Source organism: Megascapheus bottae, chromosome 2 (assembly GCF_031878675.1).
Source record: "Megascapheus bottae isolate mThoBot1 chromosome 2, mThoBot2.hap1, whole genome shotgun sequence".
In the NCBI taxonomy this organism is placed as follows: domain Eukaryota; kingdom Metazoa; phylum Chordata; class Mammalia; order Rodentia; family Geomyidae; genus Megascapheus; species Megascapheus bottae.
Window position 1 is genome coordinate 65,144,006 of NC_143510.1, and position 72,089 is coordinate 65,216,094.

Below are 72,089 nucleotides of genomic sequence, written 5' to 3' on the forward strand. Positions count from 1 at the left end.
GTAAGCCAGCCATACAAAAATCTACAAGACCGCATCTCAACTGACAATAAGCTAAGCTCATCAATACATACTATCACTTCAGCAATGTTCAAGCCTGCACAGGAATGAATATGAGACTGTATTCAAAAAAAAAAAACAAGAAAAAGAATGAAGGCATTGTTAGGTGGTAGAGCACCTGTCTGGCAAGTACAAGGCCTTGAATTCAAACCTCAGTAGCACTAAAACTAAAGATAAAATGTTTAAAAAGTTAGCTATCTAACACACTGAGAGATATGAGAATTCAATTTTTTAATATTATACTTTATTGAACTTTATTATATACTTTACTAATGTGATAATGTCTATAGGCATTTTCTTCAGAAAGCAAGTAGATCTGAATGCATATAAGCACACTCATCCATTGAACCAGGGGATCAGGTGGTCAATCAGATCCTGACCTTAAGCAGTGTGGGAGAGATGTCCTGGCAGCATGGATCTAATCTTCATAGCACCAAGTCCTCTGCTTATAGCATCCAGGAGAGGTAGGAGGGATGGGGAGTCTTCTTAACCTCAGTAAACACGTACCATCTACAATTAGAATTTCTGAATGACTTAGATATTTACATAGAGTGATATATCTAAACACTCACTTGCTCTGTTGCAAGTCATAGAAAACAACTTGAATAAGTAAACAAGAAAATTCACTATCCTATAAAATTAAGTATGTGATCTAAGAACTGGAAAATTCATAAAGAGATTAATATTCCTTCTCAATCCTTTACTCTTTCCTCTCCTTTCCTTCTTTTTAAATTTTTATTGTAATTAATAGAAGGGTTACATTGTATTCACCAGATAGAAGGTGCATTACTTCATATACATTGATACCCTTTCTCATGTTTTTGTCCCCATTTCCCTCCCCTCCTCCCTCCCCTCATCTCTTTTCCCCATTTCCCTTTCCTATTTCAAATAAACATATATTCAATATACCAAATAACAAGGTAAGATACTGTAACAATGTGAGAATAACTGAGTACTGGAGTGACTAAACATCATCAAAATACACAGCAAACTTTTTCTCAAAAGGAATCGTTGTCTCAGGTTCTCGCCACTAGGTGGCAAGTGGTCACAAAGAATAGCTTGCATAAAACATTGAAAGGGTTTAGGAAACATGCTATATATCATGCTTGACATTTATAATAAGGGGGGAATGAGCTAGGTAGAAAGAGAGAGGGACAGCACACCTGACATATCACAGTCTGTAGCTCTATTGTTGAACTGGTCTTGAAATGTTTGTTAGGGAAAGGGTATTGAAAAATAATCCAATGATATTAAAGAGATAAGTGACATATCCTTGTCTGAGACAAATCCAGTAGAAATTTTGAAAAATAATTCATCTGGGTGCTGGTGGTTCATACTTGTAACCCTAACCCCCAAGAGGCTGAGCTCTCAAGGTTCAAAGTCAGTCCAGGCAGGAAAATCTGTGAGACTCATAACTACCAAAATACAGAGGTGAAGCTCTGGTTCAAATGATAGAGTGCCAGCATTGAGCAAAGAAATTAGAACAGTGCCCAGGCCCTGAGTTCAAGCCCCAGCACCATCACAAATAATAATAATAATAATAATAATAATAATAATAATAATAATTCAATGAGTGATAATAGGACAGAGTAGAATAAATCATATTGTTTTGTCATCTTTATGTTTACCACATATTGTAGACTACACAGATGAAGTTATTGATATTGAATGAGGAAATTTTCAATTAATTATAGTTTATAGGACACTAACTTTATTTGGTAAGATGAAAACACACCTGAATGAGATGAAATCAGTAGTAGTGAGATAATACAATAATTAGGGCAATCAGATTAAGACCAACAGTCAACCATCAGGACTGTACCTTAACCAAATCAGACATAATGTTAATGTTATTGATATTCATTAGTAGGATAGTCTGTGATAAAACTTTCAGCCTTTCTGAGTTCAAACTATTGCTTTTGTAACCACTACGGAAAGCCTTATTTGCTCCCAAGAGGCCCTAAAGTAACCTGATTTTTCAGAATTGCAATCACTCCAAATATTGTGGTTGTCATCCTCCAGTAGAACATAAGGGCTTATAAATAGAAATAACAAGTGCTTTCTCCTTCCAAAATGAATTCTTACCATGGACAACCAATGACGTTTACCTTCCTCACATGCCTGTCAGACTGGACAATTTGAGCAGTCTGAGGACATCCTCCAGCCACCACCCCTTCCCCCCAATTCCTCAATAGTGTCTGTGCTTGTGATGAAATTAGAAAAATCACCTCAGTGCAGTACCCCCAAAGTAAGGCATTGAGAACAGATGCCAAACACACACACACACACACACACACACACACACACACACACACACACACAAATTATAGTGCTTTTCTCACTGTATTTCAGCAGGGTATAAAGCCCTGCGTTAGGAGGAATTTGAAAACTAGTTATACATTTAGTTCCAGCTCTAATACCTCAATGAAGAATCTTTAGCGTATATCACACCAGATTCTACTATAATATAATATCTTTGAATGTTTATTTATGATATATGTTTGGTTCCATCTCCACCCACAATTTCTGGGATCATAATTTCTTGCCAAGTAACCCTGGTCTTCTCAGATAATGGAACATTTTACTGAAAGTATCTCTATGTCCCTTAACTCACAGATTCATAAGTAAGATACACTGTTAACAGTTCCTAAAGTGTGTGATGCGAGGGTAGAGACTGGACCGGTAGGTAAACCTCTACTATGACTGAAGCAGCATAAACATAGTAGTAGGAGGGAAAATAAGGCACAATCTTTATCAGGTGTTGCTAAGCACTTTTGAACAATGCAATTTTTCATTTACTCACTCCATAACAACATACCTAGTGGCTACTTCATCTCCCAAATGATACTCGACTCCAAAGATAGTCCATTTATTGAGACAGGCCATTGCTGTTCTATGTGATATAGAGAAGAAGGCAGAACTGAACTAAACTAAACGGCAGCTGTTAAGCAAATATTTGAAGTGTTGCCTACAACAAGAGCATAGTGTTCTAGAGACAAGATATAGGAGTTTTCCTACCTCTTTGAACTGGCAGGAAAAAAAGAACAACAAAGGGACTCTTATCTGGATATACTGGCCAATCAATAAAATACTGGGGTAAATGGTTTCCTTTCCAAAGCACTTGTTTTCTCAGAAAACAATGAACTCAGAAGCCTTGTAAGAAGTGAATTCTTAGGTCCCTTCCAGTGATAAGGAGCTGGAACCCTATTCAAAGCACACTCAGGCCTCTCTTTCACAAGGTCAGTTGGAAGATTTCTTAGGGATGGAGTGCCAGCAGCAGTTTTGTCTTTGCTCATTCTTGTAAGCCATAACAGGAAAACAACTTCAAGATCCCAAAATGCTCCATATCTTTCTTTCCTTAATTGGATATCCCCTGGAAAGACCCTGTGAACACTGAACTCACACTCTGTTTCCCTAAGAATATCCTTTTTTTTTGGTATGTTCCGAGTTAGCTGGTAATTGCCTCTGGATTGTTGATAGCAGTCAGTGCCCTGAAGATGCTACCTCTAGAGATTACTAGCAACTCCCTTAAATCATTCTCCACGGGACCTCACATTAGGGTCTGAGTCTCGAATATAAAAAGGGACACAGAAGCATCCCTATTGTTTCTATATTTTCCAAAGTAAACACCCAAACAAATTCCATGGGATGTTGAGTATGCCACTTTGAATATCGTTCTCCTCTCTTATTGGACTCAATAAAATGTTCCCAAGTCATCTTTAGAAACCAAGAGAATTTCATGTTGCTCTGCTTTCCCACGTCTCCTGATTGGATCGTACCTGTTTTGACCGGAAATAACAATCATCACAAAACCAGGAGGAGGAAAATATACAAACATACAAACCATCTTCAAAACACAGAAATCGCTAAGAGATTATTAGTAATTTGGCAACACATAACCCATCCACAATCCTGTAATTCCTGGGAGCTTCCTGAAGGTAAGGAACTCTGTGTGGCGGGGGGATGGTGTGGGGGTGTCCAGTCCTGGGGCTTGAACTCAGGGTTTGGGTACTATCCCTGAGCTTTTATGTTGAAAGCCAGTGCTCTATCACTCAAGCCACAGTTCCACTTTTAACTGGCTATAACAGCCTCATGGACTTTCCTTCCTTGGGCTAGCTCTGAACAGTTATCCTAAGATCTTGCCTCCAGAGAAACTATGAGCCACCAGAGCTTGGCAGGTAAGAAATATTTTTGCCCAGTGTCAATCACAGTGTTTGTCACATGGTACATATTTAATAGCCATTTCTTAAATGAAACCACCAGGTATGCATTAGGAAAGGAGGTAAAAGGAATTCCCTCAGGCCATTTTTTTTATCACATTACATTTGCAGGGGGTCAAACATAAGAGCTATTTTTAGAGCCCAGCAATCACTCAGCAATCACTATGATTGTCACAGGAGAAAAACAACCAAGTTAGTTCTTTGATGAAATTGTGGTGTAACTATCTCAGTCTTGGGAAAGCTATATACTAAATCTGATATTTTTAAATGTTTTTTTTCTAAAACTTTTTCAGTGTATGTCAGAGATAAAAAGAATCCTATCAGATCAACTCCTAATAATACTGGTAATAATACTGGTCATGTATCAAAAGGGTCATAATCAGAAAATTCGAGGCCACCTTGATATACTCAGTTACAGTCTAAAACATTGACCAAATTATACTGACTTACATGGTATAAAGGCATCCCTGCCTTTCACAGTATCTTTAGAATCTAGATATAATAAATATATACTGGAATAGTCTAGATAAATATGAACAAAGTTGAGTGTACCAACCTTATCTCTGTAAGATGGAATTACTTTTAATTCTGAGAAGCGCTGAGCTATGATGGCTCCTTGTCCAATGGCGAGCTGTGTGCCCCACTCAAAGAGACAAGCTGAGACTGCAAATAGGTTCTGTTTAAATTTCAAGGCTGTACAACCACTCTCGAAGGCAAAACTAAAAATAGACCTTCCCAATGACCCAGCCATACCACTCCTGGGCATCTACCCTGAGCATCACAACCCAGGATATGATAAGGACACCTGTACAGCCATGTTCATCACTGCACTATTCACAATAGCCAAGTGATGGAAACAACCGAGATGCCCCACTACAGATGAATGGATACCAAAAAAAAGTGGTACATGTATACAATGGAATTCTACATAGCCAACAAACAAGATAAATAATGGCATTCGCTGGGAAGTGGATGGAACTAGAGCAAATCATGTTGAGTGAGATAAGCCAAAATCAAAGGAACTAAAAGCACATGGTCTCCTTGATTTGTAGGTATTAGTTCCAAACAATATAAGAGCGATGACTCAATATTCAGGTACTCCAGGTCATTGACATGAACTTGGAGATATAAATATAGCTATATAGACATATAAATATATGATGTGATATATTCTATAGACTATATATAGATCAATACATATCTATGACAAAGACCCAGCTTAATTTTAATTATGTTCTTAAATATATGTGCCAATAATTGCATATAGAGATTCCATTCTTGAATACTTGTTAAATTTGACATTTGAAATATGATGTAAAAACTGTGTTAAAAACTTTTTTTAAGACCAAAGTAGCTAATTTTATTAAGAAACTTTTTTTTTTTGCCAGTCTTGGGCTTGAGCTCAGGGCCTGAGCACTGTCCTCGGACTTTCTCAAGGCTAGAGCTCTACCACTTGAGCCTCAGCACCACTTCCAGCTTTTTTCTATGTATGTGGTACCATGGAATTGAACCCGGGTCTTCGTGTATGCTAGGCAAGCACTTTAACCACTAGGCCAAACTCCCGGCCCATGTTAAAAACTTTTTAATTAGAAAAAAAGTTCAAGGCTGGGCCACGAATATGGCCTAGTGGTAGAATGCTTGCCTAACATGCACTAGGCTCCATTCTTTGGTATCACATACACAGAAAAAGCTGGAAGTGGTGTTGTGGCTCCAGTGGTAGATTGCTAGGCTTGAGATAGCTCAAAGACAATTCCTGGGACCTAAGACTGGCAAAAAATAAAAATAAACAATAGTGCAAGGCTGCTTCAAGCTGCATGATGGGGTATATTTCCTTCTATAGAGAAAGCATCTCCAGCCGTTAACATTTGGAGAAAAACATTAGAGAGTTTGTTTTATATTAAACAAAAGATGTCTTGAAAAATATCACCACTGTAGTCTCTAAAGTCAGATTACCACACATTTCTGAAATCCCATTATGTGTCTAAAATTGTACTTTGCCCACACTCTGTAGACAGCTAAATTTTAAACAAGCTGTGGAATTTCAGAACTGTGTGGTTTTTCTCATCTGTCTTAAGTTACTACAACAAAATACCTGAAATGGGCTTACCTTTATAAATAAAATAGTTTTATTTATCTCACAGTTTAGGAAGTTCAAGTGTAAGGTGCTGGTGTTGCCTTAGTTCTAGTCATAGCTTTTGGACTGATAGAGACCCGAGATGGCATATGGCAGGAGAAATGGAGTCCACGGATCTAGTGTGCTTAGTCTCTGTCTCTCTTATAAAATCACCAGGACTCAGTCACAATAACAGTCTACAGCCCATCTCTTTCCAAGGGCACCACTACTCTGTAGCACAGTCCAATTAAGTTTCTATCCTTTTACTGCCATAAACATATGGGTTTGGGGATTAAACACCTGCATGACTTTAGAGAGACATGCCATATTGTAAAAGGAGTAGTATAGTATCAGCTCTTAAGATGTGATACTGATACAACTAAACTTCCGATCAGTGTTTTGCATTGCAGTTACCATGGAAGAAGCTTTAACTTCAAAGTTTGTTTGTAATTTATTTTATCTGATATAAACTTCCTTTCCCCGTGTGTAAGTTATATTGAACTTTATGGATATCATTAGACTCTCAGTTCTCGGGGCAGGAAAGTCCAAAGGCTACTGCTGACATCTGTAAGCTTTTAATGAGGCCTCGTGCTACATTATAATACAACAGTAATATAGAAAAGCAAGTCATAGGTACAGAAAAAAATGAAATAGAAGGACTACTTGGAACAAGAACTCTACTTAACAATCTAATTATATCTGAAAGCCTGTAACTTCCAATACTCCCACAGTGGCAACCAAATTGAAACATGAATTTGGAATGACAAACCATGACATTGGTTAAGAGTCTATCAATAACATTTCTAATCTACTCACTCCACTACTTTGATTCCTAGGAGCTTCATGAAGGCTGAGGATATTTTGGTTTGGTGACAGGCATGATGTTTGGCACCGGGTAGGGTCCAGGCAAACATTTCTTAAATACACAATGAAGTGAACACTCTGAGAGGAGATGAAAATAACTCCCTTAGGCAATTTTTATCAGATTCCATTTCTGAGAAGCCAAATATAAGTTATTTAAAAAAATAAAGAGCCCAGTGTCTTTATATATCAGTTTCCAAACTCCTGGGTCTTGTTTTTGTCTACAATATTGTTTCCATTATGAGAAGACCTCAAATTGCCGGAGGCGTTTTGTAATTTTTTTTACTAGTTTTGTTTATTTTCTTCAATTTGGATAGTGGTAGAGTGGGAATTAAATTTAAATCACTGAATTATTTATGAAAATTAATATTTTCAAGCAGGGAAAATAAGAACCAGAGCAAGGAACAGATTTGGTCAAATTTCCAGACACCATTTTTGTGTGCTGATAAGTAACCCTAAACTCTGTATGAATAAGAGATTAGCACTTTTGTCCTGGTGGTGAAGAATCAGCCTTCCTGAGATCCTACAGTCATAGTTGACTACCGTCATTGGCTGTAAAAACAAAGTATACGTATCCATGAGAATATAAACTCATAAAAACATGTCTTTCTCAACAGGTGCCCCTAATTACACCAGGCATACTTGGGGCTACCAGAAAATCACAAAGAGAAGCAATAGAACAATGATTTCATATTCTGTCATTACAACACCAACAGAACAAAGACATTCCTGAAAAGAGAAATCAAACTATTATAGTTTTCTGGACTTTAGGTTGGATGCATCCATTTGATATTTCTTTTTTTTTTTAGTGTTTTTTTGTTTTTTTGTTTTTTTATATTTTTTATTGTAATTAATAAAAGGGTTACATAATATTTGCCAGATAGAAGGTGCATTAATTCACATACATTGATAGCCTTTCACATGTCTTGGTACCCATTACCCTCCCCCCACCCCCTACCCATCTCGGTTTTCCCCCCTTCCCTATCAAATTTCAAATAACCAAATACAAATAAATTCAATATATCAGATAACAAAGTGAGATACTGTAACAATATGAGATATCCAAGGGACAGCATAGGAGATGAGAGATAACATAGTACATTAAGGACAACAATCATTCATTCGTTATATGGCTTTTATTTCTTAAGTTTTATTTGGTTCTTTCTCATTTATTTCTATTCTGCCTTCCACATCCCATTCTTTCCTCATAGTTTTTGGGCTTAATTTATTATTTTATATTTAGTAGTTACACAAAGGGATTTCAATGCCATATGTCAGATTATGAGTACAATGCACTTTGATCAATGTCATCCCTTCCATCATTCTCCCCATCTTTCCCCTCCCATCCTACCCTCAGGTTATGTAGTTCAATGTTTACACAAGGACATTTAATATAATGACTACACTTGCTAACCCTTCCTCCCTCCATTCACATCCTCCTCCCCTCTCCTTGCCCTCCTGTAAAACATGTTTTAGCTTATAAATATGACTTAAATAACTTAAAATATATTTTATTCTTTTTCAGATTATTTTATTAGACATTAATGCTAATCTTTTTAATGAAACACACATATGTACATGCAGATATCTATGAATATCCATATATATGGAGAATATCTACATACCCATACATGTAGATATACACATATATAAACATTATATGTGTATATAGATGTGTATATAAGTATACATATCTACATATGTATGGAAAATGCTAACATATCACCAAATTGTATCCAAAGGAATTGTATACTAGATTGATCTGTATTACAGACATTTGAGAAGTGTGATTGCCTCTTGAAATTTAATTTAAACAAATGAGGAACATCTCTTTTTGGTGAAAATTTTGGTTTCTTCTTTTAGAAGCAACTATATCTATTAATGTCTGTGCCCAGATCGTTAATCTGTATTATCATCTCAGCTAACTAAGGATCAAATAAATGCCTTCATCACTAAGTGTATATAAAAGGTTATTTACAATAGTAGCTGTATTAAGGATGCAGTATAATGGCTATTTATTATATGAAGATATATGAAACATAAGTGTTAGGCCACAGGGATATTAATTAAAGCTTGTTAATTAATTAATACTTGTTATTAATTTGATGGACAATAAACCGACCTGGCTGGATGTCATTTGTAAATAAAGGAGACACAGATCTTCTGCTTTCAAGAAGTATTATTACATTAAAATAAGACTTAGTGCTTTCTGAAATAATAATTTCCACAATTATCTAGTCAATGTTACTAAGACTCTAGAAAATGCTTCTAATTTTATTATCTGAAATCTTTATTTTATATTACAAAATATGTAAGTGTCCATGTTCTAGTCACTATGGGAAAAGAGAATAAATAAGATAAAATTCCCTATTTATTTATTTTTTTTGCCAATCCTGGGGCTTGAAATCAGAGCCTAGCCACTGTCTCTGAGCTTTTACTCAAGGATAGCATTCCACCACTTAAGCCACAGTGCCACTTCGGACTTAATCTGTTTATATGGTACTGAGGAATGATCCGAGGACTTCATGCTAGGCAAGCACTCTATCACTAAGTCACATTCCCAGCCAAAATGATACAATTCTTGATCATAGAACATTCAGACACATAAAAATGCAAAAAACAATTATATTTTGATAGATGTTTGCCTAATACACTTGATGAAAAGCTATAGAAAAAAACCCTCACCCAAACCTGGAAGTTATAAAGACTTCATCTATGGGAGACTTCACCGGAATGCCAAAATGCCAAATATAAAAATGTGAGTATGAATGTGGTGTGTGTGTGTGTGTGTGTGTGACTATCAGATTTCAGCAGCATTCACCCGGAGTAAGAAGTGTAGAGTGGAAAGAAAAACAGATTGGGGTTGGGGATTGCTCATGGAGGGCCTTGTATCCCATGTTCAGACTTTGAAAGTTAATTCCATAGTCCTAGAGTTGGTAGAAAGCCATTGAAAAGTCTTAAGGGAGTAAAATGGTGAAGAATCATCATTCTGTGATGATAGGAGCTAAATGTAAATATAGGGATACTAGTGAAGAGATAATTTCAATAATCTAGACAAGCATCTCTGTAGACCACATTTAAAAAAAAAGTTTAGCAGTAGAGATGAAGGTGGCAGTGACAGAACTGAGAAATATGAAAGGAATAAAATCATTAGAACTTGAATAGCAATGAGATTAAGTCAAGAATGGGAGACAAAAACAGAAGTCTCAAGTGATTTCAAGGCTATGGGGGCACAGTAGGACTATTAACTATGGTTAGGAGGACAAGAGAAGCAGATACGAGGAACTAATGAGTGCGTAGGAAAATCCAGATGAGAAAGCGAGGCAACAGAATTCAGCATTTACATTAATGACATCATGAAACCATGAGCTGATTCTATCAGAGGGCCCCAAAAGTGACCTGAGAACTAGAGTCCAGAGGATATTGTAAGCATCAGAGTAAGTGAATGGATGAGAGGAAAGAATGCTTCCGAGAAGGGAAAGAGTCAAAAGTTCAGAATTTGAGTAAGAAAGTACTCTATTCATAGCGCTGGTCATACTAAATACTTTCAAGACCATTTTATTCATTATCTTCCATGTTTGTGTAAGAATTCTGAAGAAATCATTTGGACTATTATCTAGAAATGGGATCACTAAAGATAAACAAACAAAAGTATAAGAGTCTTGGGTGTCTATGTATGGTCCCGTGAGAGAAGGAAGTTTTTGTGGTGTATCTTGTTTTCCTACCAGGCACCAAGATTACTAACAGTCATGGTATCAGAAGAGTTAAGAACCTCCTCTTAAAAGGAAAAAAAATCCCCTTTTGCCCTTAAAATAACTACTAAAATATTCCTGCTATGGTACCAATTGGAAACCAGGAGGCAAATTTTAATTAAAATTATTTATAGCAAGAAGAGAGGCAGCTGCCAGTTTCTCTCACCACTCCTGAATGCATTATACAGCTGGTCATATTTCTCCATTTCATTTGGCTTACCCAATATTAACAGCTGCTCATTAGGAAGGTAGGTGTATTACCAGAATATATGGCATAGTGGTAAACAAATCTTTCCTGTGAAGCATCTTTTTGAAAGAAAACCACCCTGTTAATTGATGTCTCTTATTTATTTCTTCAAGTAAAAAAAATGTCTTCATCTTTTATAAGACTCACACATTTCAGTGAATTTCCTTATCTATTCATTTAAAATAATAAGAACACGTTGTACTCTGTTAAACAAAATTAAGAAAAACCATAACAGGAAAGGGAAGTGGGAGAAGATGAAAGTGACCACAGGATGAATTTCATGCAATATCTATCAAGTTTCTTGCCGAACCAAGTTCTTAAATATATTAGCAATTCATGAAGGAAAAACAGCACAGAGTCAGAGGCTAACCACAGTCTTTTGTGTGTTTGTTTTGGGTTTTTGCTTGTTTATGAAGTTGCCAGTGGTTTTGTGACTAGGAAGACATTCTGTTCTAGTTAGAGGAGAAACAGAAAAGTCAGACACAAATTCTATGCAGTGAGCTGAAATTGCTTAAGCCAATGACACACATTGTGACAAGATTCATTACCAACATATGGCATGTGACAAACTTGGTGGCCCACTTGAGAGGGATTTTTTAATATACCCTGCTTCTCAGAGGTTTTTTTTTTTTTTGGTTTGTTTTTGTTTTTGTTTTGTGGGGGGTGGGGGAGTCATGGGGCTTCAACTCAGCCTGGGCACTGTCCCAGAGCTCTTCAGCTCAAGGCTACCACCCTACCTTTGAGCCAAGCCCCACTTCTCATTTTCTAGAGGTTAAATGGAGATAACAGTCTCAGGTTCTTTTGTGCTCGGGCTGGCTTTGAACCTTGATCCTCAGATCTGAGCCTTCTGAGTAACTAAGATGACAGGCATGAGCCACCAGCACCCAGCCTGATTAGCAAATTTTATTAAATGCATGGCCTCATTGCTAAACATGACAGAAAATCAGCAAACTAACCAGAACTGAAAATTATTCTTACCAATAGTTCAAAGGTAGGCAGAACATGCCCATAGATTTAAACACATTCATACTTCCTTTGGTATAGTACTAACTTAATTCCCCAATTAAGTATAATGCTTGTAATCCTAGATACTCAGGGGGCTGAGATCTGAGGGTCGTAGGTTCAAAGCTAGCCAGACACGAGAGTCCATTGAGATTCTTATCTCCAATTGGCCACCAAAGTGGTGCTGAGGCTCAAAGTGGAATAGCACTAACTTTGAGCAACAGAACTCTCAGAGACAGCACATAGACCCCAAAGTTCCTGCCCCACAACAGACAAAAAAATTCCCATTTATTAGAAATGATAGTTCATGGAACTTAATTAAATATCAATTCATTTAATTCCTAGTTTTTCTCCCAAATATCTTATAGTATTATATCTTTTTATCTGAAGTTGATAGTTAAGTAGATGGTAGACAGATACAATAATTACAAATGATTACAAAAAATAATTTTTTCCTGCCTTGCTTATTACTGATTAAAATATGAAGGCTATTTCAAGGTAGATTTGTTTTCATATTCAATTGTGATTATCCTGAGCAATTCTATCTATCTATCTAGGTAGCTAGCTAGCTATTTATTTATTGTTCCCATCCAGTGGCTTGAATTCAGGGTCTGGATGCTGACCCTGACCTCTTCTAGCTCAACGAATCTAATCTCCAAAGAAACATCCATCCCAATCTGTAGGCTTCCTAATTAATTTACTAGCTATGTCCTTTGCCATACAAAAGCTCTGCAGTTTAATGCAGTCCCACTTATCCAGCCTTTCTCTGATTTGTTGTGATTCTTGGTCCTTATTAAGAAAGTTTTGGCCTGTGCCAAGGAGGCCTAGTGTATCTCCTATTCCTTCTTGTAAAGTTTTCAGTGTGTCAGCTTTTACCTCCAGGTCTTTGATCCATTTGGAGTTAATTCTAGTGCAGGGTGACAAAGAAGGATCCAACTTTAGTTTTCTGCAGGTGCTTAACCAGTTCTGCCTCTTTGCTGCTGTCAGAAAAAAACGACATCGCTCCATTTGTTAGGAAATGGAAAGACTTAGAAAAAATCATATTAAGTGAAGTAAGCCAGACTCAATGGTTTCCCTCATTTGTCATAACCAGTAGAAACCTTGGGCTCTACTAGCAGAGATTTGCAATAGAACAAAACCTTGATACATAAGGCCATATAGTATGAAGCTAATTGAAAGGACTTCCAGGATATTGAAACAAAAGCCATATAATGAATGATTGTTGTTCTTAATGTACTATGTTATCTCTCATCTCTTTTGCTGTCCCTTGGTTATAACATATTGTTACAGTATCTCACTTTGTTATCTGATATATTGGATATATTTGTATTTGGTTATTTGAAATTGGATAGGGAAGGGGGAAAACCAAGATAGGGGATGGGGGGAGGGTAATGGGGACCAAGACATGTGAAAGGGTATCAATGTATGTGAATTAATGCACCTTCTATCTGGCAAATATCATGTAACCCTTTAATTAATTACAATAAAAATATTAAAAAATAAAAAAATAAAAGTACAAAAAAAGAAATTATGTTTTCAATAAAATGTGAAAAGTTTACTATTTAAATATTTTAATTCATGCAGTATTTGTACTAGTGTCTGGAAGATGTTTGGCTCATGAGTTAAAAAATTTAAATTATCTTTTGTTGTACAGAAGAGGTATCATTTACTAAAGCATTTTATGAATAAAATGTATCTTGATCAGTGTCACCCATTCACCACTCTTACCCTCTTCAACTCGCCTCAGTTTCTAAGTTTTTAAAATTTTGTGGTATATACTATGAGTCTTTAACTGCATTTTCCCCTATTCCCCTTTCATTCTCTTTCTTAAGAGAAGGATCATATTCAGCATCAAAAATGGATTTACTAGTTATGTGTTGTATGAATATAACACATAAATAAGCCTCAGAGAGCAACCTGTATTTCACTTGAGGGGACTTCATTACACTGAAAGCATCAGGCATGAGTAGCCTAGTATTAGTCTATCTTCATCCATCACAGCCAAGCTCCAGTCAATTGCAGGCAGCCAATGGTTCAAGTTCAAATTGTTCAAAACAGGTGAACATGGAGCTACAATCTATCAGCTGTCTCTGAACCTCACTTCTCTCTCCTGTCCATAAGTGTTTTGGGTTTACTTTGTAGTCCCAGAGCTCTCTGAAGCTGTCTTGATTCTAAGGACTGTCCAATTCTAGGTTTATAAATGAAAGATCATGAAGATCTTGAAATTTATTGTGAAATCGACCTTTAATAAACACTATTCTACTATATGTGAAGTTAACAAAATTAAAACTATGCACAGAATGTATTTTTATCCTATCAATAAATATTGAGTAAACTCCTAAGACATATTAGACAGATGTTGGGCTGGGCTATGAAAGCATAGCCTTAAGAATTTGGAAAACTAAGCATGGTGGTATATATCCGTCATTCCAGCAATTAGGAGACCAAGACAGAAGGATCATAGTTTAAGAACAGACTGGACTATATAGTGAGAACATTTCTCAAAAAATAATAAAGGAATTACTTACAAAAATAATTTTAAAATGGTTTCTGGGAAAACAACGCAACTGCTTAATGACTCAGATAAGCCTGAGTCATTTTTGCATCATTTTCTTCAGTTTTGAAAACAACATTGCAAGCCATTGAAATCAATGGTTCATTTGTGTGTATAAACTAGCTTGCATATTTAATTAAATAGTTGCATGCTTGTGTTTGATAACTGACTTTGAAGGCTAAACTCTTGAAATGCACTATTCACCACTTTCTGTAAGTTAATGACCTTTAGAAGCTACTAGAGAGATGTTGTTTTTCAAGTCATCCAATTGTTTTTCAAGCTAATAAAAGGAATGCCATTGAAGAGCGTTTGAGATGTCCAGTAGCACATCATTATATAGCATTTTTTATCATTTACATGTTTTATTTCTACAACTGATGAAAATTTGATACGTTGCATCTTTTGAATGATAACATAAAGCTGTTCCCCATACAATGGAGAATAGTACAAGTGATTTTAGCTTACAGAAACAAGTTCAAGAATCACTAGAGTCACTTTGAGAGTCACTTTCAGAAGAACAGTAGATTGAGAGTTTTAAGGAATAAATGTAACAGAGAAACCAGGAGAGGAAATCTGGCCTTTCAGGAAAGCTTTCAATGAACGTTGAAACAAATTATTGCTTTGTTAATAACTTACAACTATCAATATATGTATAATATATATACATATATATTACATAGCATTTTTAGCATACTTACAGATATAATAGACAAATATTACCCTAATTGAACAGATAATTGCAAACTGTAGTATGGTAATTTTAAAAAGTGGTAACTTTATGTTATTATTATGTATCAATTTTGCTTAGAATATAATTTATCTGGCTTTATGTTCCTTTTTATTTATTTCTTAACATTATATCTTAAAACTTCTTTTTTTGGCCATTCCTGGACTTGAGTTCAGGCCTTGAGCACTACCCTTGGACTTTCTCAAGGCTAGAGCTCCACCACTTGAGCCTCAGCACCACTTCCAGCTTTTTACTATGTATGTGGTACTGAGGAATTGAACCTAGGTCTTCATGCATGCTAGGCAAGCACTCTACCACTAGGCCAAACTCCAGGCCCCTCTTTAGCTACTTTTTATATCACACACCTACAGGAGTCATGTATATAGGCATCAACTTAATATTTATTAAATTTATTGAGAAGCCAGTCACCTGTAATCCAAGCCACTAGGAAGGCTAAGATTTGGAGGATCAAAATTTGAGGCCAGCCTGGGCAAATGTTTCTGAAACCCATCTCAACCAGTAACTGAGTATAGTGGAAACACTATTTATCCCAGCCATACAGGAAGAGGGTAGTAGTTTCAGGCCAGGAGAGGCAAAAGGTTCAAGGGTTACCACCTCAACAGAAACAAAAAGCTGTGTGATGGTTTGTATCTGCCATACCAGCTATGGCGGGGAAGTGTTAGTGGGAGAAGCATGGTCTAGACTAAGAAACATGAACAAACCAAACCCTTTTTAGTGAGGAAGCAGAGATTAACTATAGATTAATCCTTTTGCTTAATTCAAAAGCTCATTCTCTCTTTCTCTCTCTCTCTCTCTCTCTCTCTCTCTCTCTCTCTCTCTCTCTCTCTCTCACACACACACACACACACACACACACACACACACACACACACACAATAACCAGACATTGGTGCCTCATACCAATAATGCTAGTTACCCTGAAAGCTGAGACCGGGGGAAATCAGAGTTCAAAGACAGCCTGGACAGCGAAATCCATGAGATTGTACCTCCAATCAGCCAGGAAAAAGCTGAGCTGGAGTCATAACTCAAGAGGTACAATAGCATCCCATCCAGCTCAAGGCCCTTATTTCAAGCTCTGATAGCAGCAAGCAAGCATGTCAGTGCTTCTCAATAAAAGGCCTTACAGAATCTAAAGCCACTCTCAGCTTGAACTTAAAAGAGTAATAGTTTGATTGCTCCATGACAGAGGCCTAAATTTGTCAATATCATGTAGAATAAGTAAATTTCTAACATTGAAATTAATGCCTTCATTTTGATGCTTCTGCAACTGGAGCCTAAGGACGTATGTACACACTTCTCAGATGACTACTTTGCTTACTTTCCATGTCCTTATCTTCATCAAGGATTTCCAGTTTCTGCAGAAATAAATACAGTTGGGTAAGACTAAGTGTTTTTTTACGACATTTCCTAGATTTCCAACAATTGTTCTGGGAAGAGTGAGCTCAGCTCTCCTTCTGCTTGTCACAGTGATTCATTAGATTGAATTTCCTGCTGTTGTCTCCCCTGATGAATAATAACTCTTCTACGAAACTCAAACAAATGGCCACAGTATCTAGATTTTATTTTTGGAAGTCTTCCCCAGCCAAAATGCAAAGAACCTCTTCACAGACGGCAGTTCAGAAATTCCTGCCTAGAATGTCTGCCCTGAACAGCAGCAGTTGATATGGCTAGATGGCTCGTTGACTGATACCCTGGGTGGCATCCTGCCAGCACAAAAGTTGCCATGCTGTTAGCATCAAGAATAGGCACCGAGCAGTGATAAATACAGACCGGAAGCCTGCTCAACAACAGAACAAGGGATCATATCTTCTCTGGGAAGAAACTTTGTGCCAGCAGTAGAGAGCTAACACCCGATGTCTTTTTCCACACTTGATATCTGTGGACACATGGAGTGTGTGAAAAGGAGGAAGAGAACAAGAGTGGAAAAGAAAAGATCAAGAGTGGATAGGTTGAGAAAAGAGTTTCTGAGTGTGGCTAGCAACAGAGAGAGACAGAGAGACAGAGAGACAGAGAGAGACAGACAGACAGACAGAGAGAGAGACAGAGAGAGAGACAGAAAGAGACAGAGAGACAGAGACAGAGAGACAGAGAGATAGAGAGACCGGCCAAAGCACAGACACACACACACACACACACACACACACACACACACACACACACACACACACACCAATTCCAAATGGAGTTCCAGTATCCTTTAAAAACCCAACTTCACTGGCTATTTAGCATGTGATTTCTAAAGCATCATATTCAAGGCCAAAACAAGCACAAGTGGAGAAAACAGTGGAGAGTGTTTCTAGCTATGCCATAGAGCCTTGTCTTGTCCCCTAACCAACAAAAGGATCCATTAGCCAAGAAGTGACTTATTGGAGTGAAGCTTTAATGTGATTTCCCAAGGCACAGGAATAAATGAATATACATGTTGTGAACCTAGATTTCTGGCATACTGAGGGGATGGGAAATCACAGCCAGACAGTTCCACACATCTAGACAAGCTTGACATAGCTTTAATAAATTCATCGTTGAAGTGAAGCTGTCTAGTGATCTAAATATATGTAAGAGCATGGAAGGGATTCAGACCCAGGATTTGTTAGGCTGAAACGTTGTCCTTGTGGCTAATTTAAGGCTCAAGAAGGTTAACAACTGGCCCAGTATCATTTTACACATAATCTCTCATTTCCTCATTCCTAAACTGACAATAAAATTAAAATACACCTCACAGTGTTGCTATTAGGATCAACAGTGAGGGTTTGTACAAAAGACTTATTAAATAGCAAAGGCCAGATAAATTCATCCATGGGCCTTTTTAGGTGTAGCTTGCTCCTTTGAAAAATAGAATTGTCACATTACTCTTAATTAGTGCCGTTGAGAAGTCATACATAAAACATGATTTATAGGTATGACTCTGGTATCAATATATAACTTTTTTCTTTTCTTTTTGCTGGAGATCATGCTTATGCTAAGCAACCTATCTGTCACCGAGCATAACTGCTTTAAAATTGATAGTGTTTAGAAGTAGTCACTTTGGTATGCCATATCTTCAGACTACCAAGGAAGTCATTCTGCTTTTTCTTTAAACCTATGTACAAACTGAAAAAAAGTATCAGTCTCTAAAAGCACCACATATCTATAAATCAAAATGCTATTCATCTTCTTTTATCTGAGATGCTCTTTAAGGCTTCTGGCTCAGATGCAAAAGCTCAAGGTTATCTTTCAAGGAAGATACTTAAATTATGTTTCCTGGTTACTATTTCATATAACTTTGTACTTCTTTATGTTAAAGCTGTTTATGTTAACATGCTGATTCAATTTTTTCCCCTCTCTCCCCATTCTAAGGGTTCTTCCTCTATTGTATGAAGAACTCAAATTATGAAGTAAGTTCTACGGTATAGTTACAAAAAAAAGGCTTTGGACACCTTTGTAGCACCATTATTTGTAAATATAGCCTTCCAGAGGAGCCAGTCCTGGGCTTGAGCTCAGGGCCTGAGCACTGTCCTTGGACTTTCTCAAGGCTAGAGCTCTACCACTTGAGCCTCAGCACCACTTCTGGCTTTTTTTTTCTATGTATGTGGTACCGAGGAATCGAACCCGGGTCTTCGTGCATGCTAGGCAAGCACTCAACCACTAGGCCAAACTCCCAGCCCCAGAAACTTGTAATATTTTCACAGGTGTTAAATTCTCTTCTATTCACTTAAAAACCAGTATGTAAGAATTATCCTTTTCTTAAAGCAAATTTATATGTTATCTTTTTATAGAGAGCTCTTATTCTCAAGAAAAAAGTGTGATTGAGAAAGTTTAAGAAACACTACCCATTGACTTTGTAACAAGTTGCCACAGTTATATAATTAAGTTAATGTCAAGAAGAATACACATTGAACCTAGAATAATCTTTTAGAAAACAGTAACAATACAATGGACATTTTAAAATCATGCATGTGTGTGTCTATGACATTATCAGTGTTAATATAATTTTCAAGCTTTGAAACCATTTTCAATCTGTTGTTTCTTCACTAAGTAAAATAAACTAGCATCTCAATGTTTTAATCAGAGAAGCGCATATTTTCTCACTTCATTCAGGATATAAATGTTGTCTTTCTGTATTTATTAGAACATGTTTTTGACTTCTTCTTCTTCTTGAGATCAGCTCTTGCTATGGAGTCCAGCTAATATTGAACTCTTCTTGTAGCATAAGGATTACAAACATGATTATGACTTCTTTCTACTGGCACATTTCTAGTTGTTTAGTCACATTATTCTCTACATAGTTGAGGGCAGAGAATCATTTTAGTTCCTCCTTCTTTTCTACTATCTAGCATTGGTGCTCAGTGAATAATAAAATATATCGTCAATATGTAATGAATGAATATGTAAAACTTAAACCTCTGACACACAGTAAAACAAAGCAGAATCATGACAGGGTAACACATGTCCAAACCTGATCAAAATGCTTATCTCTTGACTATCTTCTCTTTATCTCAGAAAAATGACAGGTATTTTGACTCTAGGCATTCTGGATAGCATGGAATCATACCATCATGGAAGGACCTGAGTTGAGGACATTGTATGAGGACAATGGTTGTTAGTGGAAGTATTTTTAGTCCTTGTATTTGATGGAATGCATTCTCCTGTGAAGAATTTAAAGTGCTCCATTCACATATCTGCTTAGTGGGCACAGCTCCCTGGAGGTGGTTAGAAACAGGATGATCACCTTATTTCATGAATGAGGAAACTGAGAAGCCATGTCTCATTCAGAATCACTGGAGCAGCTTGACAGAGAGAGAAACTGGGAAATGCTTTTGTTTACTCTGGAAGTTTTCTGTTGTGTCCAGTTGCTACTAACTGTACCATCAGAGTGTTCCAAGTTTGCCTGCTATCCAGAGACCCAAACACTCAGCAGCCGGAGGTTTTATGGCTCTATTACTAAAAGCAGTTACTACCAGGGCATTCATTATTGTCTCCTGATATGGCCTACTACAGAATTTGTGGAACCCAGAACAAATTAAAGCCACTGGCTTCTTGTCAAAAACTAAGAATTTTAGGGAAGATTCTGCCAGAACATCAGACCAAGCAGAGGCTTTCTGGGGTGATTCACACACAAGTAGCTTTGTCTTTACTGTCCTGGCATCCTTCAGATCTTCATCAAGCATTTTTCCCGTCTACCTACAGCTCCCCAACTCTGTATTATCTACTGGCTATCAGTAACACTCTATAAGCATGCCTTCTATGCTAGCATTGGGGTGTAATTTCTAAAATAAAAATCTGCTGAGATCAATACCTTGTTTAAAATATTTCACTGATTTATTCTCATCTCCTGAATAATGGCTTTTGTCAAATGTCATGGCGCACTCCGGTAATTCTAATAGTAGACTTCTCTTTCTGTTATCTATTGTTATGTAACAAACCACCCACACACTCGGGTTTAATATAACCATCTTAGATTTGGCAGATGGACAAGGGATCCTCTAAGACAATTTGTCCCTGTTCCTTACAGTATTTGCTGGGCTCACTTGCGTAGTCTGTGGTCCAGTAGCACATACACAACTCTTTATTAAAAACTTTCCTCAATCCCCAGGCCAAGCTGGCTGATAAACTATAGTTTCCTGTGCAGCTCTTTGCTGGTTTTGATTTTGTTTTTGTTTTAGAACTCTTGTCTCACTTTTCTTTATAACTGTCAAACATGGTGGAGCGTTTGGCACATGCTCATTGCTTAATAACTCATGAGAGAATGGAATTTGTAAAAGCTTGCTATTTTTGATGACTATGATTACTACATCCAAGCATATGGATAATTTTCACTAAAATAAGCATGAGAAGTAGTTAAGGTAACGATTATCCATGTAGACTTTCAGAAAATCCTCTGCATGAGCCGGTTGCTTGGGCTTCCACAGGACACTGCAAGGCACTCAGGCATGAATTCACTCACTAAGAAAATGACGAAGGTAAACCTCCATCTTTTGCTTAAATCTCACTGGGCTCTCTGTTTTGTTTTTGGTTTGGGGTTTTTGTTTTGTAGTCAATGTGATCAAAAGGTAGATTCACTAACTTAGCATTCAGTTCCACCTGCTTTCCCTGATTACCTTCAAGAGGCTATAAGACTGGATACTCACTTTCTCAGCCCATTGGCACATGTGGGCAGCCATGTTGTCTAGTCAGCAACCAATAATGTGAAGTGTGCTAGTACATTTTCTCCTGAGTTTTGTTTTCTTTTTAAAATAAAATGTAAACACAGCTGGTTTTATATTCATCTCCCCCTTTCCTTGCTTCATGCACAGACAGAAAGCCAAGAACTGCCGAAACCTCCTTTAAGTATGGAAAATAAGCACTATATTCAACTAGGACAAAGTGATAAGACAGAAGCAACCTATATCCTCCAAAAGTCCAAAAAGAGAACCCCATTTGTCTAAGCCATCATGTGTCAATTTTCTCTTACATGTAGCCAAGTGTATTTCTATCTAACAAAAGCACAATTAAGCAATTTGGTGTAAAAATTACTGAACAGATGTGTGTATGTGTGTGTGTGTGTGTGTGTGTGTGTGTGTGTATGAGAGAGAGAGAGAGAGAGAGAGAGAGAGAGAGAGAGAGAGAGAGAGAGAGAGAGAGAGAGAGAACACGCATGCACACATAGAGGGGGCCTATGGGCCTATTTTAAATAAATAACAATATTACAATGTACATTTCACAAGAACAGGATATTTCTATGTTATTTGCTGCAGCATTTCCAGAATAGAAAGCAATGATTGATACATAGTAGGCATGAAATAAATGTTTGTTGAGAACATGAATAATGCAACTGTGCAAGGAGTTGCCTCTTGAAGAATGTGCCCTAGATTCACTTCTGCAAGATGCATTTTTAGCTGTGTTCTTTACTGGGTCACTGAAACCTGACAGCCACTAAGTATACCTTGCAGCCAGTTTCTCCGAGTCCCAAGAGAACTTGAAGAAATGGACCAAAGGAAGCCTCTCAATTTGATAAAATTCCTATGTTCAATTCATCAAATGTCCCAAAGGTTGAACTTTCCATTCTAGACAGACATGTCTCATGCATCTGAATTCATGTACTGTGTAACTGAGTGCCTAAAGCCTCATGCTATCTGTCCAGTAGGATGAGAATGAGTAAGACTGCCCCACATACCAAACTTTAGTGGTGAAACATGTTGTTTTCTGCCTCCTCTCTACATATATCATCAGAAAAATGAAAGAGGCTCATGAGGCATAGCAGCATTACTTGTTATACTTTGGGTTTTATGTATGGTACTCCCCAAGTATTATGCTGGCTTTCACATCCGCATTCCTAAATGAACGCGGAGCATGCAGTGACACTAGGTGGATTCTACGTTTAAAAAATTGCACATGATCCCTCTTCTCTCCACATATCCTCACGGGTGGAGTCTTTTTCCTGTTCATCCATGCTAACAAAAACTTTTGCCCTATTTTCACTATTCAAGATGTTTTTGAGAAAAAAATTATAATGTGCTAAATAACTAGAAATAAGCCTGATTCTCTAAAACCAGTTTATTGTCAATGCTCATGACTGTCCCAGCTCCATAGAAGATGAATACCAGCCACATGAGTTGCAGTGGATTTCTGAGCTAGAATTTCTCTGCCTCTAATGTCCAACAAGAATTGTCTCTCTTGAGAACAGTCTAAAGTAGTTCAACAATTTGCTCAAGGAAAGCCTCGGGTAACAGCCTGTTCTTATTTTGTTTAAAACACACACACACAGTAGTATGAGTTCCATTTCTCTGAATGTGCTATGCCAGTTTATTGGACATGAAGTCCGTAGCTTTTATTGAGAAATTTTCAATATTACAAATGCCTTTTAGTTTGCCATTTTTTCCTTTGGACTTCATTAGCTCTAAGAATGGTTGTAACCTTTGCTCTTTCTCACAAATTGTACTAGAATATTAAAGACCTGTTTAGAAGTTGAATGCCTTCTTTCCTCTCTCCTTTTAGTTGCTACTTATGATTTCACCAACCATGGACAAGTTCATTTACCTGTCCTGAAAGAATTTGCTTTTTGGGGAAAAATGTAATTGAATTCCTCTAGAGATTATTCATCCATGCTCTAACCTCAACCATCAAGCTTTCCCAAGAGAGAGCTGAACTTTTATTTATAAAGGCAAGAACAGAGCAGTCAACTGACAGGTCAGAGACAAGCAGTAATGAAATACTGGGATCAGGTGGCAGCAGCTTTGCCTCCTTTCACAGGACACTGAGCAGGAATGAAGACTCAAGGGCACATTCAGGAAAAAAAAAATAAAAGCAGAAGCTAGGACTGTCAGGGGCTTGGCTCCCATCAACTTCGTCTTAAAGAAACATTCCCAATTGTGCCATTACCTGCTTTATGGAAGGTGAGACTGCCACTGAGATGCTCTGTTGCTGCTATGTTATAACTCTGCAGAGAGCTTCAGCCATCATGTAAGAAATACCGAAAAGTATGCATGATTTGCAAGTTACCTCTCTCAACTTCAGCTTCTCCAGAGTTTTGCCTTTGACAAGAAGTCTGTGGTTTCTGTTCCTTGGAGCACATAGGCAGGGTCACTATTTTGGGAAGCGACAGCAGGCTGTCAGTTTAGCTGTGTGTGTAGCTCTTGAGTGTATTGAAGCAGTCACAAAATTTGGCTTCTTACTATGAAATGACACCTGATATGGAACTGTCTGCTAAGGAGGTGTCAAACACAATACTTCCTCGGAGATCAGGAGGCTTGAGTCCAGCTAAGCATACGCAGACCACCTGGGTTCGTCTGTGTGTAAGGAAAAGAACCAAAAAGGTGAACAGTGGAATGAGTGCTGAGCAGTTTCTCATTGGGGAAAATTTTTGTCTGGAGGATAGAAGCGTGCCAAAAAAGATTGCAAAAAGGTATCTAAAAGACTAATATTTATTTGGTGTTTGAGAAGAACCAGAAAATATGGGAAGTATTTTCAAGCACCCTTTCATGGGTTCATGACTGATTCTTTTAAGAGGGCACTATTTATGGCCTCTATGTCCCAGGAAAATAAACTGAAGTCATGAAATAGTGAGCCCAGGTCTATCTGAGTTTAGCATTCCAAACTCTTAACCAGTAAACCATGCTGAAAATTCACTCATCAACTTCAGCAAGCATGACACTAAATAGAGCTAAGAAACAGCAGGCAGCAATGGCTCACATCTATTATCCTAGCTACTCCGCATGCTAAGATCTGAGGATTGCATTTCGAAGCAAGCCTGGACAGGAAACATCTGTGAGACTCTTACCTCCAACTAACAACCAAAAAGCTGGAAGTGGAGCTTGTGGGTCAAGTGATAGAATGTTAGCTTTCAGCAAAAAGGCTGAGAGACAGTACCTAGGCCCTGAGTTAAAAGAAATTAAAAATTTTTAAAAAAATCTATAAAATGTGACACTAGTCAGATCTATCTCATAAAAACATTCCAGACTTACTGCTCATGGATTCAAAAACACATACATGATTGCTTCTTAGAACAAATGAGTTCACAATAGTTAATTTGTCAAAATGACAGCATTCCTTTGAAATGGGTATTTTAAAAAGAACGGGCCCTGGCCCCTTTGTATTGCTTGGCTTTTAGCACAAAGCTAATGAGATGCAGGATAGTTTCTGATGACCTGATGCTTTTAGTAAAAGCTACAGGAGCTGCTAGGAGTTTTCTGAGCACTACTTTAACTCCCATGGTTTAAGGGTCAATATCTCCCTAGGAAAAGCACCCAGTGGGTCAGGGGAAGGCACTTACTAAATGCTAATGGTCCCACAGTGGATGTTAGTGCTGAACGCGCTGATACTCACTTTCTCCACTAGGGGACAGTGCTTGAAAGAATAACAGTCTGACTACCTCTGAACTTAGAACATACCAAAGGACTGAAACAATCACTCCTTTGTTACTTACCCTAATCCACGAGCAGTGCACATAAGGGTTTTATTTCTTTGGAGGAAAAAAGGAGAAATAAATATGTTTACTCTAATTTGAGGTAGAAATCATGAGGTTGTCTCAACTTGCTGAGCACAGAGGAACAGCACTGCCAGTAACATTTAATATCCAGACTTAGAGAAGAATAAATGAAAGAAGATTTCTTACAGATGCAGTTGGAGCTCTTGTATATAAGCTCTTAAAGGGAGACTAAATGCTAAATGACTCAGTGTTCAGAAAAAAATAAAACAATCTGTTGCTCTGGTTAATCATCATTAAAATGTTTACTGTGAGGAAATACTTATTCAATAAATATCCTGCCATCCTTTCTCAGGCTAATTAATATATATATGATATATATAGTATCATCACACATATATTTATATAATGGTAAAATATTTTAGGGGGTTAAGCTTTATTTATTTTTTTAACATAAAGGAATATATATTGGTGGTGACTAAGTGGTTTTGAAGATAGATTCAAAAGTCACAGATCCCTGTTCAGTTACCTGCATGAATCTTTTATCAAGAACTTCATTCTTCCAACGTAGACTTCCAGGGAGGCCCTGATTGTTTTTTTAAACTGTAAGAAGAGCCTACAGTCCCAGGTCTTGTCCTTTGCTTTATCAGGAGCCTGAGGGATTAGTTGAGCAGTCATAACTTTTCAAGAGACTGGTGGGAGTAAGGAGGGAAGAGAGGAGAGGTGAAAGGAGTTTATCAATGAATACTAAAGTCAGAAGTCACTTTCCCTGGAGCCAGCCCAGTGGATTCATTAATCAGCAAGGAGGTATTGAGTGATCACAAAATCAGCCAATTGGAAAATTCCTGAAAGCCTACTACAATAAATGGGTAATCTATAAGATTGCAAAAATTGCAAATCGTTTTCCTGCCTTGAAGGATAGAGGAAGGCAGTCAACAATACAATGAAACAGGAGGCATTCAGAGAAAGTGGGAAATGGGGAGATTTAAGGGTAGGGAGTTAGATGGTGCCAGGTATAAAGATAAGGTATAAAATCAGGTATAAAGATAAGGCAAACTTTAAAATCAATATGCTATCCAATGAGATTCATTTCTCTATATTTTAAATGTGGAAAAGACTTCCTTATACCTAGTTAATTTTCCACCCCTATACTTGGAAGGCAGCAACCCTATCTGAAGAGAATTGAGGGTTTACCCTCACATTTTTGTTCATGACTTGAGGGAACATTTTGGAGGACTCTGAAAGCAGGATTTCTAAGAAAAATCACCATCTTCTGGAAGATTAAGATTTTTGTCCAGCCCTCCTGAGCTATGGCACCCTGCAGGCCCTGTTTAAGACAACAGGCCACTCTGAACAAAATAATTCTTTTTGTAGAATCAGCAACATACCCACATCCCAGGTTGTTTGTGGATGATCGGGGAGTGGGGGATGGGGGGAAGGATGGAGGCAACTCTAATGCTTTCCACAGAGTTCTTTCTGCATTGACCCATCATGTTTTCAGACTTCCCTGATTTCAAAGAAATAAGCTTCTTTCTGCCTTCATTTTGGATTTCAAAGCCTTAAACAGGTAAGTGGAAACCCAATTTTCATTTCAAAGGATCTTCTACCTCAAAAATCTTAAAGCAGGACTTTTAAGAGTAAGGGTTGTCCTTTTATTAATTAGCTGAAAATGTAAAATATAGGATCGGGTAGATTTTAGGGTTCTTTTAGGCGCCTTCTCAATACACTCCTCTACATGCATACAACATACATGTAATAACATACATACACACATGTTGGGGCTATTTCTCTTGAGTCAAGGGGTGCTTGTCTGATTCTCAGCCAGGTAAGTTGTTCAGCTGAGAACTGCAAACACATGATTAGAATCTCCTATAAGTGACTTTAAAACCATCGTGTTATCCACTGGTACCTTGCTTGTTAAAGAATTCTAAATTTTATAAATATTCAAAAATATGCTTATATACTGAATTCCCAGTATTAATACTAATAAAAACATGTGTACACATACTATTTGTTCTATGTGGTATTAACCACCTAGGTTATTTCTAGTCTTATCAGAATCAACATGGCAATAGAAGGTCTCCTTGTCCTTCTAACCTCCTCATTAAAATGCATTGAACTTGTTTTCTCTTACATAGAAAGATAAGGTTATTAATTACAGGAACTGCTTATCAGCAAAATGTAAAATAGCAGGAGGGCCATGTGCTGGTTTAGGTATGAATAGAAAGAAATGGTGGGAATAGAAGCATTTAAGTGAAAAGAAAATCTTAGGGAATGAACATGACATCTGAAAGTAAAATACTCAAATTTCCAAATTAAAATGATTCATGGGAAACATTTGTATATTTTAAAAGGACAATGATGAAGAGTGATTATGTGAATATGTATATGCATACATTACAATTTAAAATTTAAAGAGTAAATTGTGACACACATTCGGTAGCACTTCTAAAACCAAAGATCACCTTGCCCTCTCCATAGTTCTGCTAGGATGATGAGTGGTAAGGAATTAGGGACAGGAACAGAGGTGACCTTACAGACAATGTCAGATGCCTGGCCTGGATTCCTGCATAAACTTGCCAATAACCAGGGGTATCTTAAGTTGTGAGAATTCCATTTCACAGTTACTGAAAATAAATATGTGGCAAATAGAAGGCAGGGGATTATCTTCTCTGAAGCAAGTAAAAATAAAGGAACAGTTAATTCTGTCAGCTTCTTGTTTGGAAGACGTCAGGGTATCCAGCTCTCTGCTATTATGTTTTCTTGTCTGCCAATCAAGATGTTGGGGAAATGGCTTCTCAACACAGGTTTTGGTCAATAACTTCAGTCCACATTCCTGGCTGGATCCATTTGCACTTAGTTGCAATGTCTTTACTCATCCTAGTCACATGTTTGCATTTACCTCCACTATTCAGCTAGTGAGAATGCAAAGATTTTTTAGCCTACTTGATCTGCACTACACATTTTTCATATTCAATGTGCAAACAGAACCACAATCCCTGGCCTAGGGAGTCAAGGAGCCATATTGTTTCTTTTTCTTTTTTTTGAATAGGAAGGAAGCTTTTGACTACATGTGAGGGTGGATGAAACTTAAAAACACAATGGAAGAAAGCAGCATTATCAGTCAATCCATCTGTATACCTATCTATATATTTGCTTATCCTCCTCTTTATTAAGAAAATTTTCCAAAAGTTTATTAAACTGTAGAAATCTTAAAAAATATATCTTTTTATTGTGATTAATAGAAGGGTTACATTATATTCACCAGATAGAAGATGTATAACTTCACAAACATTGATACCCTTTTGCATGACATGGTCCCCATTTCCCTCCCCCCTCTCCCCACTCATTTGATTTCCCCCTTTCCCTATCCAATTTCAAATAACCAATTAAGCACATATAAAATATATCAGATAGCAAGGTGATATATTGTAACACTATACAAGGGATGGCAAAAGAGATGAGAGATAACATAGTACATTAAGGACAACAATCACTCATTATATGGCTTTTGTTTCCTTATCCTGGAGGTTCTTACATTTAGTGTCATACTATTTGGCCTTATGTTTCTAGCTTTTGTTCTATTGTAAATCTCTGCTAGGAGAGCCCAAGGTTTCTACTGATTATGACAAATGAGGGAGACCATTGGGCCTATGTTACTTTTAGTCTGGCTTACTTCATTTAATATGATTTTTTGTCTTTCCATATCCTTACAAATGGGGCGATGTTGTTCTTTCTGACAGCAGCATAGAATTCCATTGTGTATAAATACCACATCTTGTTGATCCACTCATCAACTGAGGGGCATCTGGGTTGGTTCCATATCTTTGCTATGGTAAACAGTGGTGCAATGAACATCCGTTTTGCTAGTGGATTTAGTATGTCCTTGTTTCTGGATGGTTGGGTAAATGCCAAGCAGTGGAATTGCTGGGTCATAGGGGAGCTCTATGTTTAGTCTTTTGAGGAACTGCCATACTGCTTTCCATAGTGGTTGAACGAGTTTGCACTCCCACCAACAGTGTAGTAGTGATCCCTCCTGGCCACATCCCCTCCAGCATCTGTTGTTGTTAGTTTTCTTGATCCTGGCAAAAAATATATCTTATTGGAAAATGTAGCACAAAAACAAAGATATCATATTGTGTCTTCCAGATGCTCATACCAAGACTAGCTGGCCTCATTCCCACTTGGGCGCTACAAGGAGAGATGAGTTTCAGAAAGATAATGGCGACAGAGGGAGGAGCTGTGGCTGTGGGAGCTGCCTGGACAATCTGAAGAGGAAATGCTTCCAAATCACCCTTGTGTCACAATAACAAAGCAAGCTGCTTCAGCTGTTACCAACACCTGTGAGAAAGAATTCATCATGCTTGTTTTTTACCTTTGGGAGACAGTACCGAGGCTTGAACTCAAGGCTTCAAAACTACACAGCTTTCTTGCTCAAAGCTGGTGTTTGGCCATTTACACCATCATACTTCTGGGCTGACATTTTGTTGGTTAATTGGAGATGGAATCTGGAGGATTTTTTTTTTATGCCTGGGCTGCCTTTGAACTGAGATCCTCCAGGTCTCAGCCTCCTGAGTAACTAGATTATATAGGGGTGAGACAATGGCTCTTGGCTTTAAGGTTTATTAATATTAATATATGATCCTCTTTTCATGCTGTGCTGACTAGAACACAAATTCTTAATAATAAATTCAAGTATCAACCACCTCTCAAATCCTAACCCATGCAGGAAATAAGATACCTTCTAAGCCAGGGAGGGTAGACCAATTCCTGTTTGCCATGTATAATGAAGGTATCTTGGGATAGATTAGGTCAGGGTAGGGGTGATGGAAGGGATAACACTGATCAACATGCAATATACTCCTAAGTTGACATGTTCAGTTGTAAACCCTTGTACAACAGCTTACAGATAATGGGGGTGGGCGAAAGAAGATCTCTCAGTCTATTCCTTATTTGCTTGAATTTTTGTTTAAATCTACATCAAAGCCTTTTTTATTGTTTCTGTTGTTCAATACTTGGATAGTTGGTCAAGGAGTGTTTAATTACATTTTTGAGTCAGTGCTGGCTGGCGATACTAAGCTCTCAGACAGCCTCATTCACTGCTGTTCAGCTACAATCCTTGGCCAATGGCTGCATGTGGTCAGGTATGTGACTATGACATTGGGGCCAGATTCTTTTCTGTTGTTTCCTTTTCCTCTAGGTTTTACACTGTGCTCCCTGTTCAGATTTACTTTAAATTAAGCATAAACCACCTCCTTCCATAAAACAGTCCATATGCAGAATTTTTTTTCTGAAGCGCATTTGTCATGAAGGACCAAAACTCACATATGCAGCATATACTTGGTTCTAAGACACTTTGAAGTCTAAGGGGCCCCCATACTACAATGGCAATAGATTGTTGGGATTTTTCTGAAAGCAGAACAAACCAAGTAGCTCATGATAGCATTGAAATAAAGCCCAGCTGATGAGATTTTACAATCCCAGAAATAACATTTTATATCAAATATTAGGGACAGAAGAGACAGGTGGGTGGATGAGTTACAATTTGCTATGACCGCTGGGTTAGATATCTTCTTAAACATGAGCAAGACTTCCCTCTGAAGCCTTGACAGATTGTATCTGACTACTGCTACAACCTTCCTTGATAAGGATCAATAATGTTACCTTGATATTTATATCTTAGTAGACCTGGATGAATTGCCTTAATCCCAAGCTTTTATAGTAGTTTCCAGACCTTGGGCAGAAAGCCGAGTCATAAATGGATTTCTCTTCTCACATGTGTGTATGGGAAAGGAAAAGCTACTAAAATAGAGCATCAATTATTCTTAGATGTCAGAATCCTCAAATTCTTTTAAATGAGCACTTTAAAATAGGTTATTCAACAGTTCTTTTAACAAATGTCCGTAGGATGACTACTTATATGAGCTTCTGGGCCAGGTTTGGATTGTAATGAACAAGACACACCTTTCCTCAGAGTTCTGAAAACACAGAGATAAGGAATGAGGATTGATAATGGACTGGCAGGCAGTACACAGGGACTCGAGGAGAGCGAACAGTCTCAGAGATGAAAGTGGCTTGGAGATGAACTGGGTGAGAGAAGGGGCTATGAAATGGGAGGGGGAGATGATCAGGTACCGGAGCTGTGAGGGCTTTGTGCAGCAAATTCATTCATCTGACCTTTATCTACTTTTGCATTGCTCAGACTTCAACATCCTGGTGTAGTCTAGCCTCTAAACAATAAGGTAAACAAAAAGTATCTTTCTGGAGCTCAGGTTTTGCTAAATGGTGAATAATTTTAAAATTTTTTGTTACTAAAGGAGAAAAACGTAAAATAGGCCTTCCTTTTAAAAACTAAATCATGAAATGTAAGATAATTTGTGTCATGATAGATAACTTCAGGTTATATCTACAATCTCTCTCTCTCCCTCCCTCTCTCTCTCTCTCTCTCTCTCTCTCTCTCTCTCTCTCTCTCTCTCTCTCTCTCTCTCTCTCTCTCTCTCTGTATGTTTCAGCATTGGGGCTTGAACTTAGTAACTTAGTGCCTGGGAACTGCTCCTTATCTTTTTTTTTTTTTCAAAGCTAGTGCTCTATCACTTAAATCATGATTCCACTTCTGGCATTTTATTTATTTGCTTGTTTTTATGGTGTTGGTCAATTGGAGATAAGAGTCTCAGGATTTCCTTGACCAGTCTGGCTTCTACCTATGGAACTCCAATCTCAGCTGACTGAGTAACTTGAATCACAGCTGATGGTGCTTGGCCAGGATAAATTCTTAATAGCAAAGTTTGCAAAGCCCAGTGTGATGAGGAGTTTTTGAGGACTTTTAAGCAAATGACAGGAGCCAGTTTACAATGTAGAAAGATGTCAGGCAATGTGGGAGAAACTGATTTAGAAAGAGCCAGAGGGAAAGCAATTAGAGTTTAGGAGGTAACCCAAGTCACCAACATGAGAGATGACATGGAGTTCAATTCAGGTGGTAACAGCAGGGATTTCAAAGTCTTTTCCAAGATATTAGGATGATACAATCAACGGGGTATTTGCTGATTCATTCACTTATTTAATGAGCTTTCACTGAATAGTTACCAAATTCTGGGTATAGTTCTAGGTTCACAGCAGGGAAAGACAGAGGGAAGAACCTCACCTTTCTAGCTCTTATAATCTTATTTAAAGAGCTAACCAAAACCAGCCTGGTGCATAGTGACTCACTCATAATCCTAGTTCAAAGCCAGCCTGGGCAGGAAAGTCAATGACAGTCTTATTGCCAATTAATCCCCAAGAAGCAGGAAGTAGAGGTGTGGCTCAAATGGTAGAATAGCCTTTAGCCTAATAGCTCAGAAACAGTGTTCAGGCCCTGAGGACCACCTCTCCCTATCCCTAGAAAGGGTTAGAGAAAATTAACCCAGAAAGAAATGAAGTCAGTCATATAAATTAGCCATAAATACTCTAAGGGAATAGGCTGTATAAAATAGTATTTCTTTGGGGAGCTGACCAGAAGATCAGAAGTAGGATTAGGTAAGGTGAGTAGAAAATGAAGTTGAACACGGTGAATGAGCAATATTGTTCTACACTGATGCCAGGGATGTAAAAAAAAAACCAAAACAAAAACAACAACCCCCAGAGCTCTTCTATGACCCAGCAATTCCACCACTTGGCATTTACCCAACCATCCAGAAGCAAGGACATACTAAATCCACTAGCACAACGATGTTCATTGCACCACTGTTTACCATAGCAAAGATATGGAACCAACCCAGATGCCCCTCAGTTGATGAGTGGATCAACAAGATGTGGTATTTATACACAATGGAATTCTATGCTGCTGTCAGAAAGAACGACAGCGCCCCATTTGTAAGGAAATGGAAAGGCTTAGAAAAAATCATATTAAATGAAGTAAGCCAGACTCAAAGGAACATAGGCTCAATGGTTTCCCTCATTTGTCACAATCAGTAGAAACCTTGGGCTCTTCTAGCAGAGATTTGCAATAGAGCAAAATCTAGATACATAAGGCCATATAGTATGATGCTAAATGAAAGGACCTCTAGGATATAGAAACAAAAGCCATATACTGAGTGATTGTTGTCCTTAATGTACTATGTTATCTCTCATTTCTTTTGCTGTCCCTTGGTTATCTCACATTTTTATAGTATTTCACTTTGTTATCTGATATATTGGATATATTTGTATTTGGTTATTTGAAATTGGATAGGAAAAGGGGGAAAACAAGATGAGGGTGGGGGTGGGGAGAGGGAAATGGGGACCAAGACATGAGAAAGGGTATCAATGTATGTGAAGTAATGCACCTTCTATCTGGCGAATGTAATGTAACCCTTCTATTAATTACAATAAAAATATATGAAAAAACCCAACCCCCCAAACAAAAAACACCTCTTCTGTATGTGTTTGTTATGTTTGCAGGCCTGGAGATTGAATCCAGAGCCTCAAGTGTGCTAGGCAGGCATTCTGCCACTGAGCTACAATTCCAGCTCACTCAAAGATACATTTGAGACTATGATGCTCAAGAAAATTGCTTGCTTTCACACTGGAAACAGACAGAAAGAATAGGTAAATAGGCAAAAAAGAAAAGCTGGCCCATAGGCCTACCTGTTGCACACAACTTGCCCAAATACCATGGATTCACAGATCAAAACAGCCGCACATGAAACTACAGATCCAAAGAGCAAAAATCTGAAACAACAGGGAGGTCTTAGTATCTCCTGAGCTGGAATGAGGGCATGAATACAGATGACTGATTCTTTGTGAAGCTGAGAGCCCTCATTACATAGGCTATAAATATATGGTGTATTTCCCCACAGTTACTTGTTGGATAGTTTGAGTTCTGTGTGTCACATGTTATTAGTGGAAATAGCTCCATGCACACGAGAAGCTTCAGGCCGTTCTCGGCTGGAGTGTGTTCAACATAGCTCTTCCTGACTGTCCACTTGAACTTTAAAAAGGCGTCTACACAGTCCCCAGACAGACTCCAACCTTTAATGAGGCCCATGGGCCAGAGGCACAGGACAGCCGTTAAGATAATGAGGGAGTCTGGAGTTCTTTGTTATAAGCTCCCTAGAGCCCCAATTACGGAATTTAAAACCCCAGATTCCAAGGATGTGCTGATACTGAAACACCCCAGATTTTTTTTCCCCATCCATCAGATAATGTGAGACAATAAAACCACTGGGGTGTAAAAGGAGGAAGTCCATAAACCCATTTCTGGCAAGAAAAGGAGGAACAGAATATAAAGAATATTTTTTTCCACCCTCCACCAATCCTTTCACCACAGCTGGGTGCCTTTCCTCAACAGTTGTTGCCTAATAATGTTAGCATTTATGTTGACCTTTAAATTGGCCATTTGGCTGGAGACAGTTTTCTATGAGGCTGAATTAGATAGGATCTGCCCATTGGATTTTACTGAAGTCATTGATAGTTATAAAAACCACAGATCTTACTTGTGGAGTCTTCCAACATCAACATGGAAGAACACTCCACCTTTAAGGAAAAAAAAAAGCACAACAATGTGCCTGCTTTTGAAAGGACACCAAGAAAATAAAAGCTTCTGTTCTAGGCTTTAAATAGGCCTTTTCACGAGTTATCACATTGCAGTAAATTAAAATGAATGATTTCTTCCCACACAGGAGATTTTATGCAAAGAGCAGGCTTAAAAGCCATCATATGCTGGCCAAAATTTTTTAAAAGGGGCATATTAGGAACAAAGATAGAAAGATTTTAAAAAAGAGATCATAATTTGAGATATATAACATGTTTACCTAGAGGACATATTCCAAAAGCAAACCTGGCCTTGTTTTCTGGTATTTGTCCTTGGTTTCTGGAATATTTCTCCATATGTCACAATGTCAGTAGATCACTGGGGCACACCCAAACTCTGTGGCTGTTTTATTACCCGTCTAGGCTGCAATGCCACAGACTTGAAAACTCCCTACTTTTCTAAGTCTAGACACGAGTGGTTATCCAGTGACAAGATGTGCTCTTAGGCTGGGCGTGCTGGCTCACACCTGTAATCCTAGCTACTCAGGAGGCTGGAGATCTGAGGACTCAGGTTCAAAGCCAACCCAGGCACTAAAGAACGTGAGACTCTTATCTCCAATTACTCACTAGAAAACAGGAAGTGGGCTGTGGCTCAGGGGTAGGGTGGTAGCCTTGAGCTGAGAGCTCAGGGACAATGCCCAGGCCCAGAGTTCAGAGTTCAAGCCCCATAACCTGCCCCCCCAACACACACACACACACACACACACACACACACACACACACACACACACACACACACACACACACACTCACACAATGTGTGCTTATTTATAGTTTTTTCTTCTTCAGGGAAATGAATCAGAATTGATGCATGTAATTCTGCAATCATTCCTTCCCAAACCATAGACAGGATGAATCCATAAATTTTCTTCTTAAGAATAAGATGACCTGGACACCAGTGGCTCCACCTGTAACCCTAGCTATTCAGGAGGCTGAGATCTAAGTTTTATGGTTTGAACCCAGCCTAGGCAGGCAAGATACTCATCTCCAATTAAAGGCCAAAGTGGAGCTGGAGTCAATTGATAAAGCACTTTGTGCAAAAAAAGCAAATGGACAGTGTCCAAGCTCTATGGTCAAGCCCCAGGACTGGCACAATCAATTAATTAATTCAGTAAAAAAAAGGTGAAATGGAGGCAGATATGTTGAGGACTATATATCATTCCCACATTAAGCTGACATTTGAAAATGCAGTTTTTATTTGTTACTCAACACAAACAATGAGGTAGGTAGCATTTCCAGTCTGAAGATTTGCATGAACCTTTATAGCCACAGAAAACAGTAGATGGGTATGTTTATAAAATAGGCCAATGAAGAACTAGATATGATTTAGCATTTTGTATGTCTCAAATAGAAAATTGGGTTAGTGCAGGCAAGTGGGGTGTCAAGGTCAGCAATACACTGTGAAGCTTTTATGGAAAAGGATGTGATACTGATGGTGAATGTCTCTTCCAAGAAGCTGAACAGAGCCCAGGACAGTTTGGGCTCTTGACTGGAAACCTTCTATCTCTCTACAATCAGGATTTCTACTCAGCCAAGTTCAGCAGCTGAAAGGATCTTGAATATAGATGCAGATTCTTCAGAGAATGTCTAGATAAGATACGAAATTGAAACTTAACAAAAATTATATTTCCCTGATGTCATTTCATGGGAGTACACAGGAATATTCTAACTTGGGTTCTTTTCATTCTAAAGGAATTTTGTTTTATTTTGTTTTGGGGTGGGTTTGTAGGGCGATAGGAGAGGGAGAAGGATATTTCTTCTTATGTCATTCTGTCTACTTAGAGAAACTGAAAAGGGGGAAAAAGTCAAAATCCAAAAAAGACCTTCATTAAATGGGACAGGTGTACTGGTAGCTGGTCATTGTTAGGGTCCTAGAGGCGTTTATGTATTACCTTTTCTCTTGGCTTTCAATGTATCTGCTTAAGTTTCATCTTTAATGTAATTAATTGGTTAATTAATTAATTATGCTAGTCCTGTGGCATGACTTAACAATCTCCCCCCTCCCCTCTCTCTCTCTCTTTCTCTCTCTCAGTACAAGGGCTTGATCTCAGGGCCTTGGCATTGTCTTTTAGCTTTGTCATGTAAGACTAGCATTCCACCATTTAAAACACAGATACACCTCTGGCTTTTTGACATGGACTTTCCTGCCTGTGCTGTCTTTGAACCATAATCCTAAGATGTCATCTTTCTGAATAGCTAGGCCTATAGGTGTGAGGCACCAACTCCAGCTTCAAGTATCTCTTTACCTAAGGCAGCTCATATGTAACATAACTCTATCATTTTGGAGAAAATTTCATTTTTTCATATATTTTTACTGTAATTAATAGAAGGGTTATATTATATTCACCAGATAGCAGGTGTATTACTTCACATACATTGATACCCTTTCTCATGTCTTGGTCCCCATTTCTCTCTCCCCATCCCAACCCTTCATCTTGTTTTCCCCCCTTCCCTATCCAATTTCAAATAACCAAATACGTATATATACAATATATCAGATAACCAGGGGAAATACTATAACAATATGAGATAACCAAGGGACAGCAAAAGAGATGAGAGATAACATAGTACATTAAGGACAACAATCACTCAGTATATGGCTTTTGTTTCCTTATCCTGGAGGTCCTTTCATTTAGGATCATTCTATATGACCTTACATATCTAGGATTTGTTCTATTGTAAATCTCTGCTAGGAGAGTCCAAGGTTTCTATTGATTGTGACAAATGAGGGAAACCATTGAGCCTATGTTCCTTTGAGTCTGGCTTACTTCATTTAATATGATTTTTTTCTAAGTCTTTCCATTTCCTTACAAATTGGGTGATGTCATTCTTTCTGACAGCAGCATAGAATTCCATTGTGTATAAACACCATATCTTGTTGATCCACTCATCAACTGAGGGACATCTGGGTTAATTCCATATCTTTGCTAAGGTAAATAGTGCTGCAATGAACATCGTTGTGCTAGTGGATTTAGTATGTCCTTGTTTCTGGATGATTGAGTAAATGCCGAGGGTCATAGGGGAGTTCTATGTTTATTCTTTTGAAGAACTGCCATATTGCTTTCCATAATAGTTGAACGAGTTTGCACTCCCACCAACAGTGTAGTAGTGATCCCTCCTGGCCACATCCCCTCCAGCATCTGTTGTTATTAGTTGTTGATTCTAACTGGAGTGAGGTAGAATCTTAAGAGTTGTCTTGATTTGCATTTCTTTTTTGGCCAGAGATGTTGAGCATTTCTTCATGTGTCTATAGGCCATTCTTATTTCTTCTTCAGAGAAGACTCTCTTTAAGTCATTGGCCCATCTCTTAATGGGACAGTTGTTTCTTTGGAGATTGGTTTTGAAGTGATTCAATTTTTGGAGCTGTTGATATATTTTAGATTTGAGGCCTTTGTCTGTTGTATGGTTGGTGAAGATCTCCCACTCTGTAGGCTTTCTAGTTAATTTGCTAGCTATGTCCTTTGCCATACAGAAGCTCTGCAGTTTAATGCAGTCCCACTTATCCAGACTTTTTCTGATTTGTTGTGTTTCTTGGTCCTTATTAAGAAAATTTCGACCTGTGCCAAGGAGATCTAGTGTATCTCCTATTCCTTCTTGTAAAGTTTTCACTGTATCTGCTTTTACCTCAAGGTCTTTGATCCATTTGGAGTTAATCCTGGTGCAGGGTGACAAAGAAGGGGCCAACTTTAGTTTTTTGGAGGTGCTTAACCAGTTCTGCCAGCATCACTTGTTGAAGAGGCTGTCTTTCTTCTGTTCTATTTTTTTTGGCTCCCTTATCAAAGATTAGGTGGCCATAGGTCTGTAGGTTAATATTTGAGTCCTCAGTCTATTCCATTGATCTTCCAGCCTGTTCTTGTGCCAGTACCAAGCTGTTTTGATAATTATAGCTCTGTAATAGAGTCTAAAGTTTGGTATTGAAATTCCTCCTGCACTGTTCTTCCTGCTAAGAAGTGTTTTTGCTATAAGGAGTCTTTTATTATTTTAGATTGCCTCTTCTATTTCTTTAAAGAATGACACTGGGATATTGATGGATATTGCATTGAATTTGTAGATAGCCCTTGGCGAGATTGCCATTTTCACGTTGTTAATTCTTCTGATCAAGGAGCATGGAAGCTTTTTCCATTTCCTCAGTTCTGCTTTATTTTCCTTTCTCAGGGTTTTAAAGTTTTCATCCAAAAGGTCCTTTACATTCTTAGTTAAGTTAATTCCTAGGTACTTTATTTTCTTTGAGGCTATTGCAAAAGGAGTTGCTTTCCTGATTGTTGGCTGGTTCCTCTCACTGTTGGCGTAGAGGAAGGCAGTTGATTTTTGAGGGTTAATTTTATACCCTGCTACCTTGCCAAAGTTTTGAATCAGCTCAAGCAGCTTGGGAGTGGAGTCTATAGGGTTCTTTAAATACAGAATCATGTCATCTCCAAAGAGGGAAAATTTCACTTCCTCTTTCCCTATTTGGATCCCCTTCATGCTTGCTTCTTGCCTTATTGCTCTGGCTAGGAATTCTGATACTATGTTAAAGAGGAGTGGAGAGAGTGGGCATCCTTGTCTCGTTCCTGATTTTAGAGGGAATGGCTTTAGCTTTTCACCATTAAGTATAATACTAGCTGTGGGTTTGTCATACACAGCCTTTATTATACTGAGGAATAATACATGGATTCCTAGTTTGGAGAAAATTTCTTTTATGAGTCATTATTAATATGTAAATAAAAATGCCCCTACCACAACTAAATTTGTTAAATTGTGCTTCTAGTGTAGTATCAAAGCCTCAGTTTAATTTCCATCTATCTGTAAATAGTATGGAAGAATTTACCATCGCTTTATGAGGATAATGACTGTCAGGCCTCCAGCCCTAATTACTAGACACAAGACAGTATCGTATAGATTGCAAGCACTTGTACAAAGGATATGGTCTGTGTCTGAGGTAAAGTGAGAGCCTAAAAGAGGAAACATTTCTTTTTAAAACTATCAGAAAAGGATTAAGGAAAGACAGCCACCACTGATATAAGAAAGGTTACATTCCAACAGAAAATTACACTCCCAGTGAAAAATAAGAAAAGCATCCTTCACTTGCAGATATCACAGAAACCTGCCCAGTTTTAATCAGACTTACATTACACACAGTGGAGAGGAAAGATATATGGAAGATAATTACAGATTTCAGATTACTTCTTTTCTATTAAGGACAAAGGAAATTAATAAAACCAAAATTGCCTGCTCCTCAGTTTAGAAGAAATGGAAGTCCTCAGAGTGAATGCAACCGTGTCTCAGAGAAGGAGGCTTTCAGGTGAAATGGTCTCTGGATGATGAAATTCAGGAGAGGAAGAAGTCTCCCCTGAACAATGGTGCCTTTATTCTCTGCCAGGGAAATTCCCTGTAGAATTTCTCCATGGTAGCACTTTCTATTCAAACTGGACTACCATTGGGAATAATTTAAGACATAACACACACTCTCTCTTTCCCTCCTTTCCTCCCACTTCTTTCTCTCTCTTTCACCAAAGGGAGGGGGGACCATTAAACTAGTGCTACTTATTTACGTATGTGTAGGAATCATTTAGGTAACAGTTTTTTGACAAAAGTTTATGAACCAGATCCTCTAATAGCTATTGACATATTGCATTATTTCTTATCTCATGAGTCTTAGATACTAGAGGAAGAGATAGCCACTAATCAAACAATGCCTAAATGAATGTTTAATTAGGGACTGAGATAAAAGCTGTCGAGGGAGAAATCTGGTGTTTTTATTTTAAAAAAGCATGTGACTTCACCTTGGGTGAGGTGTCCAGGAAGTTCTAGGAGGAAGTGATTATAGAATTAACTGACTGTTGCAAGATGAACAGGAGACAATGAAGTGAGTAGAAAGATTATTCTAAGTATATTCAGTAGCCAATGTAAAGAAATTCTACTTTGCCATAAGAAGGAATGAGGTACTGATAAATGTGGATAGAACTTGAAAACAGTTTGCTAAGTGAAAAAGAGCAGATTCAGAAGGCCGCCTATGATAGGATTTCATATATATGAAATATCTGAATGAGATCAGTGAATGAGAAGTGACTGTGGAATAAGCATGGATTTTTAGGGGAAGGATAGAAATGGAACTCAGCAGAGGTGATGATTACAAAACTTGGTCAATACATGGAAATCGCATTGAGTTCTCTGCCTTAAAATGGTTAAAATGGTGAATTGTAGGCTATGTGAATTTGATCACCAGTAAAACAAAACAAAGTAAAAGAACCGTGTGTTCAAAGTTCTTCCTTTTGACAACAGCGAGCAGAGCCCTTCCAGGAACTGAAAGGTGAAGGATAATGTAAAAGGATAGCAAAGACAGCTGGGAAATGAGAGAGACAGGAGGCTGGAACAAGAGCAGGCAGAGTCATGGTACCAGGGTAGAATTTGGCCTTTATCTTAAAGAGATTGGTAGACACTGAGAGTTGCATGCATGGTGTATGTATGTGTGTTTGTGTGTACATGCACATGGAATGTGTGCATGCATGTGTACTTGTGTGTGTCTATAGAGGGGAATCACTAGAGTAGATATAATATTTTTTCCAATAATTGAGTTGCTTATTTATTTATATGGCTAGATAGTTAATAGATAGATTTGGTTCTTCAGTGCTGGAATTGTCTCAATGGTTTGCACAAGCTGGACGATTGTTACATCACAGAGGTGAGTATTTTACAGCTTGCAAGAAAGTTATGGTAGAAAGCAAGATAATAGAAAGGAAATAATGTCCTTAGATTCTCTTAGATGGACTTCTATAGTCTTGGCATTATGGAAACACATGAGAATCTTTCTGAATGAGGGAAAGTAGAAATTGATACTCATGGTGCGTGGTGGTTAATTGTTTAGGGGACGGCTGTGTTTATGATGATATTTGAGATGAGGGCCTATGGGTTTAGAGGTCTTCATAGTGATAAATATGAGTAAGGGAATGTTGAGCATGAAGAACTGTTTGAATCATTGTTGGTGGAAGCGATGTGATTTATGTTTTTCATGATGATGTTTTTCATGATTTATGCTTTCATGATTCATGATGTTTTTCTGTTGGGCCAGAAGTTGTGGACTTGTGACCTTAGAGGAATCATCAAGACTGACAACAGGAAGGCCTGGTTGCATCCCAGCCCTCAGGATCTGTTATGTACCACACTGAGGCAGAGACAAGGCTGTCTCACTTTAGAGAAGGTGCTTTAGGCTTACGATGTTTACCATGTAGACACTGGACTGTGAGAGGGAATTTACTATGTTATGCATAGCCCACAAAATTAACAACTAAAACTGAGTCATCTTTTATGAAAATTAAGATATTAGAAATACAAATTTTATAGATTAAAATACTTGACTAAAATCCTCTATTTCTATCGTTAGGCTGAAGCAAGAATTCTTGCTTACTTTCTAACTCAATGTCTATGCTATAAAAATTATCTTCTCAGTTGATATAGATTTTGAATGGATACATCTTTGAAAACTACATAACTTTTTTTGCTAATGGTGTTATATCCATCAATCTATAGTATTTATCCCCACAAGAGTGATTTTATAATGCTAGGAAATAGCTAAAAATATGAAAATGTGTGGCAAGAGGACAGACTTCTCTTTGTTTTTATTTACATGTATATTACATGTATATTTCTTTTATCATATTCCAAGTATAAGATTTTGAGAGCCACTTGATCATAGAAAAATAAATGTCTAATGAAAGTCCTTCACAGAAAATTCTTTGTATTAAAACTGTATAAAACATTCCATATTTCTGCTATTTTTTCATATATGTTTTATTGTAATTAATAGAAGGGTTACATGCTATTTGCCAGATAGATGGTGCATTAATTCCCATACATTGATACCCTTTCACATGTCTTGGTCCCCATTTCCCTCCCCCTCCACCACCCCCCATCTTGTTTTCCCCCGTTCCCTATCCAATTTCAAATAACCAAATATAAATATATCCGATATATCAGGTAATAAAGTAAGATACTGTAACAATATGAGATAACCAAGGGACAGCAAAAGAGATGAGAGATAACATAGTACCTTAAGAACAACAATCCATATTTCTGCTATTTTTATCTAACAGAAAGGTTTGCATTGTGACTATGTGCAGATGGACAGAGATGCTCTCTTTCAAATGGACTTGACAATTGCTAAAAAAAATCAAGTGTCAATCCAATTAAAGGTTTTCGTATTGATTCAAAGATATGCACAAAGGAAAAGCCTACAAGTAGGATAGAAACGAAGGAACATTAGGTACTCAAATAACTTTAACATCTAAAATAAGCTGAGATCTGAGAAGCCAGTCTGGGAAACTCCTTGAGAATCTTCAACAAACTACTCAGAAAATCCAGAAATGGTGCTGTAGCTCAAGTAGTATAGTGCTCACCTAGAGTTCAAGCTCCAGGACAAGAAAAAAAAAGATCCAAAGTAGGTAATAGTATCTTCAACACAATTCTATAACTTAAAAGTATCTGAAACATTTGATTTCCAATAAAAAATTTCATATTTATTTTATGTAGTTAATTACAAGATCAATGGCACATATAACAAATCTGTTACTGTGCACAAATGCTTAAAAACTGGAAAATCGAATATACATCTTTATTAAAGAATTTATTAACATTGATTTTTTACATCATATTTCAAATGACAAGTTTAACAAACAAGTGTTCAAGAAGGGAATCTTATACATTTTTAAAAAGCATTATCAAGAAAATGACCCCTTAGTACCTACAGAAAATGCACATGCGTTTCAGAACACTTACCTTGTGTACGGAAAAGAGTTACAAAGGCAACAATAAAAATGACACAAAAAATTCAGCTGTTGAAATTCATTGACATTCTGAAAGCCTAAATTTCGAGAGCAATGTTTTCTTAATTGAATCCTTGATACCACCATCCTAATTATTGTTAACAAGAAGAGAGGTTTTACTAGTCAGGGTTATAAAACCCTAGGTTATCCATCACTGGGCTTTTAGAATGTCTGTGAGCCTCCAATCCTCATCAAATCTGTGATAAATACAGGGTGACAGATTTGTATACATCTGCTTTGCTAAAGTGGAACTGTGTTTTCCAGAATTTCCTTCTCTACACTGCAGATTTCCAGAATCATATGAACTTCAAAAGCCATTTGGCTTAAGTTTTAGAAAGTGGAAGTAGAGCAGGGAATTAAGTCTCCCCCAGCTCCCTCATGCTTAGAAAGTGGCTTTGTGGCACCGGACACTGTTGGAACTCATGCATGCCGCCATCAATCCTAGGCTCGCCTTGTTGGCGTGGATAGTGCTAGGCTCCTGCCAGATCCTCCTTCTAGATCTGCTTCCTTGAATCTTGGACTGGATGCATATTTAACTCCATGATGGAAAGCATCAGCTTTTGTATTGTAACTCTCTGTGGACCTCAGATGCCATTTTCAAAGGTAGAAACAACAGCTTGGCATCCTTACTAAAACTCTTAACAAGTTTTCACAGTACTGTAAAGTCCAATGGCTGTAGTTTAATTACATTTACATATAAATATGTATGTTATATAAAATATGTATATATCTTAAAAATAATAAAATTATACAAGTATGTGTATATGGTTTTGCGCAAAGCCAACTAATAAACTGTCCATGTGATGCATACTTTTTAGAAAGTTGTGGATGTAAATTATATACATACACAATGAACCCTAGTATAGGAAAGATTTATTTAGCAACGAAGAAACCAGAAAAATGTAAGAGACTATCAGAGACACATTAAATCAAAGAAAGAGAAAGGATACAGGATTAAAATGACTCAAATACATTCAAAGCTGTTTAATGTACTACATGAAAATCAAACAAAATTTTGCTTTTCTTTTCGTCTCTTTTTTTTCCTTAAAGTCAAGACTTAGTAATTGTTTCTTAGATTTTTCAGTCAAGATTCATGATCTACCACTTGACCCACAGGTCCTCTTTTGTTTTTTTGCTGTTTAATTGGAGATAAGATTCTCTTGTACTTTCCTGCCAAACCTTGTTTTTGAACCATAATCCTCAGATCTCAGGCTAGGAATGCAGGTGTAAATCATCAGTGCCTGCCAGGATGATCTATTTTTCTCTGAAATAAATCAGTAGCATCTCAACTAGATAAAAATAATTTCTATAATATCAATTTTCCACAAAGTAAGATGTAACTTTATACATCTGACTCACAGATCCAATAGTAAACCAAACCAAGTCATAGCTCCAGATGATTCTTAGGCTCAACACACAAAGCTTAGCAAAGTTTTGAAATGAAATTTCCTTTTCATGTATTTCTAAAGTTTAGATAAAATTTTACATTGTCACATGTACTTTTCCACAGACAATGTCATAGCCTACATTAAAAGGACTTGCGATTTTAAAAAGAAAAATAATAGCTGGATGTGGTGGCTCATGCCTGTAATTCTCGCTACTAAGGAAGCTGAGATCTGAGGATTGCTGTTCAAAGCCAGCCCAGGCACTAAACTCTGGGAGACTCTTACCTTCAATTAACCACTAGAAAACTGATGCTGTGGTTCAAGGGGTAGGGTGGTAGCCTGGAGCTGAAGAGCTCAGGGACAGCGCCAGGCCCAGAATTCAAGTCCCACGACCAACAAAAAAAAAAAAAAGAAAAAGAAAAATGCCCCTCAGTTGATGATTGGATCAACAAGATGTGGTATTTATACACAATGGAATTCTATGCTGCCATCAGACAGAACACCATCGCACCATTTGTAAGGAAATGGAAAGACTCAGAAAAATTCATATTAAGTGAAGTAAGCCAGACTCAAAGGAACATAGGCTCAATGGTTTCCCTCATTTGTCATAATTAGTATAAACCTTGGAGTTTCCTAGCAGAGGTTTACAATAGGGCAAAACCTAGATACATAAGGCCATATAGGATGAGGCTAAATGAAAGGACCTCCAGGCTATAGAAACAAGTGCCATATAAGGTGTGACTGTTTTCTTAATGTACTATGTTATTTCCCATCTCTTTTGTTGTCCCTTGGTTATTTCATATTGTTACAGTATCTTACCTTGTTATCTGATATATTGTATATATGTTTATTTGTTTCTTTGAAATAGGATAGGGAAGGAGGAAAACAAGATGAGGGGAGGGGAAAAAAACATGACAAGGGGTAGCAATGATTGTTAAGTAATGCACCTTCTATCTGGCTAATATAATGTAACCCTTCTATTAATTATAATAAAAGATAAAAAAATTAATAAATAAAAAAAGAAAAGAAAAAGAACAACTGAGCCAAAACATCATAACTAATCTCATTCAAATCTGTGGCTGCAAAAAATAAGAATTAGCTAATTAATCCAGTAAACTCTGATTTAGCTTATTTTCCATTTGTCATTTTTTATCTTCCTATTGCTAATATGAAAATAAAAGTGCTCGAATTTTCATTTTTTAAACAACAGTCATAGAAGCTTCTTATCTGCTTTTATATTAAGCTATCATATTGATTTGCACAGTTTTACTCAACAATGAATAAAAGCATAACATTATTTTTCCCCTAAGATATCTGTATGATTTCTTCCCTCCTCTCTTTAACACACCAGCTTCCTAATGGGACTGACCAACCATCTTGTCTAATATCTATCCTTGAGGCCCTACACATTATCCTGATCTACTGACTCTTCTACAGAAAATTGTTCTACTACTAACACCCTACACTATTTATCTATTTATCCTATTATTGTTACTGTCAGTCTCCGTTCAGCAGAATTTCAATAGCATGGGGCCAAGATTTTGCTGTGTTTACATTCCATGACCACCTGTAGCAGGATCCACAGCTGGTACTACATAAATATTTACCCAATGAATACATGAATCTACGAATTAATTTATCGTAATGCCAATACAGCTTCATTGTGGTGTGTACTGCAAAACCTACACAGTTGAAAATGTCATACACACATACATCATGGAAAATGCTTTCTTTCTGAAGCATTGTGACAGTATACAACTTTTTACTGAAATGAAAAGTTGGAAGGGAAAACAAAGATCAATATCACTTGCTTAACCACATGGCAATCCGATACAAATGATGCGATCAGTAATGGAACTATGATAAACACACCACCTAAAAATCTGAATTCCATTGCTAGCCCACATCCACATTTGAAAACATTAGTCTAACAATTTTTCAGAAGAGTTCTGAATTTTCCAATTTGTAAAATCCAGAAGAGATTTTGGGAATTATTTCATTATAGACATAAATTGAGAGTTGAAAGGGTTTCAAGAGGCTTGTTCCCATCTACATGGTGACAGGAAGAGCCCTCTACCTCTCCCACACATCTTCCATGACAGATGTGCTTGTCATTTACCCTGTTGCCCTGCTCACGACTAGTCTAATCCTCTGTGGCATTTATCTGCCTTTGATATTGGACAATTTCCTTGTTTTCTGGCCCCTTTAACCTCATCGACTACATTCATCTTAAATAACACCTTTTCCTTGAATGCTTTGGGCTTCTCTTGTATTATTTATTGCTACTCCTGAGTATACCTCTTTTTTTGGTCCCCCTTTCATCTTGCATTCCCTAGTGTTCTTAACACTAGGACATTAGTACATTAGCACAAAAAGCATTAGTCCAGTAAGTGTTACTATTCAACTTACTCTTTACAATAAAACCTAAGTCGTTCACACTCAAAAGATTTTTGCAGTGAACTGCAGGGGGAACAAAGCCCTGGAAATAGGTGCTGGTGGTCTTTCCATATTATGTGGCCCTTCTGTTTGCCATTACCTGCTTCCCACCTGCTGTCATCACTAGCACAAAACTCCATCTGCTACTACTGCAGCTCTTCCAAGCCTGACTTGGCACTAAATCTATCAAACGCTACACCGGCCTTGCGTACTCAGCATCCCTTTTCCTTAATGACTTTTACTAATTGCTAACGTTCTGTTTTAGCTGCCTCTTGAGAGTGTGCCCCTTTAAACCATGAGGAAGGTAACTAATACCGAAGCAGGTGAGTCTGTCAAAAACTAAGAAGCACTAAGAAAGGCTTGGGGTTCAGAAATGAATCAGGAGGCACAGGATGTCCTGCCACCAGGAGGGCGGCAAAGGGTGCCCTTAAGAGGTCATTTCTTCCTGTCGTTCTCAGCATGTTATACTTTAAGATGAGAAAATCAGATGTGATGATGCTAAGGTCTCTTCTAGATGTGACTTCTCAGAGAACCAAGTCAGCGTTCGCTACATCTTCAATGCCTCGCTCTCTTCTGACAAAAATAAGTCCCCTACAGTTCCACGAATGCTCACCAATTTCACTGCAATCAATACCTGCCCCATAATGCAGCCAGGCTAGCTGTGCCCGCTCCAATAGAGCATTATCCCCTCAGAGGAACTGGAAGGCTTTTTTCTCTCTGATCTTTCTTTCTCTCTGATCTTTCTTTCTCTCTGATCTTTCTTTCTCTCTCTCTCCCTCTCTCTCTCTCCCTCCCTCCCTCCCTCCCCTCTTCCTCCCCCTCTTCTTCCCTCCTTCCTTCCTTCCTTCCTTCCTTCCTTCCTTCCTTCCTTCCTTCCTTCCTCCCTCCCTCCCTCCCTCCCTCCCTCCCTCCCTCCCTCTCTCTCTCTCTCTCTCTCTCTCTCTCTCTCTCTCTCTCTCTCTCTCTCTCTTCTTTTCTTTCTTTCTTTCTTCTTTCTTTGTCAGTCCCAGGCTTGAGCTCAGGGCCTGAACACTGACCTTGGCTTTCTCAAGGCTAGAGCTCTACCACTTCTGGCTTCTTCTATGTATCTGGTACCAAGGAATAGAACCCAGGTCTTCATGCATGCTATGCAAGCATTTTATTGGGCTTCTTTCTTTTAAAACAGTTTTTCTTTTTGTAGTCCCACTAGCTTCTAACTCATGATCCTCTTGCCTCTGTCTCCCAAGTGCTGAGATTATAGGACCACATCATTTCCATTACATTGTACGGTCCTGACAACAGGAATAGAGTTTCTATAATGTTCCCAAATATTTAGAAAAATCTTTTGTAAATGAATGCATTGATAAATTCAAAAAGTACAAGACCTTGACTAGAAGAAATATAAATAAAAACACTACTGAATAGATAGCATAATTAAATACATTTAATCCAGGGTTATACATTTTAATCACACTGAGAAACATCTCCAGAAAAAATATAACACACAATTGAAACATAATAGCAACACATATAGCACCCTTGATGTAAAATATGGAAGGATATGGAAGAGGATGAATTATGTCTCAAGAAGATTCTAGAGATGGACTATGGCTTTCATTCTAACCCTGGAACTTTTTATGGTCTTGAAAAGTCATGTAACTTTGCCTGCCTTTTATCTACTTCTAACTTGTATATGTACTTTTATCTACTTCTACTTATAATGCTATGGAAGATATCTAGTTTATAGAGTTATTGTGGGAAATGCATGCCTGGTACTAATTAAGTGTTAGGTAAATATTTTGCTCTTACTTCAAATTGGAATTGAAATGTTTTAGTATCTTATCCTTTAGTCCATATGACAGTAGTATTAACAGATTTCTCCTAAGAGTAGTGTGAGATTTATACAGTTTCTATGATTAATGGATTCATTCTACTTACATCCTTATATTGGTATAAAAATACATTAGCTTAAAAATAGCTAAAAAGCACTGAGGCATTTTAAAAGCTTCCTGGATTCTTGTTCATCCCACGCCAGCTTATTCTTTCAGGTTGAGAATCCTGTCATATTTTCAGGATTAAGAACTTGACAAAGTATAAAGTAGGAGCCTGTGACACACGCCTATAATTCTTGCTACTCAGGAGACAGATCTGAGTATCATGTTTCAAAGCCAGCCTGGACAGGAAAATCATAAGAATCTTATCTACAATAAATTACTCTGGAAAAGCCAGAAGTAGCAGCACTGTGGCTCAAATGGTAGAGCCCTAGCCTTGAGCAAAAGCTCAGAAATAGAGCCCGGCCCAGAGTTCAAGTCCCAGGACCAGCCATAAAAAATGAAAAAGAAATTGACAAAGTATCTTAGTTACATGTGATCATCAGAGAATATTAATGACTGCTTAGGGTGATATAACAAAAATACCATATGATGTCTTTAACCCACATTTATTTCTCATCGTTCTGAAGGCTGGAAAGCTAAAGAACAAGGTACCAATAGCTTTGGCTCTAGTCCAGGCCACTTCTTTGTAAACAGCCAATCATCATCCCCCCTCAGCCTCAACGCAGCAGACCAGGGCAGGGGGATGGGTGAGGAGACAACCCTTTGTTGTCTCTTTTCTAAGAGGCTTCCTGCCTATGATCTAACCACTTTCCCACAGAGCCACCTGCAAATGGCATTACATGGACCATCCGGTTTCAATGCACATTTTAAGGAAATGCAACATTTAGTATTCAGTAAGTATGAATACCTTCTCTTAAAACCTCAAAAGGGAAATTCAATGGCATGCCATTTTTCAGAAATATCTTCCTTTCAGAGACAGCCAAATCAGTTTCCAAAAAGAAAAAATATCTATCATTTAAGGTATACTCTGCGAGGCTAAAATGAATGATGAGGGCACACAGGCTTCAGAATTGGACAGAACACAGTCACTATGTAGTTTGAATGTGACTTTGCCTTTCTAAAGGCATCCACATTAGAAGAATAACCCTGGCTTCCTTCATTGTCAGGACTATGTGAACTCACATAGAGGACATGGAGCCCATTGTGTAGCAGAGAATAAAGGATTAATACATGGTACAGCCATTATTACTTCTAATGAAACACCCCTGTGATTTTATCCGCAAAATGGTTTAATTTTAAGTCCATTTAGAATTATGTCTTTCATAAGAGGGTTCCAGGTTTTGACAATACAAACTGATTGAACAATCAGAGGGATTTTTTTTAATGAAAGGCAAAATTTAGATTGAGCAGTGAATAGACTTCTTTTAAACAAGGTTTTACATATCCTAGAACAATGACACCCACACAATGGGTCCCAAAGCCACATCTCTTATTGCTGAAAGCTTGCCAGTCCACAGAATTGCTGACTTACATATGGATAGTTATACTTTTGAGTAATAGGAAAAGGATGAGCTATTCAAGCAAGGGTATAGGAGAGTGTTCTTGAGTTGCACCAAACGGAGTTCCACCATCTCACATAGCTGAAAGAATATGACCTCGGTAAATACCTTCCTCTGGTAGCATATAAATGGAAAGGGATTGCTTCCTAGGGAATATTTGCATTCAACCATCTTCCTTCTGTCTCCTTCTTCCCAGATTCTCACTCCACTGGCCACTGCAGGATCAAGTCCAGGAAAGCTTATGAAAAATTCAACAACACCTAAAAATCCAATTACATAATGACATGACAGGTAAATATTAATAAATGTCTTCTGAGAACTAGCAGATCAAGGAAATACATATTATACAATGTCTTTTAGCAGTAATTTGATCCTTTAAACCATTTGATCACTTAAACCATCTTAGCTCTAGAGAGGAACACAGAAACAGTCTCAATTTTCTGGAAAGCCCCTGAGTTCTAGCATTCCATTCATAGCATTCCATTTACAGCTCACTGAGTTACATATACAGATCTTTCCATTTCTGTACAAATGTCATGTTCACAAACTCACAAGCTGTTATAAAATGCCATTCTTTTAAGAACCGTCACATGTATAATTCCCTTATGTATTTTTATGATTGGCTTCTATGTGTAAGGAAGTTTTTATGAGGCTAAGCTTATAACTTGGACTATGAAACAACTCATTGCCTGCTATCAGCCTCATCACCAGTGCTGTTCATACAGAGCAGAGAGAAATGTTATTAGTGAAATTGCTGTAAATATATTAGGTTATTAGGCCAAGAAAAGCCGAGGAGCAGTAAGAATCTTGATACGATGGCATCACCATTTAGCATTGTGTTCTTTTGTCTTCTATCTTTTTCCTCTCACATAAAAGCAGGGACATGATGATAATGCAAGATAATGTGACAGTACAGTAACATTCTTACTTCCCATATACTTTCCTTCAAGCAACTAGGAAAGAGCATAGCTCTAAGAGCGCTCTCTCTCTCTCTCTCTCTCTCTCTCTCTCTCTCTCTCTCTCTCTCTCTCTCTGTGTGTGTTTCTCTCCCTTTCCTCCATCCTTCCCTCTTTCTTTCCCTCCCTCCCTTCTTTTTCTCTTCCTCTCTTTTTCCTTCCATTTCCTTCTCCTCCCTTCTTTTTACTTTTTCCCTTCCTCATTCCTCCATTCTTTTGGTCCTCTCCTAATTATGGAAAAACTCTAATATTCAAAGGACAAACCTGTGTGAGGAAAATTAAGCTGTTCTTCATGCATTTTTTTTTAGTTGGTAGTGGTAGTAGCAGAGCTTGAACTGAGAACCAAGCTCAGGGTGTTGCATTTGCCAGGCAAGCAAGCACTGAGCTAAATCCCCAATCCCTCATTGTAACTCTTACCGTCATATGGTTAGCTAATGTTAGAACCAAGATCAGAACCACACCCCTGAATTCTTCCACACAATCTCAGAGATGCCTATTTCCTCCCATTCATTCCTTTTTCTTTCTCAAAAGCCAGACATGGGAAACAAATTTTTCCCAGTTGCTTGGAGACTGAACTGTTTATCACTACACTTTTCATCTTCTATCACAAACAGGATTTTTCCTATCTAGCACCTAAAACAGTATATTATAGACACTTCTGAAATACTTGTTTATTAAATACATCATTTGAAATACGATGTAAAAATCAAGATTAATAAATTCTTTTTTTTTTAAAGTCAGGTGTCTTTGTGAATATAGCAGACTTCATGTGGAACCAGTAAGAAAGGAAAGGTAGTGGCGATAAGTAAATAAACAAATAAATACCTTGCTTAGGAAAAAAATAAAAACCTTTTAAGTAGATACATCTTATAGTATCTATTTCAAACTGTAAAATGCAGTGCAAATTCTTGTCAAGATTCCAGTACTGTGCAGAAGTTTATCTACACAGGTGTATTGTGTGTCCAGAGCCTTCTCTGAGACCATCTGGCAATCTCATTTCCTTTCCCTTCTTTTCTATGAGGCAGAAATTGTGCTGCTTCTTGTTTCCCTGGACCCTTAATGAACTAATTGAAGTGCTCAGGCCTGAGCTCAATGCGGAGGCTGCTCCTTGGTTACAATTGTGCTGTCTGCCCAAACCTCCAAGAGGAAAGAGGAGTGGGGATTACTAACCCTAAAAGAACTTGAGGAGAGGCTTTGCTTTTCAAGACCAAACTGTAAATATATGGAAAACACATGGGAGGAAAGTGGAATTCTGTGATGCATAGGCATTCTCTACCATAATGTTAACATTGACACTACCTGAAATGCTTGGTTTTGTTGTTGCTGTTGTTTTGTGCCCAGACTGGGTGGGGCTTGAACTCAAAAGCCTTGAGCTCTGGCTCAGACTTTTCTGTTCTACAGTTTTGAGCCACACTCCCAGTCAAGCTTTCTACCTCATTCATTGGAGTTGGTATTTCAGACATTTTTTATCCCAGCAGGCTCCAAATCACGACCTTTAAGTCTCAGCTTTCTGTGTAGCTACAATTCCATAGGCACCCAGCAGTGTTTTGTGTTGTTTTGTTCTTGAACTTTTTGAGATAGGGTTTCTCTCTCTAGCTCAGAGTGGGCCAGAAAGTTATCCTTTTCCTGTCTCACCCCCCTCTATGCTGGGAAAATGTATATGTATCATCTAATTGGAATTTCATAAAATATAGATATGAAGTAACTTTTCTGACTCACTAAGCAAGTTTATGTGGAATAAAAAGCCTGACTATGCCTTTCAACACTCTCTCTCTCTCTCTCTCTCTCTCTCTCTCTCTCTCTCTCTCTCTCTCTCAAAACCTTTAGCACAGATTGCCTCAAGAGATTTCAGAGGTTAATGGCACCAGATGGTGGCATGGGATGTGGGGTTTTCAATATAGCAATCAGGAAGGCAGTTAAATCAAAGTCAGCTTGGCCTTCTGGTTAACAGATGTACAGTTCAAATGACTGTCATGCTGTTTAAAAAAGAAAACATAAAAAAGTAGCTCCCGTGATATAGAATCTCTCAACATGACAATGGAGTATTGCAAAAACATGTACCACAGCAACTTCTTCATAAAGATATTATGTACTTGGGGAATGAACAAGAATAATAAACTTATGCTGACTTCAAGATATCATTTTCTGGTGAATCTTTTGATATTATGCAATGATTGTAAGACAATACAAAGTGAATCTCGAATTTTAAAAAGGTAACAGCAGAAAGAATTGAGTGTTGCAACATCTCAGGCCATCTCTCACCCAGGCCACATCTCAACACTGGTTAAGAATGCACCTTTCACAAGTTAGAACCCATTTTCCAAAACACAAAAAGATTTTCTAAATGCTTCTTCCCCCTCACCCCCTCCCACAGTCCTGGGGCTTGAACTCAAGGCCTGAGCACTGTTCTTGGGTTTTCTCAAAGCTAGAGCACTACCTATTGAGCCACAGCACTATTTTCAGTTTTTTCTACCTATGTGGTACTGAGGAATCAAACCTGGGTCTTCATGCATGCTAGGCAAGCACTCTACCATTAGCACTAGGCAAAACTGCAGGAGCCATCTTAATGCTTCTTACAGAACTAATATATCTCGAACATTCCAATTCATATGGATATAGGTCACTACATTATATACTTACTGTAATGTTTCTGACACAAAAGGAGAAATGAAAAGGGCCGGTGGAGACTATGCCTTCACATTGTTAAAGACTAGTGAAAAGTATGTCCAAAAGTACCTGTAGAGAGGTATCAAAGCCTGAAAGACTATTAGGGGGAGGCTGTAATAAAACAATGAACAGAGGTAAATTTTGTTTTGTTTTGTTTTTTATACCTGGAAACCCAGGAAGGGTCTCCCAGTAGAAATGATATTCGGTCTGCACACAGGCTAATAAAAGGAATTAGACACACAAATGCTGGAACGACAGCAAAACTTACTGGAGGAAACAGATGCATGTCTAACATCCGAGGCCAAGGATCCACAGACTAATGAGATTAGTGATGAGATTAGACAATGAGATTAGTGGGGACCACTCTGGCCCCTCTTCATCAGACTTTTTAAAAAAGATCTGCTGATTCCCTTTTCTGGAACACTCTCTGTCTTGCCCCTTCCTCCCTCCCTTTCTCCTTCCATTTTTCTGCCCCTCCAGCCCTCCACCCTTTTATCCTCCTCCTTCTCCTGTTTTTCCTCTTCCTCTTGCTACTCCTTCTTTTTCTTCTTTTCTTCTCTTCCTCCACTTCTTTTCCTTCTCCTTTTTCTTTTTTTTTCATATATTTTTATTGTAATTAATAGAAGGGTTACATTATATTCACCAGCTAGAAGGTGCATTACTTCACATATTTTGATACCCTTTCTCATGTCTTGGTCCCTATTTCTTTCCCCCTACCCCCACCCCTCATCTTGTTTTCCCCCCTTTCCCTATCCAATTTCAAATAACCAGGCAAAGTTTGACAGGCAAACTTTGGTTTAAATTGTTCACAATTAATGCTCCAACAATCATATGTTGGAATATATACTCAGTCACCGTTTTTTCTGTTGCTTGCATAAAGATAATTTGCTATATTAAATTAAAATGTTTTTGAGAAAGATGGTTCGGTGCCTTAAACTAGGGTTTTTGTATAATTCAACAGCTTTCAATACAGACTTGATTTTAATTAAAGGCAAATTATAGATGGCAAGACTGCTTATCCTTTTAAATTTTAAAACTCTACTTTTAGCATGTTTGAGATTATTGTCCAACCAAATAAATAAAATCTCTCCTTCATTTCTATTCAACTCCACATGACAGGAATAGGAACGTGCTTGAGTTCTGTTATCTTGGAAAAGCAGAAAGTGGTCTTTACCCACTGATCCAAAATTGATTCACTGCATTCTATGACTGTTGTAGGCATCAGGGTTCCAGCTGGAAACAAGAGAGGGTGCCTGGTGGAAGGGGTGGGGATAAATACCTAAATAAACAATAATCAAATCGCTGATACGTGCTACTGGGACTTATGGTTTAGAAGTGAGGGAGTGAAAGATCCTACTGTGGGTAATGTAAGGTATCACTGTGGAAGGTTCCCTTTAAGCCAAGACAGGATGCTAGGAAGGAAGGAATCACAAGAATATGGGGCCTGTAGCAGAAACTGAACACAGAGTTCAAATGTTTTACTTTAAGCAAGCATGACTTCCCAGGAATGCCTGTGAGGAGTATAATCAAACTTTCTCATAGAGTTCTGATCTCCCTATCCCACCACCTACAGACTACTGCTTGTCTGGCTCAGAAACACAATCATTTGAGTGAGGTGAGACAGTGCAATGCTTTGAATGTACTCCCAAAGTCTGCCTGTCAAAAGCTTCATACTCAATACACCAATATTGAGAACTGGGGACTTTAATTGGTGACTGGGCCCTGAGATCTCCCAGTCTTCATAGATAGACTCACACATTATCAGGTACATGTGTTTGTCACACACCCATGGTGAGTAGAATCCTTATGAAGGATGATTTTGACCATGCCCTCAACGAAATGAATTATGTTTTGGCAGTATCTTACCACAGGCTTTGTTCTTGGGCCCAATGCAGTTGGTGACTACGGTCATAGTCACGTGAGTTTACCCAAACACAGTCACAAGGTCATTTGACTGCATCCTATTAATTTATGACTTATGAAGCTCGCTAGTGTTAAAACATCATAATTCTTTGGGGTTGGATTTTTGGATCTTAAATTCACTCCAGGGGCCCATGTCTTAAAGATTGAGTCCCTCAGCCAACTCTCAGGTTGGTAGGAACTGCGGGGTAGGGCAAGGGAGAGGCCTTTTGGTGACTGAAGGGGTCAGTAAGACCATGACTAATCTTTTCCATATCCTGGCCTTGATATCAAGCTAAGACCCTCTTCCTCATGAGCTGATAGTCCCAGGTATTTTTTTTTTTTGCCAGTCCTGGGCTTGAGCTCAGGGCCTGAGCACTGTCTTAGGACTTTCTCAAGGCTAGAGCTCTACCACTTGAGCCTCAGCACCACTTCCGGCTTTTTTCTATGTATGTGGTACCGAGGAATCGAACCGGGTCTTTATGCATGCTAGGCAAGCACTTTAACCACTAGGCCAAACTCCCGGCCCCCAGGTATTTTTTTTTAACTTTTTTCAATTGTAAATGTGATGTACAGGGGGGCTACAGTTTCATAAGTTAGGTGGTAAGTATATTTCTTTCTGAACACTGTCACCCCTTACCTCATTTATTTTCCCATTTTTCCCCTCTGGGTCCCCCTCCCCCACAAGTTGTACAGTTCACTTTCAACTTAGTGTCTAGTGCATATCAGTGCTGAATTAGTTCATCCTTTATACCTCCCTTTCTGTGCTCCCCCTCAGGTATTCTTTTGTTTTTAAATAAAGCAATGGGAAGTTAATACTCTTGGATTGTAAATATCATTACACAAGTTATGCTTCTACTTAAAAATCATATTACAGGCTCACATATATTATGTTTAGCTTAATAAATCATAAATGGTATATGCATTTATATTACTCTTTTTTTGCCAGTCCTGGGCTTGAGCTCAGGGCCTGAGCACTGTCCTTGGACTTTCTCAAGGCCAGAGCTCTACCCCTTGAGCCTCAGCACCACTTCCGGCTGTTTTCTGTGTATGTGGTACTGAGGAATTGAACCCGGGTCTTCGTGCATGCTAGGCAAGACTCTACCACTAGGCCAAACTCCCAGCCCTTGTATTAGTCTTTATTCTTCAGAATTGCTCAGAAGTCATAAGCCTAAGGATGAATGTGAAGTAGGTCAGAACCATCTTGGGAGTGTATTAAAATGTGTATTCCTGGGCTGGGAACATGGCTGAACTGATAGAGCACCTGTCTAGTAAGTGCAATGCTCTGAGTTCCACACAAATGAATGAATGAATGAATGGATGGATGAATGCAAATTCACGATTCCCCCATATTACAGTTTTGAGGATAAGCAGAAGACTCGAGTTTCATAGTCAGTTGTAGAGAAGGATCTTAGTAAATTCTCATGCACATAGTTCCACCAATCATACTGAGAAAGAATAATTTAAGCCTTCTCTGCAATCAGGATATAACGGTTTCTCTAAATCATGGATGCTATCTGAAATGACACCCTACTATCCACAGACTTGAGACACCCTAGAGAGTATTAGGGATTCATTTGAGCTCTTTATTTGCTAAATTTGTAGCAAATTTTCTTTCTGGTAATTAAATCACGTACCACTGGAAGCTGAATAGCTTGTCTTATAAGCCAGCTGGGACCTTTCAATGGATAGATATCTTTGCTGCTGTGGTGCTAGACTTTAATATTGTTTACACTAGCTATAACAACCTCTGCTCTTAGAAAATGTATATTCTTTCTAAATTTGTGACTCCTTACTCCTTTAATGATATCACCAAGAGTAACAGTAAGTTTCAGTATACAAAATAATTTGGATTTCATGTATGAACAGCTTTAGACAAATTTAAGAGATCAACCTATGAATTTAATTAAAAGTTCACCAGTGTGATAGTGTGACACCTATAGAATGAAAAGCTCCTAATTGAGGTGATACTGCATGATCGATAAATTGGTATAATTAGTCATTAACAACAATCTATCAATTTATATTGTCCTAGAATCTGGGGAAATCTTTTAAGATACTTTCAAAATGTTAAAAGAATCAAATATTTTTTTCCACATGTGTGTGTGAAAAACACTTTGGAAGGAAATTTCTATCATGGACATGGAAAATAGAGCTTTAGGAATAATCATCATAAATATTTAATTTGTACCCTACAAATTGAATGTTCTCTTTGATATACACAGAAACATTTAGAGTGCATTAGGATGTGTTAGTTTTTATGATGTGATAGCTTGAGGGACTCTGGCATTTAGAGTTCAAATGGAAGAAACCAAGATATAAAAGAAGGGATGGCTCTAAAGGTAAGACGAAAACATTTATTGGATGATATCAGGACAGCCAAGAAAGGAGTGTATTAGAAAAAAGAGGATGTGGTCAAATATATTGATTGCAACTCAAGTAAAATAAAGACAAATCATTCGTCCATTGGAGTAAGAACTACGGTCACGATCATCAGTGACCTTGAAAAAAGCAGATTCATTGAAATGCAGGAAACTAAAGCCAGATTATAGAGTGCCAAAGAGTCACCAAAAAAGCAAATTGTTTCACAGAAGTCTACAATAATCCAATGCACTGTGTCCAAAAATTTCCATTGTATAAAATGTGAAGTGCTAAAGCAATCAAATATAACAATAAGTATTTGACACAGTGAATAAAATGTTCCTTACAATTAAGATTTTAAATCTAAGCTTAGCTTTTCCAATCAGCATATTTTTAAAAAACACTGGCAAGGCCAGGAGATTGGCCTAGTGGTCGAGTGCTTGCCTAGCATGCACGGAGGCCCGGGTTCGATTCCTCGGTACCACATACATAGTAAAAAAAAGGCCAAAAGTGATGCTGAAGCTCAAGTGGTAGAGCTCTAGCCTTGAGAACGTTCAAGGACAGTTCTCAGGCCCTGAGCTCAAGCCCAGGACTGGCAAAAAAAAAAAAAAACCAAACACTGACAATGAGTGCTCTGATTCATCTGAAGAAGGAAATGAAATACTACATAGAACTTAAAAATATTATCACTGCATGAAATTGCTGAATTAATGGGGCTTCACTATCTATCACATTTACTAGTATATATAATGAACATATTCATAGTATTGTACTATTTGGCTTTATCTCCTTTTCCCAAATTACAGAGTGTGTCAGAAGACACAGAAGTAGCTTTGGCAGACAGAAAGTTATAAGACAAAGTCTGTAAAACAAAGTTAATACCAGAAATGGTTTGATTTCAGACATGTGTGCTCCAAACTAATCACTTTAGAATATATATCAAAATTAACCATTTCTGGATACTGATAACATTTCTTATTTCTAGGTCAGGAACCAGTTGGCCTACTCTTATCTTACATAGACACTGTGAAGAGCAGAAGCAGAGGGAACTACAGAGGTTTCCTTATCCTGGGCTACTCATTTCGTAAATGATCACCACACACCCCAGACCGCTCTGTGATAAATATTGCTAAAAGATAGACGAGGACAAGAAAGCAAGAGCAACAGAACAGCTCTGTAGACTATCAGTCGACTGGTGTTTTTACTTTCTTCAAAGTACCGGGTGCCCAACACAGAGCATTTATTATGACAGATGGCTAACTCACAAGAAGGCAGCATTCTCTGCCTTGCAAAGGGCCAGGAACATTAAGAAAATTTTTCTGTTGTTTCCTCATTGAAGTTAGTCTCAAAATATTACAGTAAATGAAGCATTGGGTTTGTCAAGCTAAAAAGTCTCCTGGGATTTACTTCCTAGCCATGCAAAACCTTGAGAAGATATCTTCGGTGGCTGAATTTTGCCAGGGTCATTTTGCAAATCAATATCTAATACAGCCTTAGCTTCAAGTAGTGGTACAGAGGCTTATGAGATGGAAGAGTATACCTCTAACAATTGTCACTGTGCAAATATAAGATAAAGGGGTCCAAAATCTCTGTTAGTGAAAATGGGAATCAAATGAAAGGAACAAACAGGGACAAAGTTGTGAAGAAAGATTAACCAGAAGTGTGTCCATTTTCAGAAGGAGCAGAGAAAGAGAAGCCAGTACCAAAAGCCATTCTGCTTATGAAACCTAAGAGATTGAGGACCTAACAGTGCTATTAATAGTGGTTGGAAAATCCAAAGGTCACACAAATTGAGATGCAAAGTCAAATAAGGTTTATGATTTGTTAAACTGAAAGGTTAATCATTCAGAAGTGTCCAGTTAGCTCATGGAGGAACAGAATGAAAACTCAAGAAAGGATTTGGGAATTTTCACACAGGTGTAAGTAAGAACTCAAGGAATATATATGTTCTTCAAGGGAAAATGCTTATAAATTTACCTTCTTTAGATGGCTGAGAAAAAAAAAGGCTTCAAAAATACTCATGTCTAAGCCAGATGCAGGAAAAACAATCTGAAACTCTGTCAATGCAGTTTCAAAGCAGTACTGTCCTTGAGGTGTTTGAAGAGTTCAGAGGAAGCTGAAGGAAGATAATATGATGATGACCATCATGGGAAGGAATTAAAGAAGCCTGAGACACATTGAAGGAATATTTGAAGGAGGATCATGTTCTGAGAATCCTCCAGGGATTGTACAAGTGACACCTATATTTTATATTTCATTTCCAGCTCAGCCCAAACAGATGGCACAAATGAGACCCTCTTCCAAGGAGGCTCCATCAGAAATTTATAACCCCGTCAGTCTCATTTCCTTATTTGCCTCAAGAAGAGCTAGAAGCAAATTCCATCTGCATTCCCAGAGGAGCCAGAAGACGACTCATTAACATGATGTTTGTGATGGTCCTGCTTGACACTTCATAAAAGAAATCTGATGAATTAGTGATGCACTATATTATACACCGCAATCCCCTACCATCATGGCCTAAGATTTAGTGCTTGATAGCATAGCTGTCTGTAATTGACATCAAAGCTGCCAGATTTTAATATCTTAAAATTATCTATGACCACTCTGGAAGGCAGTTTGGAGGTTTCTCAAAAAAATAAAAATAAACCTTCCTATAATCCAGCCATACCACTCCTAGGAATCTACCCTGAGCATCATAACCCAGGATATGATAAGGACACCTGCTCAGCTACGTTCATCTCTGCACTATTCACAATAGCCAAGAGATGGAAACAACACAGATGCCCCACTACAGATAGTAGATACACAAAACGTGGTGCATATATACAGTGGAATTCTACATAGCCAATAGACAAGATAAATAATGGCATCCACTGGAAAGTGGATGAAACTAGAGCAAATCATGTTGAGTGAGATAAGTCAAGACCAAAAGAACAAAAAAACACATGGTCTCCTTGATATGTAGACATTAGATCCAAACAGTACAAGAGTGATGACTCAATATATGGGTACCCAAGGTTATTGACATGGTCTTAGAGATATAAATATAACTACACAGACATAAAAATCTATGATGTGATATATACTCTATAGATAATGTTATATATATATATATATCGATATGTATCCATGCTATACAAACTCTCAGCTTAATTTTAATCATGATCTAAAATCTATGTGCCAGCGATTGCATAGAGAGATTCCCTTCTTGAATTATTGTTTGCTAAACATGACATTTGAAATATGATATAAAAATCAGTGTTAAAATCTTTTAAAAAATTAGCTATAAGAAGTAGATTAGTAAACTTATTTTCATATCAAACACTGTTTTCATGAAGAGGAGATACACAAAGCAGGACACAGTGGCTCACACCTGTAATCCTAGCTACTCAGAAGGCTGAGATCTGAGGATTGAGGTTCAAAGCCAGCCCGGGCACTAAAGTCTGTGAGACTATTATCTCCAATTAAACACCAAAAAACTGGAAGTGCCACTGTGGCTCAAAGGGTAGGGCAGTAGCCTTGAGCTGAAGAGCTCAGGGTTAACACCCAGGCCCAGAATTCAAACCCCACAATTGACAATCTGACATTGTCTTAATTTTTTAAATTCAGAAAATAAAATCTACATTACACCAAAGCTCTCTCTAGTCTATCCCAGAGGTTTGAAATAAAACCTGCAATTAACTTATTTTATTCCTGTAAAATAACTTAAATATCCCTTTGATTCATGGTATTCCTCCAGGTTTTATGTTTACATCTTGAATCATATTACTGCTATTTCAAGTAGTTTATCACATTTGCTGTACTTAATGATGCATTGGGAATTCATGCAGAAATAAGTGCACAAGTTGATTAATTATAGTCCAGAGGTAATAATGAGTTTGGATTAATGAAAGTAATTTTTCTGTTCTATCAGAAGTAGTCCTTTTACAGATATAATTTTTATACAAAGGCAATAACCCTACATTTTATTGTTATATTGAGTTATAAAGAGTAGAACATTATATTCAACTAAAACTTCTGCGTTTTCATAGTCACTAAAGGTCAGTTACCAAACCAAGCACAAGAAGTAGCTGAACTCCTAGAACAATCTAGAACCATCCAAGGTTTGTCTGGGTTACTTTCTGTCCATGCATTTGCCATTCCTTTTCTCTTTGTTTCTCAGTCAAAATAGGAAACATCGAGACACCAGCTCCCTGATTGGGTGGGTTCAGAATTCAGCCCAGGCCAGGAGATCTAAACATTCTCTCTCCATTCCAAATTTCTAGGCAAAACACTGGCTCCAGTTTCCTCAGTTGTCCATCTTTAAATGTATCAAATCTAGGCAAAGAGTAGGTCTACTGAGGCATCTGTGACATTTAGTGTCACTTACCAACAGGGATAATGAGTGACCCAGTGGAGAAAATGGCTGCGTGGAATCAGTTGCCACTGTAAGGCAAAGTAATGCTGTTACAAAAGGCCGTCCTACAGAATGTGAAATATCCTATTTGATGTAGTCACTTAATTTTTTTTTCTTAAAAAAAAAGGCTACACACAGAACTATTTGAGATAATTTTACTAAAACAATCTTTGAGCTGATGTGGCACCAAACACCCAAAATCCCAGCCTGCTGGAGGCTCAGGCAGGAGGATGCAGACCAACCTGAGATACAAAGCAAGACCTTGTCAACAAAACATAAACCTTGCTATTTTTGTGATTGATAACACACTGTGGATTGATCCAGCTGTTTACTGGGAGACTCCACTTGGAAAATTGGATGAATAGGAAACCTTTGAAAACACATAAGACAAAGGATCTTATCTATTTAGTGATGGGTGAAGGAGATGTTTAATATTTAAAGTTCCTCAGACTGGGAGTTTGGCCTAGTGGTAGAGTGCTTGCTTAGTATGCATGAAGACCTGAGTTCAATTCCTCAATACCACATACGTAGGAAAAAAACATGCTGGCAGTAGTGCTGTGGCTCAAAGTAGTAGAGCTGTAACCTTGAGACAGCCCACAGACAGTGATGAGTTCAAGCTCCAGGACTGGCCAAAAAACAAAACAAAACCCCCAAACCACAACCAACAAAAAAGAGTTAGAGTTCCTCTGGCTGTGGAAGGCACTTGGGGTGTTAATTAAGCCCCACTATATTTGCTTTGCTTTACTGCAAAGACTAAAAGGCGGAAAGTCATCTTTATTGCTTTTCCTGAGGCCACAGCATTCTGCTAATGAATTCTGCTGAATAGCATATATGGACATACAGCTCTGCTTTCCTTTTCCTGCTTAAGAAGCTGACAGAATGCCTGAAATACATAAGCCACCCCTAAAGGATGAATAGGATAGAGAACATGAGGTGCTTATATGCAGATACTTAGCTTTTCTGTTAGGTGATTAATACACTTGAACGGAAGATCATGCTACCTGGTTAAAGGGATATCTCAGGTGGGATTCAGGATCCAGAGATGAGAAGACTCTTGTAGATTGTCTGAGTAGGATCCAAGTAATAATGAATGTCTTCACAAGAGGACACAGACAAAGCCCGGTGTGGTGGCTCACACCTGTAATCCTAGCTACTCAGGAGGCTGAGATCCAGGATCATGGTTCAAAGCCAGCCTGGGCACTAAAGTCCATGAGACTTTTATCTCCAATTAACCAGAAAATCGGAAGTGGCGATTTGGCTCCAGGGGAAGGGAGGTAGCCTTGAGCTGAAGAGCTCAGGGACAGCACCCAGGCCCAGAATTCAAGCCCCATGATCAACAACAACAAAGGAGATATAGTCAGAGACAGAATTCAGTGAGGAAAGCAGAAGCCACACTGCTGACTTTGAAGATGGAAGAGAGTCCATAAACCAAGACAATTGATCCTTCCCTAGCACCTGCAGCAGATACTGAGTTCCTCTTAGAGCCCTGTGATGTGTTTTTTAAATTATTTATTTATTTTTGCGAGTCCTGGGCTTGGACTCAGGACCTGAGCACTGTCCTTAGGTTCTTTTTTCTCAAGGCTACAGCTCTATCACTTGAGTCTCAGCACCATTTCTGGCTTTTTTCTATGTATGTGGTACAGAGGAATCTAACCTGGGTCTTCATGCATGCTAGGATAGCACTCTACCATTAAGCCAAACTCCCGCCCCTGACCTGTTTTTATTTTATTATGATCACTAACATAAAACAGCAAATTGTGTTGTTAAACTACTATGTTTATGGTCATTTGTTACAGGGGAGGTAGGAAACAAAGCCAAGGGCTATAATTAATGATAATATTGACATAACAGGACTCCTTGCAAGAGTTCCCAAGGAATCATGCAACCTCTAATTACTCCCCAAATCTACTCATGTCCAGAGAGGGGCAGTGCCCTTCCATATATTAAAAGTATTTTTTCTGATTTGATAAGAAAAACAATGCAGACTTGATTGGAAATCTGGATTCTCTTAGCTAAAACTGGCTTTAGAACCTAGCTATCCCAAGTGCTTTGTGACTAGGTTTCATCTACTGAATGGATTCTTTTTTCACGTGGCATTTAATATAGAACTCTCCTAATGCATGATTAATTCTTGCAGATCAGATATTACCTCATTATCAGATTTACAGAAAGTTGCAATGTAATTATAAAGCAGCTATTTTCAGCACACTCTGCCAGGTTACTTCTCTGCCAAATCATTGTGCCCTGGGAAACAATATGCAGCATTATCAGAGACAAGTTGAGTCTTGTGAGCAATCAGTTCAGATAATTGCATCTTTATTATTGACAGTTCCCTTAGGAGTTTTGGGTCCTGAGATCTGCTCTGCTCTGGGACCACAATTCATTAAAGTTTCCATTCTGAGCCAGCTTTAATTAAAGTATGTTCACTTTTTCTTTGGCATCCCACAGCTCATTTTTCTCAGTAGGTCATGGTTATTACAGAAATCCAGATGTTAAATTAATCAGAAACCTCCTTTTGTCTGTCATTTCCAAAAGCCTCCCCTTGACTTAGGTCAGCAGCTGAATGAGCATAAAAGTGTGTTTTCTTTTCCTCAAAAAAAAAATAAAGCAAGGGAGAGGAAGGGAGTGACTAGTCACTGCATCTTTTAGAAAACAAAATTGGCATTTGGAGACATCCATATGCTGACACCACATTTGTGGCAATGACAAGATCATTATTAAATGAATTTGATGTCCTTAATAGAAGTTAATTTTAGCTTTCCTCACTCTGAAATTCAACTGCTTATGCTTTGGATGACATTAGACCATGGATGCATTTCTGTATGATTTATAATTTTTTTTATCCCCTTTCCAGTGGGATTTCCTTAACAACTGGTAATCATTATTTCATGCACAATCTACATAAGATTTGATTATTGTTATTTGTTTATACTGACAAGCAGTGGAGGACCACTAACTGTCATTATCAGCTTTCAGTGGGACAACTTTGTCTCAGCAAATGCACGTTCTCCCTTACTATGGTGAAAATAAAAAGGGTTTCTTAGTTCATCCAGCAATCTAATAAATAGTTACTGAGAGTCTTCTTTGTGAAGGGCCCGCTAGCAGACACTACATGAAGTGTAGTGGCCTCCGCTTTCTAGAAATCCAGTGTAAAACTTATACAGGTTGACTCAGTCTAAAGAGGTTCCTCATTGCATTACCTTCCCAAGCACAGTATTTGGAGGAGGGGTACAGAGGGCAACATTTGGTAACAAGAAGTACTCAGGAAAGATAGTTAGGAAGCATAGAAAGCACAGGAAGGCATAAGAAGCATAGAAAGATAGTCCTAGGAAGGTTGGCCCAGTTACATAGGTGGAGAATAGATAGAATAGACAGAGAGATTTATAGAAATGTGGGATGGAATTTCACAGCAGTAAAACAAAAGCTATCTTCAACAGGAAGAAGAAAGGGAAAATGAAAATTAGGAAGACCTTTTCTCAGAAAACAAACTAGAGGTCGTGGTATACACTTGTAATCTCAGTTACACCAGAAGCTGGAGTAGAGGATAATTGTGGCTTGAGGCTGACTCAGAAAACACAAGACTCTATTTGAAAATAAAAATGCCATCAAAAAGGCCTAGAAATTTGGCCCTGCCTTGTACACACAGGTCCCTGAGTTCAAATCCCAATATTGGCAACAACAAGGCCAACAAACCCTTGCAAGGCTGGATCTCACAAATATATCAAGCCAAAGAGGCTATGCATAGAAGAATCTATAATTAAGGCTCTTATATAGACTCTAAAAGCAGGCAAAAATCAAATGCTCATATTTAGAAATGCGTTTCTGGTTACAAAACTTTTTTTTGAGGTAAGAAATAATTACCAGCATCGTGACTGTGTTTGGGCGAGTAGTGACAGGGGGCTTGTAGGATGTAAGAAATGCACTTGTCTCTGCCTAAGAGCTAGTTACATCCATTTTTTTGTAGTAGTAACTCATTGAGCTGTATTTTTTTTTTATCCCAATGACTTTTCTCTGTATACTATTTGAAAATGGAAAGAATGGTAAAAAGGGAACCAGAGCCAAGAAAGTCAGTCAAATCATTTTCAGTTGCTACAAGATCAAAAGAAATGAAAGAGAGAGAAGCTTTAAAACTTGATATTTCAGATCCTGTGTAGCCTTTGAGAGAATAGCTTTGGGGGAGTAATGGGGATGAGAGGTCAAGCCACCAGGGGTCAGGAGTTAAGTGAAGATAAGTGGACAACAGGAAGTAGCAGCAGGAAGTCACACCTACTCTCCTTTGGAAGGAAAGCAAGTAAAAGGCCAGATGTTAGCAAGGAAGTTATGATGCTGTTATTTGTAAAGTGCTATTTACTGGCACAGAAATTGAGGCCAAGGGAAATGAACCAGTTGAGAGAAGAATTATAGAAAAATATGACGAGGTGAGGTAGTAATTATTGTATAAACACTCCTACCTGTGGTTTCAAAATGTTTCCCCCAGTTAGGGAGCCTCTTGCCCTTCTCCAAACACTAAGCAGAACATGGAGGAAATGAAGTAGAAATAAAACAAAAACAAAAACAAGAAGGAGGCAAAGCACAGCATCCATTTTCCATCACAGCTTCCCTAGCCAAGAGTAGACTGTAGAGAAGACGAAGGGGAGTTTTACATGGAATAAAAGGCAAACATTCTAACTAAAAAAAATTGGTAGAGTTTTGAAGGCTTGAATGCAACAGACTCTTTGGTTTAATTCTGGCCCTGAAGGGGTAACAAAAGTAGTGGATGGCACAACAGAACAAAGAGGAGTCAAAGATTCCACAAAACTTAAAAGACAGACCAGGGAAATAGGTTTTACGATGTTGTTGCATGGAGTAGTGACCATAATAAATAATAAGACACTGTATATTTCAAAACTGTTCCTGGAGTATGTTTTAAATGTTTTCACCACAGGAATAACTATGTGAGATAATGTTTGTTAATTAGCTTACCTAAACATTCTGTACTGTAAATAGACATCAAATATCACAGTGTAGTCCCATAAATGTATAGTTATTATTTGTCAATTAGAAATACAATTAGATGGGTGTGGTGGCACATGCCAGTTATCCCAGCTACTAGGGAGATGGAAGAAAGAGAATAGTAGTAGAAGGCCAACCCAGGCAAAGTCAGCATGGACCCTATCTGAAATAAAAAAATAAAAACATAAGGGTCAGGAACATGGCCTAAGTGATGAGGTGCTTTCCCAGCAAGGGCCCTGAGTTCAGTCCACAAAAGATAAAAAGAAAGAAAGGGAAGGGGAGAAAAAGATAATGGCAAGAGAATAATAAATCTCATTAGCGATTTTTCCTATAGTAGATGCCATAGTTAACTGCCCTTTCGGAGATGGAGCTCTGACTTCCCAGGACTGTGAATATGGGCAGCTGGCTGAATCTCTTTCAGAGTTGACTGAAGTGGGAACAGGTCCAGGCAGGACCCAGTGAAGTGTTCTCCTGAGCCAAAGCTCCCACTCATAAAGTGAGGCCTTGGTTGTGGCTTCCACTTTTCCTTTACTTGAGAGTTTCTCAAACTCAGCACTATTAACTTTTTGAGCTGGATAGTTGCTTGTGGCCTTGGCCACACTATATAGTATGAGTACTTAGCAGTGTCCTTGGCCTGATAGATTATATGGGTCTCCAGATGTGTCTAAATATATTAAGTAGTACAAAATCTCCCCATGTGGAGAAAGATAGCAACCCCACCGCTCCTCCCTCACAGGTGTTGATTCTAAGAGCATCCCCCAGTAAACTTCCTGTGAGCAAATCACCTGGTCGGTGGCACACCCCAATGAGTGGTTCCTAGATAAACACAAGTATTTGTTTATTGGCAAATTATACCTCTACTGATGTAATTAAATTATGTACACCATAGAGTAAAAACAGACAAACAATTTAAAGTGAGATCAAAATAGACATAATCAGTAGTTCTAGCAAGTGCTTCTATCCCAGCACAGAATGTTTACTAGAACTTCCAGAGGACCTGTGTGCTGGAGACCGTGGAGACCAGTGATCTAGAAGCTAGGAGAAAGAGGGGGTGGGGAGCTGGGGAGGCCTTGGCTCAGTCTTTTTTTTTTTGCTAGTCCTGGGCCTTGAACTCAAGGGCTGGGCCTGTCCTTGGGCTTTCTCAAGGCTAGAGCACTGAGCACTACCACTTGAGCTACAGCCCCATTTCTGGCTTTTTTTCCTATGTATGTGGTACTGAGGAATCAAACCCAGGTCTTCATGCATGCTAGGCAATTGGCTTAGTAATTCTGAGCCATGGGATCATGGAAAAGAACTGAAAGAAAGACAGAGAATGTTGTGGTGGCAGAATAGAAAATGTCAATGTTCATCTAGATAGCATAAGATAACCAAACTAGTTATAAATAGGCACTAGATAAAGAGGCTTTGTAGCCCAGGTGTGTGTACGTGACCACTCTTACCAGCTGTCCATTAAAATCACTCTTGAAAATAATGCAACCAAATCTTAAAAGCTGAGAAAGATGTGAAGGGTAAAAATAAATAAATAAAGGAAGACTAGGAGTCAAAGAGGGAATTTCTTAATTATGTCATTATTGGATTGAAGGTAAAATCTTGAATTTTCAAGGTATTCTTACATCTAATGGAAATCCGGGCCAGCCAAGATTTAAAAAAAACCTTATTAAAAAAATTAAAACAGAAAGGATTGGAACCTAGTATATTCTCTGCCTACCAACCCCCTACCATCACATTAAAAACTTTGCAGCATATTTTTAAAAATGCAAAGGACTGAAATAATTCAAAAAATGTTTAGATTATAATTCATTATTCACATTAGAATGCAGGATGGAACAATCCCAAATTTGTATTAAAAAACCAAGCAAATGAACAACATATTAAGGGAGGAAGTAATTCCTCCAAAGAGAACTAAAAATTATGTTAGCTGAATTGACAATTACTTGACTGATCTTACTAATCATTTCATTTTGAAAGCAAAACAGTTGTACATGGAGATAATTAAAGCCAGTTAAATTATTAATTAGATACTACTATCCATTTGTTTTTCTGCTAAGGTGTTTTTTAAAAGGACAAAAATTCACTATTTATTGTGAAGGGTACAATAACATATCTCACTGAGCTATTTTATAAACTATTCTTACAGATTCCCCGTTTATTTAAGATTAGGAATAGTTTCATAGAGTACTAAAAGAACCACTAAATAGTGATATGTAATCAATATTTGTTCTTGATAAATTTGTGTTGTTTTTATTAAGTGGATGGCAAGAAACCTGTGGAATACCAAGCACCATGTTTAAATATCTCCTAGACAAACCAGTAGATTGATACATAAATACTCTCAAAAGCAAATGTTTGTATAATGACTTTGTGCTAGCCTATATTTTTTATCATCTCAAGCAAGCATGAAACATTGAATTAACCAGGAAAATAGCACAGTGTAAGGAAAACAAATTTTGCTTTTGAGGGGCATACTGTTTTTTTTGTTATTGTTGTTGTTGTTGTTGTTTTTATCAGAAAGATGAAACATTAAACAGTGATGTTTACTGGCTTATCTTTCCCAGCTGAATGGAATGGAAAATTACATAAGATTGAACAAAGAATCTGCATTGACCTTCTCAGTTGGTTAGAAATGAAAGTGTTTATTCAAGCATTTACATGGTGGCCTTGGTCCATGTGCCCTTGACTTAATGTAAACTGTTTTTTTCAGAAGTATAAGATAAGTAGCTCAAGGCATGCGCTTTCCTTACTCTGCTGAACTCCATCTGACACAATTTTTTTTTTTTGCCAGTCCTGGGCTTGAGCTCAGGGCCTGAGCACTGTCTGTGGACTTTCTCAAGGCTAGAGCTCTACCACTTGAACTTCAGCACCACTTTTGGCCTTTTTTTTCTATGTATGTGGTACCAAGGAATTGAACCCCGGTCTTTGGGCATGCTAGGCAAGCACTCTATCACTAGGCCAAACTCCGGCCCTCCACCTGACACAAATTTTGAGGAAAAGTCCTGTAAGAACAATACTTTGGGTCTGACTCTCTCTTTTGGTATCCTGCAGCAGACCCCAAACAGCTCTGTTGGCTTCTATTCCCTACAGAGCTTCAAGAGATTATCCTTTTTGTTGTTGTTGTTTTGTTTTTTAATGTTTAACATGAATTGTTCCCACTACCTTCCTTGGTTGAAACCCTCAAGTGACTACAACTGTACTTAATCCAGACTCCTGGCCTATCTGATTTATAAACCCAAGCTCTGACTGACTTCATCTTGCGCTACTCACCTTTCCACAACTGGATCAACTACACTACGTCAAACACAAGTCAGTTCCCTCCAGATAGTCCTCATTCTGTTCTTCCCTCTTCCAGACATTCTCTTTGTCTTGCCCCTAGACCTTTCCATGGCTGCCTTATTTCTTGCATGAAGGTGTTAGCCCAAACATCATCTTTTAAGACAGATCTCCTAACCTCATTGAATAACCTAGCTCCCTGGTTACTTTCCCTAAGGTCTACTGTGTTTCTATCTCATGGATTACTAGTTGGCATAATTTGTTAACCTTTCTTCACTGAAATTTCATCATCATAAAAGTAAAGCATCTTGCTGATAATTCACTACTGCATCCTTAATTCTAGTACAGTGACTAATAACCCAGTGCTTAGTCCACAAAAAAATTTTTTTTGCAAGCACAACTAAATGCATCTGCACAGTGCTCCTGAAATTCTTATCTCCAATTAATTACCAAAAAACTGGAAATAGTGCTGTAACTCAAAGTGGTAGAGTGTTAGCGTTGAGCACAAAAGCTCAAAGACAACACCTGGGCCCTTAGGTCAAAACCTCAGAACCAGCACACACAAAAACTGTTAAGCTT